This window comes from Cucumis melo, chromosome 1 (assembly GCF_025177605.1).
Source record: "Cucumis melo cultivar AY chromosome 1, USDA_Cmelo_AY_1.0, whole genome shotgun sequence".
NCBI lineage: Eukaryota > Viridiplantae > Streptophyta > Magnoliopsida > Cucurbitales > Cucurbitaceae > Cucumis > Cucumis melo.
The window spans coordinates 28,746,149-28,810,387 of record NC_066857.1 but is presented as its reverse complement, the minus strand read 5'-3'; the positions used below and the strand labels follow the sequence as shown (position 1 = coordinate 28,810,387).

General features: G+C 35.8%; 2 protein-coding genes across 2 annotated transcripts; one reads left to right on the top strand and one right to left on the bottom strand.

Annotated features, from left to right (window-relative positions):
* The first annotated feature begins 5,581 nt into the window (after positions 1-5,581).
* Positions 5,582-9,271, top strand: LOC103492551 (probable L-type lectin-domain containing receptor kinase S.5). Its single transcript, XM_008452953.3, has 2 exons — positions 5,582-7,605; positions 7,908-9,271. The coding sequence occupies exons 1-2, from the start codon at positions 6,306-6,308 to the stop codon at positions 8,675-8,677; spliced, it is 2,070 nt and encodes a 689-aa protein (XP_008451175.1). The 5' UTR covers positions 5,582-6,305; the 3' UTR covers positions 8,678-9,271.
* A 433-nt stretch (positions 9,272-9,704) lies between these two features.
* Positions 9,705-11,707, bottom strand: LOC103492550 (transcription termination factor MTERF6, chloroplastic/mitochondrial). The gene is made up of 2 exons (XM_008452952.3): positions 11,294-11,707; positions 9,705-11,095 (listed from the first exon to the last, which is right to left on the bottom strand). Exon 2 carries the CDS (start codon positions 11,088-11,090, stop codon positions 10,104-10,106), a length of 987 nt encoding a protein of 328 aa, XP_008451174.1. The 5' UTR covers positions 11,091-11,095; positions 11,294-11,707; the 3' UTR covers positions 9,705-10,103.
* Between the last annotated feature and the right edge of the window lie 52,532 nt (positions 11,708-64,239).

Genomic DNA, 64,239 nt, shown 5'->3' with positions numbered 1-64,239 from the left:
CTCGGTGTGAGTTATGAAGTCATAACCTGCTTTCGTCATCAATTTGTAAGCCTTGGGGTCGAACCCGTCTTTCGTCCGCCTTTGAGACAAGCTTGCTTCTGTCAAGTCTATCTTTAGTTCTTGCTTAGTTATTTTGGTAAGCGGTGTAGTGAGGCTTTCTTTTAGGACTTCAATGTCACCAACTTTCAAGCCTTGTGGGGACTTTACAAATGGTGATTCGACTTTCTTGCGCCTCGACAGGGGGATATAACGCAAAATCAGTGGATTTGAAGTCTTTTCATCCATCAAGATCATACTTTTTGTGGTGCTTGTGGATGCCTCACCCTTTCCAGAATGAAAGGTTCCTGTACTTTTATATGGTTCCCTGCTTGCAAGTGATTTCAGCTGTAAATTATCTTCTGCGTTTACAAGAGGAACTTCTATATACACGACTTTTGGACTATTGTCATTCTTCAAATAAAACTTTGCATCTGCAAAGTGAGACTCAGCCTCTGAGAATGGGTTGGGATCAGCTTCAACCTTCTTTACGCCATCTTGATAAAATTTAAAGCACTGATGCAGTGTCGATGTTACTACTCTATTTCCATGAATCCAAGGACGACCGAGTAACAACTTATAAGTGGTCCTCGAATCTATAACATGAAACAACATTAGCCTTCAGGTCACCAATTATGAGTTCTAAGCGTATCATACCTATTACTCTTTGGCTGCCCTGGTTGAAACCTTGAATTACTAGTTTACTATTTGAGAGTTCATCCATTAAGATGCCTAATTGCCTCATAGTCGACTTTGGCATTATGTTGATAGCCGATCCATTATCAATAAGAATTTGGTCGACTCTCTGTTCTCGAACATATCCAGAAACATACAAGGGTCTATTATGAAGTTTAGATCCCAACAGTAAATCCTCATCTGAGAAGTCTATAGACATGCAATAAGGAGTACTCTCGTTTGTTGCAGTTGGAGCACTTGAACTTAATGCTGCTGAATTCAACAATGCATTAATAAGGATGGTTTTGGTTTCTTGAGGAAGTGATAACAAATCATCCACATTGAACTTTGATAGGTCTTTTGACAGTTCTTCCTCCTCTAATGATCTTAGCGGGATGCTTTCTTCCTCCGTTTCATTAATAGCATGACATGCAACAACTCCTGGGTTTTCATCCTGATGATCACAAAGGAATCTTGTTGAAAAGAAGTCTGCCAAGGTTACTAAGCGCTGAGGTCGAGGGAAATCCTTATCTTTCGTGCACGAGCTTAAGCTTTCGAGTCTTCTTTTTTCTTATTCTTTTGAGCCTTATTCCATCTTCTATAATTTCTGTAGAAGCGGGACTCTTTTTGGATCGGAGTTGACTTTCTTTTCTTTCAGCGGGTCATAACGATCCACCCTTCATCGTCTTCTTCAATCGATCTTTCTTTTTCTCGAGAATCCTCGGGTGCAACTTCCTGATGGAATTGAACCACTACAGCTTGAAGGTTCCGAACTGGACCAATCTTTCTCTTTGCTTAAAAATCAATCTTGGCGAAAGAGCCTCTGACATTATCGTTACTACAGCATGGTTTGTTTGAGCTACCTCCTCCAGGTCTAGCTCGATCTTTTTTTTTTACGAGTTAACCTTAGAATTAGCTCTTTCAACACGAAACATTTCTCTACTGGGTGACTGATGACTCGATGATACTTGCAGTAGTTAGGATCGTTCACCTTTCCTGCTTGCTCAGGTCGCTTACATTTCGACAGTTGGATCAGCTGCTTCTCCAATAGTTGCTCTAACATGTCAGCAATATCTGAATCAGGAAATGGGTAAACTTTTTTCTGTCTTTCTTTTAAAGTCGAACATTGTCTCTCGCTTCCATCATCCTTCTTTTTAGCTCTCCCTTCTTTTCTTTTAGAGAACTTCAGTGCGGTCGTGTTTACGACCATAGATTCTTTCACAGTGCTTTTCACTACCTTTTCAGCACTCTTCGTCTCCTTCTTATCTTTTCTTACTTCAAGAACAGGAAAATTCTTAGTTCCTCTGTCGGCGATGCTCAATTCCATATCATGAGCGCGAGTTGCTAACTCTTCAAATGTGCGTGGCTTTATTCCTTGTAAAATGTGGAGGAGTACCCAATGCATACCTTGGGTGCACATTTCTACAGCTGACAGTTTGGTGAGTCGATCTTCGCAGTCAAGACTTAGAGCTCTCCATCGGTTTATGTAATCGATGACTGGCTCTCCCTTCCACTGTTTAGTGTTTGTAAGCTCCATCATGCTTACAGTACGTCTGGTGCTATAGAAACGATTGAGGAACTCCTTTTCTAACTATTCCTAATTGTCAATGACTTCTGGCTCTAGATCGGTGTACCACTCGAAGGCATTTCCTTTCAAGCTTCGAATGAATTGCCTGACAAGCTGGTCTCCTCTTAATCCTGCATTCTCACATGTTTCGACGAAGTGGGCGATATGCTGCTTTGGGTTGTCCTTTCCATCGAATTGTTGGAATTTTAGAGGTTGGTACCCAAGTGGCATTCTCAAGTTGTCGATTCTCTTAGTGTACAGCTTAGAGTACATGAAAGAAGTTTGCGGTGGTCCTCCATACTGAGCTCTAATGGAATTCGCGATCATATCCTGTAGCTGCTGAACTGAGAAAGAAGCAACAAAAACTGATTGTTGTTGTGGTTGGTTTTCTTGTACCACATTCTTCCCTTTATTAGTAGCTTTGACAACAGAAGTTTGACTTGAATCAGTTGTTTCATGAGTCCGCATCTGCTCTCTCAAAGCTATGATTTCATAATCTCGTTCCTCTACAACCTTCATCAGAAAGTTAACTTTTCTCTCCATCTCTGCCATGGCAGCTTCGACCGTTATATCAGCCATCATGACAGACATCACGTCAGGGTGTGCTTCTTTCTTTGACTTGCTAGAGGCAGAATCAAAATTATCATACAAAGGATTTTCTTTGAGGACAATACCAGCTTTAGGAGACTCCATCAATTGCTTGAGAATGCTCTGAGCGACGTTAGAACCTTGATCCTGCTCTTGAGTGATTCCCTTAGAACGACTACAGGTGATTGGTCCTGTGTAAGCGTCACTTGAACAGAAGATTTGGATGCAACCTTCTTTGATGCCATTGATTTTCTTGTAAATTTGAATGACGAGAGAGAGATGAGTGGTAGAGAGGTCCCACCGGGCGTGCCAATTTGTTCACATGAGATTTTCGAAGAAATTTGATCCGTGGAGTTGAACTTGTGATGATGTTGTATTTACGTTGATTTGATGCAATATGGTCCGATCTCTAGAATTTGATCCTCTGATTCTCTCTCGACTTGATGCTTATGCTTGATTTGAGGAAGCGAAGCACGTGATGTTCTTAGAGTTGGAGTTTTGGAAGAAAGCTTGTATCTTCAAAGAAGCTTCAATCTTTGAGGGTGTTCTTGAATTGGAGTCTTGGAAGAAAGCTTGTATTTTTAAAGAAGCTTCAATCTTCAAGAGTGTTCGACTTCAGGAGTTGAGGAGTCTTCTATCTCTTGGGGGAATTCTTTTTAGACCTTCTGAAGTAAAAAATTTTCCTTTAGAGCTTTGAAGTTCCAAAATTCTCCCCTTACAAATGAAGAGAACTCTTCTATTTATAGAGTTCTCTGGTGGACTTTTATGGACTTGAGCCTGGTCTGGTCCATGGACCATACCTATAGGCTCAATCACATGGATTTGAGTCATATTTTATTTTGGGCTAAATTAAGCTTATTTTTTGGCTCAATTGAATTTTAGCCCAAGTAAATAATATTTAATTAAACCAAAATAATTAATCTGATCCAATTGTCATAATAAAGACACGTGACATCATTAGAATTGCCCAATTTGTCTTTAAATCTAATTTATGATACATGTCAATTTTTAGTTAATCCAAAATACAATTATTTTAGTAATGATGTGCCAATTTGTGATTGGTTCCAAATTCTCTTATTCAACAACAATCTTTTATTTTTTTTACACGATCGTTTACATTTGGCTACTCCAATCTACATGATTTTTTTTTCAAGATTCTTTATACACGATTTTGTTTTAGATTTTGCTATTTTGTTGTACACAGTTTTATACACAGTCGTTTAGATTTGGTTACCCAAATGTAAACGCGTAAAAAAAAAAGAAGAAGAAAGACGATGGAAAGAAATCGCAACGAAAAAAGAAGAGAAAAAGTAGAAAGACGAAGCGAAAAAATGAAAAGAAAAAAGAAGAAAAACGATAAAAAGATTGAACGACATAAATAAAGAATTGAAAAAAAAGAAATATGATGGAAAGAAATCGTAGAAAAGAAAAAGAGAAAAGAAGAAAGACGAAATCGCAGGAGAAGACGGAGAAGACGGAGAAGACGGAGAAGACGAAATAACAGGAGCAAGACGAATCGCGAGGAAGAAAGGAAAGATGGAAGGGAAAATCTGGAATATTTATAAAATGGCTAATTTTATGGGTTTTGTTAGATGGGCCGTAAATAGTTTGGAGTTTGTTACATTTACGTAAGTTTCCCTAAAAATATCTTGATTGATTTATTGTTAACTGTAATCCATTATTATGATAAATCATTAATGAACTGATTCTTCTAAAATCAATTCTAGCTCATCCGAATACAATCATTTTAAGGACGAGGCAAATTTTAGACTTTAGACCTAAAAGGGGTAAAATATTGAAACCTAATAAAATTCAAATGTAAAAATGTAATATTTCAAAACTTTAGAATCAAATGAAAACCACTTAACTTAAAGTAAGGATGACCAAAATTTGGAATATGATAGAAATATTGATATCCTAAGTTTATGGAGCGATAGAAATTTTGGTATGGATGAAAATTTCAGAAAGATTTATAAAAAACCATGAAAACTGATATAATTGGTTAATAAAACTTTAACTGATTTAATTAAATTATAATTAATCATTTTTTCAATCATCATTTCTATGAAAATAAGGCATTTAAATGTATATTGCAAATGTGTGTAAATATCAATGCAAGAGTAAAAGTTTAAAAATGAAATAGAAAAATAATTACAAAACAAGTTTTTGAATATTTTGTGGTGAAATGACGTGAAAATAAAAGTTTTGGATGCTAAAAAATGGTTACATCAACGAGATGAAATAATGTAAAAGTTTAATGAAAATGTTTAAATTCTCTAAGTTAAAAATAATGCTAAAAGTTAGATATTTTAGAAATTAGAAATAGTAGCACATCAAAATAATTGGAAATGACATTAGAAAGTGAGAAACTTTACAATTGAGTATAATCAACTTAACTGCTAACATAATTAATTAAAAAAAAACTTAAAATTTTGAGATTTGCAAAATTTCACAAAAATAGGAAAAGATAAAATAAAATAATTTGTCGAAATCTCAAAATTTGTTCCAAGCGAGGAAAAACAAAATTTGTCCCCTATCAAAATTTTGAGGTCATTTCGATAAATTTTTTTTAACAAAAAACATATATCAATTGATATATAAATTGGCCAAGAAGTTTGTAGTCCAATTCTTCGAACCAAATTGGTATTTATTTATTAGAAAAAGAAAGCTAAAAAGCCAAAGGAATTGATGGAATTTCAAAATCATGAACAAGATATAGAGGATCACATCGTCTGAAAGCCCAAAAGAAAATAAACCATTATTCAAATTCCATTCCAGTGTGGGGCCAACCAAGTTGTCAAAAAAGAGGAAAAAGAAACATAAGAAACCAAAAATCCTAAGCTAGTGGATATATACAATAATCCCATTTTCAATTTGAAAAAGATTCCATACCCCATTTCCTTCAGATCTTTAAACTCATCATCATCAATCTAAAAAAAGAGTTTTTTATTATCGACAGTATTTACTCTGTTTTCTCTAGGAAACTGCTTGTTTTTTGTCTACTTACATATCTTATCAATGGCTTTTTCACCATTTTCAACATGAAAATTTTGACCCTTCTTCTTCTGCTATTCTAATTCTTCTTCCTCTTCCTCTTCCTCTCTAATCCCTTTTGAGTTTTGACCTTCGACCGACCTTCGACCAATTCCAGACCATACTTTTCCAAAACTCGGTTTCTAGCATATTAAACTAATGCATCCAAGAATTATAGAAGACCAATGTTTTTTTTTTCAGTTCATATCAAGGCGATAATCATGGAAAAGAAGGCTCTAAACTTCAAACCAAATGGGGTTTACCTTTAGCTTTTTTCTTTGATTAGTTGAGAAAGGAACAAGCTGAATCCGGATTCAGCAATCCCGTTGCCGATCTACAAAGCTTGGAATTCATCTGTATCTTTTTCTTGTTTGTTCTCCTGTTAAGGATTCTGAGTTAGTTGCTGATGAATTTGATGAGAAAAATGTTTATGTGTAAGAGAGAATCGAGTACCTTTGTGGTTGTTGTGACTTCTTTGGTGTTGCTCTTTGGAGCTGTGAGCAGTCAACCGATCCTTGAGCGTCGTTTTGCCTATGTTGGATTCAATGAAAGGATGAACAACCAAGATTTCACCTTCACACCAAGTTCTTCTATCGACGGCGGGGCGCTGCAGCTAACTCCCGACTCGCAGAACGAGGTTGTTAAGCTTCAAAATACATCAGGCCGCATTATGTACAATGAGCCGTTCAAGTTATGGTTAGATGATATTGATAAAGAGGAGGACATTGTTGCTTCATTCAGCACATACTTTTACATCAATATTTTCCGAAGGGAAGAATGGAATGCTGGTGAGGGACTTGCTTTTCTTATAGCTCCGACTGTTGATGTACCTGAACAGAGCTGGGGGCAGTGGATGGGCCTCACCAATGAAACGATCGACGGCGACGACAGAAACCAAATTGTAGCTATTGAATTTGATACCGAGAAGCAGGATTTTGACCCCGACAACAACCATATTGGTCTGAACATCAACTCCGTTAAATCAAGGAAGACTGTTCCTCTGAAAGAAGCTGGCATAGTTCTATCCCCAGAGATTGGAACTAATCACAGTATCTGGGTTGAATATGATGGCAAAGCCAAACTTTTGCAGGTTTACATGTCCATAAACAAAGATCCAAAGCCTAATAAACCTCTTCTTAATGAAACCGTAAACTTGAAACAATTTGTGAAGCAAGAATCATTCATTGGATTTTCTGCTTCTACAGGAAGCCCAGAAATTCAGTTGAACTGTGTCTTGGAGTGGACACTAGATTTGGAGCGTCTACCAGAGAAGAAAAATCTAACATGGTTGAAGATCCTTGCTGGGGTCGGAATTCCGGTACTGACGATCGCAATTCTGGTAGGGGTTTGGTTGTTTGTTGGTTATAGGAAGAAGAGGACAGAGCACATGGATGAGGAATCAAATGTTCAGGGCACGCTGAAGAGATTGCCTGGAATGCCCAGAGAGTTCAAGTACAAGGAACTAAAAAGAGCGACTCATAACTTCCATGAAAGCATGGTTCTGGGAAATGGAGGATTTGGGATTGTGTACAAAGGGGTTCTGCAGGAAAAGGATAGGGACATTACCGCATCTTCAAATTCTGCTTCCAGGCTTGAAATAGCTGTCAAGCAATTCTCCAGGGACAGCATTAAGAGCAAAAGTGATTTTCTTGATGAGCTCACCATTATTCACCGTCTTCGCCACAGGAACCTTGTCCGTTTAGAAGGTAAAACTTCCGTTCCACTGTTCTTTTAAACAAACAAGGGGAAAGAGAATAAGTTGAATATATAATTTAGGAATCAATAGATAATTCTACCTTGCCTGGTAAATATCATAAACATATTGTAGTAAATATCATAAACTAAGAAGTTTCACTAAAACTCTTAGCTCAGAGAGAATGACAGAGCACATATATTGTGTAGTTTTTCATTTGCATTCATCAAGCACCAATGGCATGTTAAATAGTAGCATATATAGTGCATGATTCAAGACCAATGTCCTAAAAATAAGTATTGCATATTTGTCCAGGGTGGTGCTACGAGAAAGGGAAGCTTTTATTAGTATATGACTTCATGCCTAATGGAAGCCTCGAGAATCACCTATATGATGTTGATGAGCAGAATGTTCTCAACTGGGGACATCGCTATAAAATTCTTTCCGGAGTTGCATCTGCGTTGCATTACCTACATAATGAGTATGACCAGAAAGTATTGCACCGGGATATCAAATCAAGTAATATTTTGCTTGATTCTGAATTCAATGCTCGTCTAGGGGATTTCGGCCTTGCTAGAGCCTTGGATCCTGAAAGAAACTCTTATGCAGACCTGCATTGTGGTGGAGTTGCAGGCACAATGGGTTATGTTGCTCCTGAATGCTTCCATGAAGGGAGGGCTACACCTGAATCTGATGTATATGGGTATGGGGCAGTGGTGCTTGAGGTCGTTTGTGGAAAGAGACCAGGAGCTATTGTTGAAGATGAACAAGATCAGTATAGCCTAATTGATTGGGTGTGGAAGCTACACCGTGAAGGACACATTGAAAAAGCCGTGGATAACCAGCTGGGTAATGATTTTGTGGTTGATGAAGCTCGAAGGCTTCTGCTACTTGGGTTGGCATGTTCACATCCCGTGGCAAGTGAAAGGCCACAAACTCAGGCTATACTCCAAATTTTAAATGGAGCTTTGCCTCCACCTCAAGTACCTCCATTCAAGCCAGTCTTCATGTGGCCTCCCATGAGCAGTTCTTCCACAAGTTCCATTCTCACTTCACTGTCAAACACGAATAACTCTCTCCCATGAAGTTTTCACATAGCTAGTCATTTGCTTCAGCCTCCGCAAGTTACTTGACAATCATGTAGCACATCATTAAATTGGTGTAGAAAATATCATTCGTTTATTATTGTTATAATTCTCACATTGACATATGGGAAGGTATAGAATATGTATACCTGGGATCAAACTCCCGTTGTCCTGAGAGGCCCCTCGGTTGCTTCTGCGCACTTGTATGTATGAAACTTCATTTTTTTTCTTCTTTGTCTACAGAGTATCATCATCAAATCATCCTATTCTTTGACAATGCGCAACACACTTGTATGTATGAAACTCATTTTTTTCTTCTTTTTCTTTGCCTACAGATTATCATCATCAAATCATCCTATTCTTTGTGCTGCCAGAAGCATGGAGAAGAGGATGATTTGATGCACAATGACCACAACGCACTACACTTGTGCATGAAACTTCAGTTCTTCTCCGTCCTGCCAGACAACCCTACTCAATGTACCATTAATTTTTCTTTACAGATACAATTGACATGTTTTCTTTATAAATCAAAGAGCATTAAAGAACTGCTTAGATTGCAAATTATAGAAAAGTTCAAGTCCAAGTTTTAAGTTACTATCATCTTCTATGTGATCCTGAGATTACAAAGTTGTTTTAATAATGTTCAATTGGTTGCTTTTTCTTATACGAGAAACAGAGAACAATGATTAATCTTGCAACGACAAAAGGCCTCAAAATAATGAAGAAAGAGTTAGAAAATAGGAATGACAATATATAATATGGTAAAAAAGAAAGTACCGTTTAATAATTGTTAGGATGAGATCAACAGGCCTTGAAAGCAATGAAGATCCTTATTCTTCGGGCATGGACCATGGAGTACAGTCTGGGCATAGCTTCCAGAAATTTCTTGTCTGAGAAGTGTAAATTATATAAAAAAAAATGTAAATACTGATATAAACTGCACACAACAACACGATTCGTAATTGTAAATTCAAGTCTCCAAGTAATAAACATCTTTTGATTTTTCATGAGATGGTACCCCAGAATCTAAAAAACCCAACAATCCATTGTAACTGTTAAGAACAATGAGTCAATTGTACACATTCTGGCACCAAAAAAATCTTAACATTAAAAGCTACAAGAGTGGACCAGAGGTTCAAATCTCTACCTATACAAAATAGAGAAAGGAGTTACAAGAGGGTACTTTGTATGTACTCCACTCCATTCAAATTGTTAAAACACAAGGGAAACCATTAAGAGCCTAAAGCATGAAGCATGAATGGAGTACGAGAATAATCCAGGCCTAAAGACAACTGCTTGGCAAGACGGATGCCCTTCATTTTTAACTAGAAATCCGGAAAATTAAAATTAGGCAACAAAACTTGTAAAAATCGTGAGAAAACAACATTCTTTCAGGATATAATGACCTAAAACTCCAGGCATAGCCTCATAACAAACCCATTTTCATCATAAACTTCTTTTGATTGCATTCCAACAATTCACTCAAGGTAAAGTCAACATTCTTCTCTTTCAACAATCTATGCCGCAACTCAAGTTTTTTCTTCAAACCATGCTTAAAAAAGTCAGGATATTCAGCAACTTCATCAAGTTTTCTTCCCATTATTTCGACCAAAAATCTGATCCGAGGTTCTAAAGAATGTTGAATGCTCTTGATCAAAACAGGAGGATAACCAGTCACCATAGACACTATTTCCCCATCTTTAAACCCACGGCTCCTTAGATAATCTAAATTAGATCTCAAAACTTTGTCCACGTCCCTACACAAAATGTCCGGAAATTTCAATGCAACTGCTTGAAGATCCATCTTGTTTAGACCGATTGATTTCAGAAACTCCACAGTCGGGCGGAGCCTTTTATCAACACTATAACCCATGAGAAATGGATTTTTTGCAAGAACTTTTCCAATCACCCCCTCTTTCGTTAGCCCAACCCCAGCAAGAAAATCTACAGTTTCAACGAGTTTCGATTCAATGCTGTAACTAATAAGCCTCGGGTTGAGTAGAATCATCTTTCCGAGGTGCTTTTCAGGAACACCCAATGCTTGAAAGAAGGCCAAAAGTGGGCATAGCTTCTCTTCAACACTATAGGAAAGAATACCAGGAAATTTAGCAATAGCTGCAGCAATTTCATGAGGCTTGGTGCTGAGTGTTGCAAGGCACTCAACCATGGGAACGAGTTTCTCTTGAAGACCAAGAGCTAAAATCTTAGGGCATTTGGAAACAACAGAAGGAAGTTTCCTCTTTTGAATCCCAATTCTTTCCAAATATTCCCAGTTTTCAGAAGCTCTTTCATTCTGCGTATCTTCTAAACGCCTACACTTTCTAAACATCTTATCAATACTTCTATCATCAAAACCTTTATCCCTGAAGAACCACAGCATACAATTACCATTTTGACTGGCGCTACTTTCCATAAACCCTGAAAGATTCAGCATACAAACAGAATTTTCATAAGCCCACCAAGTGTTTGCAGAAATGACAGTGCAATAACGAACAAATAATGCAAGTTTTATAAAAGGAAATTGGAATTGAACTATAAATTCAGAAACCCTTCAAATTAAAAAGAGAAATGCAGTGCAGAATGGCGATAATAAACACAAGAAAAAATTGGTTTCACCTGCTTCAAATCAGATGGATAAACAAGAAGTCTCTATTGTTTTCTGCGCTCGATCAAAATTATAATTGTGAGGGAAATTTGAGGTAATTGGAATTACAGAAACAGGATTTCTGGGTCTTGTAAGAAGAACATAGAGCAAAAAGTTTCAGTGTTGAGCTTGGCAAGACGAAGTAGTTTTGTTTACTTTTGAACGAAATGGATAAGTCGAGAGTTGAGCGACAGTGAAATCAAGAATTTTCTTGCAAGTTGCAATTTCGAGAGAAATTTGTATCTGTTAACTTTGCTTCGTTAATCAGGGGTCTAAACCTGTTGGGTACTTTGGAACCAATCTAAATATTCGGGTTAGTTGATAGTCCGAATGACTTTGGGAAGCATTCTCAATCCAATGAGTAGGGGTGTACATAAGCATCGGGTTGGAGAAAAATTATGGACCAACCCAAAGTATCCGGGTTGGCAAAAAATGAACCCTATCGGTTCAATTCGTAAGGGTCAATCCAACCCAAAAAATTTGGGTTGGGCCGAGTTGGGTTGGCGGTTTTTTTTTTTTTCATCTCTACATAATTTATTTAGACAAATTTTCATATTATTTTTCAATATGCAAGTGAACAAATTATTATTGAAGGTACAAGGTGACAAATATATATGTGTGTTATACATTCAAATTTCAAGTATAGAATGTTAATTCAAAATAAGGTTTACTTTTAGGTTTTAGGTATATATATATATATATATATATATGTATCTATATATGTATATATAATCGGGTTGGGCCGGGTCAACCCTACCCCTAACTTGCACAACCCCGACAACCCGGCTCGACCTTTTTTTCTCCAATTTTCTAACCCAACCCAACCCAACATAAAATTTAACCCAACCCAACCCTTATGGTTTGGGTTGGGTAATCCGGGCTGGTTGGGTTACCGGTTTTTTTGAACACCCCTACCAATGAGTTTGGTTATCATGTAGTATAATTTTTCTTTTTTCCATTTCAAATATTTGTTAAATTTCAAAAGCATTATAACATCTAATATTATTAATGAGAGAGTCAAATATAAGCCAAACTTCTAAAATAAAAAAACATTCCAAGCATCATGTTATAAAACTTAATATAAATATATATAATATCATTAATTTGAGTTGCGTTGGGTTGAACCAAAATTTTCCTCAACCCGATACTCAATCGAACCCGAAAAAAAAATCAACCCAACCCAACCCTTATAATTTAGGTTGGGTAGTCCGAGTTATTCGGGTTGTCGAGCTATTCTTACACCCTAGCGTCCTGCTCTAACTCTTTCTTTCTTTCTTGTTCTCACTCTCAATGAAAATTCAATGTCGAACAAAATATCTTCTATCCACTATCCTAGTCTCTTTCTCTTATACTCACTCTCGACAAACACCATCGACCACAATATCTTTTCCTCTCTCTCTCCCACTCGTGTCAATAATCGAGTGGAAGGGTGAAAATTTTTTAGAGGAGGAGGAAATCGGGCCAGAGTCGAAGTAGAAAATGAAATTGTGTCAAAGAAGAAAGAATTAGAAAATAAAAGTGCAAATTTGTAACTTCACGGGTAAGTGACATTAAGGGTTTAGTTTTAGTTTAGTTTTTAAATTTGTGCAACACAAAATGACCGAAAAGATGGCTAATGCTTCTAACGAGTGGCGAACGCTACTCTGGTATAAAAAACCACTGAAAATGCACTTCCAGCAAATAAAATGGATTTAGTTCAAGAAGTCCTGCAATTCGTTCAAGAAAATGCCAAGGAGAATGCCCTAGACTCAGTTTTCTTATCTTAGGGTACAAAGTGGTCCTTCAACGGTTTCTTTATTTTGTATTGGTTATAAGTCTTTCGAGCTTTGTGACTCATAATTCAAGGACTTCAGTCTACATTCCTTGCATGGCCCCTCACACATTTTCCCAAAGTATAGGTCGGGAAGCGAGCTCGCTTGAGGGAAAACTAAGTGTTGGAATTTATGTTCTAAAACTCGTAGTTTGTAACCATATTCTATTCAATAAAGTCGTTATTGAGAAATTGAATACTATAATCTTAATCCAATAAACTAAGATCCCAAGCTATTTTGAGTGAACTTGAACTTTATGTAGATACATAAATATGGATTAAGTTCGAGTAAATAGCCTAAATAGTCTATAGTATATAAATAAAGGTTGGGCACCTTAATCAAAGATACTATGGATGCAAGCTGCTTTGTAGTTAATATAGATGATGTAATCTTGAATCATTCATGTAGACATATGAAAGTGGGGGCATCCTATGTAAAAGGTTTACATAAGACAGAACCATGAAATAGTCACTTTTACGTTATAACGCCGTTTACTGTTTAAAATTGACTATCTCGATTATTGATTACCTAGGTAACTTAATCTTAATCCTAAGCTAACTACGAACTCTTGTTCACACGAGATTATCCTTAGATCTGCATATGGTAAGGGCAAGTGATTAGCGTTGGCCCGATAAGCCTCCCATTTCAAGGGTAAGATCGGGTGGATAGTTGAGAACACAGGGTGCAAGACAATTCACTCCTACCCGCTTTAGGGTTAGTAGATAGGTTGTTCCCTTAAAGACTGAATCCAAGTCTTGAACAATGGGGCCCCACCCTCTCATTGACCCGAGAGGGATTCGGTTTATAGGTTGTACACTAAAACCAATTGTTCAATAGTGGATCAGTGGGACTTAAGGAGAAAAATGTAGTTTTGGGGGTAAAATGGTACTTTTCGATCCAGCCAAGCTTACGAACAATCTGTGAAGCATAAACTTACTGTTCATGGTTATATCAAATGGACACAAATATATCTATAGTGAGAGGAGTGCAACTACGAGACATTAGTGGAATGACCCGTTAGTTAACAAATGTTGATTAGCTCGGTATAAAAGAGTTTAGTCTGTTAATCTCAGATTGTTAGAGCCCATGATCTATAGATCCATTAGGTTCGCTTGCTAGCTCATATGGAATAAACTTAGAACAGTATGATGGAATGAGTTAAATTGTTTGAAACATGAGAGGAGAGAGAAACCGACAAGTATATGTGATATAGCCATCGATGTTAAATTACTAATAGAGTTTTATGCTTAAATAGGATTTAAATATTAAAGATATGAATGTGGATTCATACTCGAAAGCTCGGAAAAGATGGAAATAGTCAAAGTTGTAAAAAGTCAAAATGATGACTTTTGACTTTTGAAAAGTCAAACTTTGATCGGGAATATATTCAAATGTGATTTGAATCTTGAGAAAATAAATGCGAATTCATGTTCGGGAGGTCAAAATTAATTAAGACAGATAAAATTGTAAAAAGTCAAAATGTTGACTTTTTTTGTTTGAAAAGTCAAAGTTTGACTTTGACCAAAAGATAATTTTACCCTTTGACCAAAGTTAGTGGAAAAATTCCAACATTTTGTTGGATAAACCCACTAACTATAGTGGACTAGGTGTTAGCAAACTATGAAGACATTAAGCCTACTAATGGTTAATGGGTTATGTGTTGTTGACCCATGTGTTTGCATGCACATACAACTTTGCATGTAAGTTCTCTATAAATTAGGCTCTTAGCGCTTCAAGAAAAGGGCTTGGCATTATTTTCTAAAACAACATTGGGCTGTGTTTTTCTATTTGGTTTTCCAAAAAAAATCAAATATTAAAATCAAAATCCTTAACCATATTTTTCCATTTTAGTTTTCTCTCTCCCAGTTTCCTTCATCCAACGGGTCCCACAACCCGATTCTGAGTCTGGATGATAGAAGGTCAACCCTAGTGGTGGTTTAAGCATTAATCAGAGCTTCGAATGTAAGTTTTTCTTAAAAACCCTATTTTTAATCTTATTTCGGTTTAAGGTTTTTTTGTTAATTAGTTGCAATTAGGGTAAATTTTCGGTCTTTCTTCCACCCTGCTCATTTAATCTCTACCACTAAGGTGCAATCCAAAACGACTGAAAAGATGGCCAATGTCTGCAATGAGTGGCGAACGCTTGTCCAGTGTCAAAAACCACTGAAAATGCACTTCCAGCAAAGAAAACAGGCTAAGTTCAAGAACTCCCGGTGTTCGTCCCAAGAAAATGCCTTAGACTCAGTTTTCTTATCTTGTGATAAAAAGTGGTTCTTTAACAGTTTTGTTTGTTTTGTATTAGTTATAAGTATTTCGAGCTTCAGGGCTCATACTCGGAGGACTTCAATCTACATTCCTTGTAATCTCGAGATTCTCTTTGCATTGTTTGCTATTGTCGTACAATATAAGAAGTTGAATTTGAGTTGTTGAATAAGATAATGGCAAAGCTTTTGGTTCATGTTGTGTTAATCAATTTAGAAATAAAAAAGTAAAAAGAAAGCAAAGGAAAAAGAAAAGAAAAGTGGAATTATATATATATATATATTTTTTTTCTTTTTTTTGTTCTTCAAAGAGACTAAATAAAAGAAAGAAGGAAAGTGGGAAAATATCATTTGGTATTCTTTTTCTCATTCATCTTCTCCACCACCAAAGCTTTCTTCCCCGTTTTCTCATTACTTTTTATTCTTCAACTTCAACTCTATGTTAAGAGAAGGTTTTTAAAGAATGGAAGCCAATATTATGCAATTTGAAGGTTGAAGAGAGTAGGAACCATCAAGCTCAATTTAATTTCTGGACAGATTGAATTTATAGAGACATCTTCTAGTTTTTGTGTCGATTTGAACTTCTCAGAAAGAATTAGAAGGTGAGTTTTTTTGTTTTGGAAAGTTAATTCAATTTTTAACATGTTTTGTGAAGGAAACATGAGCAAATTTTTGATTTTAGATTGATGTTTTTCGAAGAGGCATTCAGGTCATAAATTTTGGGTGCGAATTTGTGAATGCTCTAGTTTGTCAAGTTTTTCACATCGTACATAGGGTGTTAGAAGCTCTATTAGGTATGATTAAAAATCTTATGAAATTTCCTACAATGTTTATGAAGAATTTATGAGCTAAATATGACTGAAAGTAAGCTTAATTTCAGGAGCAAGTCAGGGGATAACAGAAGACTCAATTTTTGACTCTCTTTGTTTCGGGAAATTTCTGTAGCCATCTGTTTGGAATCTCATTTTCCTTCCTTCTAGTAAGTTGTAGAAGAGTTAAAAAAGAAGAATTTGATATAAGGTACACTAATATTGGTGAAGTATTGAGAAAGTTATGAATGTTTGAAGTTAAGCGTTAAATTTGGAAAATTCTGGTACTCTTTTATAACTAAGTTTAGCATTATTGTATGTCATCGTTTGTGTGTCATCAAAAATTAGTATAAAGATACCAGAATATATAAGGTTTTGATGCTCAGTTTTGATTTGTTTGACAAGCAAAGAGGAAATAAGTCGAGTCTACACACTAGGGAACTAGCCTATGGCTGTGAGTGACAAAATAGATTTCAAAACAGATTTCTAAACTGTTATCTATGATTATATTTCTATGAATAGTACATGATTTCTATGAACGACTTCAAGCATAAGTTAAAGCTTAAGTTTTATGATGAAATTTATATATGAGCACTTATTATTGACTTTCTGAAAAGCAGTTGAAACCATATCATTTTAAGCAATTATTGTTCTTAGATTTTCAGTTTTCCATAACAATATAAGTAAGCTTAAGTTTTACGAAAGATAAAGATAGCAGACATGTTTTAATGTTTTCGTATGATTTTTTGATGTTGTTGACGTTAAGTATACTCCATAATAATGATGCTATCGTGAATGTTGGAGGGGCCCCACTACGACAAAGACGATGGGACTGCTAGACGGGCCTACTACATCGTAGAGCTTGTAAACATTGGTTGTACTGGGCGTGCCCTACACAACGTAGATTTGTCATGTTAGTTAAAATGTTTTGATATACTTGATATGCCTTGCTAGATTTCATGCCGTACATGTTGAGTATTGGAGAAAGCTTTTTTTTATTATACGTTTATTTTTACAGCTTGATTAAAGAGATCTATATGTGTAAAGTTTTCACGTGCTCTTATCTTTAGATTTACAGTTTTAAACTAAGTCCCTCACTAAGCTTTATAGCTTACCCTTCCAAAATATTTTACCCACTTTCTAGGTAAAGATCGAGCTTCCGGTGCCTGATAGACTGTCTTAATTTGCTGAAGCTTCCATATAGATTGCCAATACGTGGTTGGAGTTGTACATAGAGTCTGTTTTGTTATGTTTTATACGTCTTTGTAATATATAGATTCTCTCTAGTTTGTGTAAGCTCTAGGGGTTACAGTTGTATAAACCTTTGTTGGTTATGTTTTTGGTTAAGGTGTCTTCATCAGGTTTACTTGCTAAATTAGTTATTTCAGGGTTGTACTACTTCATGTATGTCTATGATTGGTCTAAGTTCCACTATGTTGTGTTGCATGTAAAATAGTTCATAAACACGATTAACATGTTTATCAAGTTCAAGAGTTCAGTAGAGTCGATAGCTATCATTAGAGGAGAGCGATGTCAGTTGGTTTCACACTGTCTTTCAAACTAAGCTAGCAAGTAGTCAGGGAGGGGGTGTGACAACTTGGTATCAGAGTAGTTAGCTCCATGGGAAATGAGATAGAGTAGTTAGATCTAAGAAGAAACTAAGAAGGAAAAGTTAGATGTCAAGTTAGTTCCGAATGCAAAAAATATATTGATAGGGGGCTAAAAGAAAAATATGGAAAATAAATTGCATAGGTAAGACTCAAACTTAAGTTGGTAGGGGGGTCAACAGACAAAGTAACCACTAAGTTATCTACAAGTATTAAAAATTAAATAGTTTTCTTCATATATATTATATAAAGACGATAAAGTTGGCCCCCCGGGCCTATACTAGATCTGCTAGTGCGTCCAAGTAGGGATAAAAGTAAGCCGAGTTAGAAATAGAATATTGGTAGACGTTTAGTATCATGCATCTGTGATAAGTATTTACAACATGTCAATGTATCCATATGTTATAAGACTCATGCCACCATGTACTCGCAAACGACACAGGCAAGATCAGGACGGGATGTAGGGTCCTACCTAGGGTCAATCAGAAAGGGATCCAGTACCCCAAGAGTTCATACAAGGGTTGGAAATGACCAGTTTGCTAGATCTGCACAGGAGATAGGTAGGCTAGAGAGAGTAGGGACTTGTGATCCAGAAAAGATGTATAGAATAGAAGGATTGAAGAAATTAGGGCCACAGTGTTTGAGGGTTCCACAGATCCAGCTGACGCCGAGGTTTGGTTAAATATGCTTGAGAAATGTTTTGATGTGATGAGCTTTCCTAAGGAATGAAAAGTCAGATTTGCCACATTCCTGCTGCAGAAAGAGACAGAGGGATGATGGAAATCCAAATTATCTAGGCGCAATGATGCACGTACTTTAGACTGGCAGACATTTAGAGGCATATTCAAAGACAGGTATTATCCCAACACATCCTATGAGGCAAAGAAGGATGAGTTTCTAGGTTAAAGCAAGGATCACTTCTAGTGGCCGAGTACGAGATAAAGTATACTGAGCTTCCATGGTATACTGATGTTATTGTGGCATTTGAGGTGACAGGTGCCGAAGGTTTGAATGAGGGTTGTGTTTTAAGATACGTACCCCAGTTACAACCATTGCTAAGTGGACAAATTTTTCTGTGTTAATGGAGACTACCCTCCATGTGGAGCAGAGTATAACAATAGAGAAGTCAGTAGTGGAGCTTAGTTGTGGGACTTCAACAGCTAGTGGTTTTAGAGGTTGTGAGTAGCAAAGGATCACACATAGACAAATGTTTCATGTCGTTAACACTTTAAGAGCTGGTCTGGAGGCCAAGCATCGAGGCACATGAGTTCTGGTAGTGCTTGTCAGAGGCAGAGCTAGAGAATACCTAGTTAGCCTGCTAGATAAGCAGTAAGACCATAGGCATGTCAGGAGTCTATTGCTAGTATAGTCAGGCGAACCCGATGTACGAGTTGTGGTAGGAACCATTGGGGTCAGTGTCTTGTTGGTGCTGGTGTGTGTTACTAGTGCGAAGAGCTCGTACATTTTAAGAAAGACTACCCACAGTTGAGCACAACCATTCAGAGGGATCAGGGAGTTGGGTCCCAGACAGTTGAGCAACCTAGAGTTTCATTAGCTATAGGAGAGGGCACCAACGGTCAAGGCAAAAGGGAGTTGTAGGGAGACCTAGGCATTAGGGAAAGGTCTATGCCATGACTCAACAAGAAAAATAGGATGCACCAGAAATTTTTACTAGTATGGTTTTTATTTGTAATGTTACTGCACATGTTTTATTAGATCCAGGTGCTACACATTCCTTTGTTTCTAGTATATTTCTGACTAAGCTGAATAAATGCTAGAGCCTTTACCTAAGGGTTAGCTATATACAGTTCAATTGATGTGTCTTACTTGTCAATGAAGTGTTGCATAATTGTAGGCACATTCCTTTGTTTCTAGTATATTTCTGACTAAGCTGAATAAATGCTAGAGCCTTTACCTAAGGGTTAGCTATATACAGTTCAATTGATGTGTCTTACTTGTCAATGAAGTGTTGCATAATTGTAGGTTTTAGTAGAAGGTCTCAGTATGTTAGTGGATCTTCTTCCACTAGAATTGCAGATATTGGATGTAATTTTGGGAATGGATTTCTTATACACTTATTATGCTTCTATGGATTGCCACAAGAAGAAAGTAATTTTTAAAAAACCAGGTTTCGTTGAAGTAGTTTTTAAAAGTGAAAGAAATATTGTCCTTTCAAGTTTGATTTCAACTTTGAAAGCTGAGAAGTTGTTGAGAAAGGGTTGCACAGCATTTCAAGCACACGTAGTACAAGTGCAAAAAGAGAAGCTAAAACCAGAAGATGTTCTGATAGTGAACGGATTTCTTGATGTTTTTCCAATTGATCTGTCAATCTTGTCACCTGATAGAGACGTGAAGTTCACCATTGAATTGTTACTAGAAACCTCACCAATTTTACAAGCGTCATATAGAATGGCACCGAATGAGCTTAAGAAGGTAAAAGTACAGTTACAAGAACTAGTTGACAAGGGTTATGTCAGAACAAGTGTATCACCTTGGAGAGCTCCAATGTTTTTCATAAAGAAAAAAGATGGTATCCTTAGATTATGCATTGATTACAGACAGTTAAACAAGGTCACAGTACATAATCACTACTACAAAACTAGGTTTACTTGACACTTTTTACCTGTCAAGTATTTGTTTACTTGACGCTTTTCAATGTGTCAAGTAATCCAGTGTCAAGAATAAGACAGGTTTACTTGACAGTTTTTAAGCGTCAAGTATATTTATACTTGACAGGTAAAAAGTGTCAAGTATATAAGATTTCTTGACAGTTTTTATCGTCAACTAAACCAGTGTCAAAAATAAGGGAGGTTTTGTTTTTGACAGATTTTACATATTAAGTATTTGTGCACTCTTGACACACTTTGCATGTCAAGTTTTTTTTCAAATAAAAAATTAAATATTTAAAATATCCATATATTTATCTTGCACGTGTTTTGAAGTCCAACAACATTAAAACATACATTAATTGAATAATTAAAAACAACTCAAACTTTCCATCGAAGAAATTGCATATATATATATATATATATATATCAAATGAACCATACATATATAAGTTCGTCATTACATACTTAATTACAACATATATATGTGCAGCCCAAACTTCTAAGAATAACCTAAACTTTTCATCTATGCCGATATAAACAAAATATATGTATAGCCTAAAGGTGTACCATATCAAAACTTGTCTTTCTCACCAATATCTAGTATCAACAAAATATCAACAAAACTAATTCACCTATATCTACAATCAACAAACTTGTCTATCTAACCCAAAAGAACTTAGCTATCACCATAATCACATGTGTGGCCACCCAAAAAATCAGCAAGCTCCATTCACATACTTCATCCAACTCAAGTTGACTGTATGAGGTTCTTGTATCAATCTGATATGAAACTCAAAATATTGAAGTTAAAAGCTAAATTATATTTGCTTTAAGCATCAAAAGAATAGTTCATCCATCTCCTTATTACTTCAACTCCTATCTAACAAATCAAAACCTTAATCTTCAATATACATATAAGCATCAAAATACAATGCAATTCAAGTGCAGGGGCCATACTTAAAAGCCAAATCATATAACTTGTACAACTTACCAAGATGGACATCCTTATCCTTAGTGAGAAAGATGAGTTATGTTCTTCTCTAAATACAACTTATGAAAAATGTTTTGGTAAGCATAGCAATCAAACTAATAAGAAGCTGACAATTGCAACGTCCTATGATTTGCTTACTCAAGTCTGAAGTAGCACTAGTTCACCATTTTTTCAACATATAGTTCCTCACTACAAGTTTCCATTTGAGCATAAACCTGATCAAATCAATAGAAAGAATTTAGCCAATGACCAAATTAGAGCAGTGCTTTAAACATACAAGGAATGGTATCAAAGTTACTCAACTATGTGGGCACCAAGAGCTTTTGCAAGAGAAGGGAGAATTTCTTCAGGCTTCCCATGTTGAATAAGCAAGTTAAGGCCTCCTTTAGTTAAATTTCTTTTCAAGTCAGCCAAGCATTCAACATTCAGGTGGAGCTATTCGCGTATGAATGGAAGAAATGGATTGAAAAGGGCTTTGAACCTGTTGTAGATTGAACCTGTTACGAACGAACCTATTTTGAACGATGCTGGATTGAATTTGTTGCAGCGACGAACGAATCTGTTCTGAACGATGGCAGACGAACACAATGTCTTCAGCGGTGGCGACGACAAACCTGTTGCGGTGGTTTGCGATCAAGCGGACGGCAGGAGACGTGGAGGCTTGCGATATGGAAGAGAAATATAGGAGGGGAAAAAGTTAGGGTTTAAATTCTTTTTACAAAATTTTGGGGAATAGAGGAAATTTGGGAAAGTAGAATTAAAAGAGGGAAAAATTTAATTGAAATATTGAAAAATATATATTACTTGACATTTTTTAAATGTCAAGTAATTAAAAATAATCTTGACATTTTTAATATGTCAAGTATTTAAAATAAAAAACAAAAATTATGGCTTTTTTTCACTCTTTCTTATTCTTGACGCTTTTTTATGTTACTTGACAGTTTTTATATCAATTATAAAAGCGTCAAGTAAATCCAGTTTTGTAGTAGTGAATAAGTATCCTCTACCACGCATTGATGACTTATTTGACCAGTTAAGGGGAGCAGCAGTGTTCTTTAAGATTGATTTGAGGTCAGGATACCATCAGTTAAAAGTCAGGGAATCAGATATTCTTAAGACAACATTCAAAATGAGGTATGGGCACTATGAGTTTTTAGTGATGCCATTCGGTTTAACGAATGCACTAGTAGTTTTTATGGACCTCATGAATAGAATTTTTCATCAGTATCTAGATCAGTTTGTGATAGTGTTCATCAATGATATACTACTTTACTCAATTGACAGAAAAGCCCATGAGGAACATGTGAGGATTGTTTTATAGACACTGCGTGATAGACAGTTGTATGCTAAGTTCAGCAAATGTGAGTTTTGGTTGAAATAGGTAGTGTTCTTAGGGCATGTTGTTTTAACGGACGAAGTTAGTGTTGATCTGCAAAAAGTGGAAGCTATTGTCAACTGGGAGAGACTAGTTAGTGCAACAAAAGTATGTAGTTTCCTAGGCTTGGTAGGATACTACAGACATTCTGTTGAGGATTTCTTCTTATTTGCATTACCCTTGACAGCTTTGACAAGGAAGAATACTAAGTTTGAATGGTTGGATAAAAGTGAACAGTGTTTCTAGGAGCTGAAGAAGAGATTAGTCACAACACCTATCCTGACACTTCTTGTAACAGGGAAGGAGTATGTGATTTATTGTGATGCCTCGAGGCAATGATTAGGTTTTGTGCTTATGCATGAAGGTGAAGTCATAGCTTATGCTTCAAGGCAGTTAAAGAAGCATGAGTGTGATTAACCTACTCATGATCTTGAATTAGCAGCAGTAGTTTTAGCATTGAAAATCTGGAGACATTATTTGTTCGATGAGAAGTGCCACATTTTTACAGATCATAAGAGTTTGAAGTATATATTTGATCAGAAAGAGATAAATCTAAGACAAGGGCGATGGCTAGAACTGATTAAAGATTATGACTGTACAATAGAGTACAACTAAGGTAAGGCTAAAGTAGTAGCAGATGCATTAAGTAGTAAGTTAAGACTTCCGAAGAGTGCTTTGTGCGGTATTCGAGTATCCTTGCTGAGTGAGTTAAGAGGTTCCAAGGTAGTAGTGACTGCAGACGATTTAGGAAGTCTCTTAGCTCAATTTCAGGTCAAGTTTTCTCTGGTAGTTGAGATTGTGTGTAAACCTGAGATTCTCTTTGGATTCTTTGCTATTGTCATGGAACGAACACGAGCAGCTCTTGAAAATAACCCATTTTCTTTGCTGGAAGTGCATTTTAAGTGGTTTTTGACACTGATCGAGCGTTCTTACTCGTTGGAAGAGCATCGGCCATCTTTTTGATCATTTCAGGTTGTACCTCAGTTCTCCCTCCAACGAGCTCCCTTTCCAACCTATACTTTGAGAAAATGTGTGAGGGATCATGCCAGAAATGTAAACTGAAGTCCTCGGAGTATGAGTCCCGAAGCTCAAAAGATTTATAACCAATGCAAAACAAAGAAATCGTTGGAGGACAGATTTTAACTCCAAGATAGACAAACTGAGTCCGAACATTCTCGTTCGCATTTTCTTGGGACAAGCACCAGAAGTTCTTGAACTTAGTCCATTTTCTTTGTTGGAAGTGCATTTTCAGTGGTTTTGACACCGGATGAGCGTTCGCCACTTGTTGGAAGAGCATGACCATCTTTTCAATCATTTTGGATTGTACCTTAGTTCTCCCTCCAACGAGCTCGATTCCAGACCTATACTTTGAGAAAATGTGTGAGGAACCATGTCAGGTATGTGGACTGAAGTCCTCGAAGTATGAGTCTAGAAGCTCGAAAGACATGACCAATTCAAAACAAAAAAACCGTTGGAGGACCGAATTTTACCCCAAGATAGAAAAATGAGTCAGGGACATTCTCGTTCACATTTTCTTGGGATGAGTACCATAAGTTCTTGAACTTTGTCTGTTTTCTTAGTTGGAAGTGCATTTTTAGTGGTTTTTGACACCGAACGAGCATTCGCCACTTGTTGGAGAGCATTAGCCATCTTTTTTATCATTCCGAGTTACACCTCAATTCACCCTCCAACGAGCTTCCTTCCCGACCTATACTTTAGGAAAATGTGTGAGGGATCATGCCAGCAATGTAGATTGAAGTCCTCGGGGTATGAGTCCTAAAGCTCAAAAAACTTATGATCAATACAAAACAAAGAAACCGTTGGAGGACTAATTTTTACCCCATGATAGAAAAACTAAAGTATCAGACATTCTCGTTCACATTTTTTTGGGATGAGCACTAGAAGTTCTCGAACTTAGCTCGTTTCCTTTGTTGGAAGTGCATTTTCAGTGGTTTTTGACACCAGACAAGCGTTCGCCATTCGTTGGAAGAGCATTGGCCATCTTTTCAGGTTGCACCTTAGTTCTCCCTATAACGAGCTTTCTTCCTGACCTATACTTAAGAAAATGTGTGAGGAACCATGGCAAGAATGTAGACTGACGTCCTCAAAGTATGTGTCTCAAAGCTCGAAAGATTTATAACCAATACAAAATAAAGAAACTGTTGAAGGACCGATTTTTACCCTAAGATTGAAAAATTAAGTCTGGGGAATTCTCGTAAACATTTTCTAGGAACGAGCACCAGAAGTTCTTGAACTTTGCTCGTTTCCTTAGCTGGAAGTGCATTTTCAATGGATTTTAACACCGGATGAGTGTTCGCCACTCGTTGGAAGAGCATTAGCCATCTTTTTAATCGCTTCGAGTTGCACTTCAATTCTCCTTTCAACGAGCTTGACTCCCGACATATACTTTGGGAATATGTATGGGGGACCATGCATGAAATTTATATGAACTCCTCTAAGTATGAGTCTCGAAGCTCGATAGACTTATGACCAATACTAAAAAAAGAAACCGTTGAAGGATCGATTTTTAGCCTAAGGTAAAAAAATTGAGTCCCGGGGATTCTCATTTGCATTATTTTTGGGCGAGCACAAGAAGTTCTTGAACTTAGCCCATTTTCTTTGCTGAAGTGCATTTTGAGAGGTTTTCGACACTGGACGAGCACTCACCACTTCATGGAAGAGCATTAGCCATCTTTTCGATTCTTTTGGGTTGCACCTCAGTTCTCTCTCCAACGAGTTCGCTTCCAACCTATACCTTAAGAAATTGTGTGAGGGACCATGACAGGAATGTAGACTGAAGTCCTTAGAGTATGAGTCTCGAAGTTCGAAAGGCTTATGACCAATACAAAACAATGAAATTGTTAAAGGACTGATTTTTACCCCAAAATAGAAAAACTGAGTCTGGGGCATTCTCGTTTGCATTTTCTTGAGACGAGCTCCTTTGCTAGAAGTGCATTTTTAGTGGATTTTGACACCGAACAAGCACTTGTGACTTGTTTAAAGAGCATACGCCTTCTTTTCGATCGTTTCAGATTGGACCTCAGTTTTCCCTCCAACGAACTCGCTTACCTGATCTATACCTTGGAAAATGTGTGCCGGACCATGCCCGAAATGTAGACTGAAATCCTCAGAGTATGAGTCCCGAAGCTCGAAAGACTTATAACCAATACAATACAATGAAACCGTGGAAGGACCTACTTTTATCCCAAGGTAAGAAAATTGAGTCTGGGGCATTCTCGTTCGCATTTTCTTTGGATGTGCACCAGAAGTTCTTGAAGTTTGCTCGTTTCCTTCACTGGAAGTGCATTCTCAGTTCTTTCTAACACCAGACGAGCGCTAGCTACTTGTTGGAAGAGGATTGGCCATATTTTCGATCGTTTTGGGTTGCACCCCAGTTCTCCCTCCAACAAGATGATTCTCATCCTATAGATTGGAAAAATGTGTTAGGGACCATGCCAGCAATGTAGACTGAAGTCCTCGTAATATGAGTTCTATAGCTCGAAAGACTTATGCCCAATACAAAACAAAGAAATCGTTGAAGGACCGATTTGTACCCCAAGGTAGAAAAACTGAGTCATAGGCGTTCTTATTTGAGTTTTCTTGGGACGAGAGTCAGAAGTTGTTGAACTTATCCCATTTCCTTTGCTGGAAGTGCATTTTAGTGGTTTTTGACACCGGACTAGTGCTTGCTACTTATTGTAAGAGCATTGGCCATCTTTTTGATCGTTCTGGATTGTACCTTAGTTCTTCCTAAAATGAACTTGTTTCCCGACCTATACCTTGAAAAAATATGTGAGGGACCATGCCAGGAATGTAGACTAAAGTCTTCAGAGTACGAGTCCCAAAGCTCAAAAGACTTATGACCAATACAAAACAAAGAAACTATTGAAGGATCAATTTTTACCCTTGAAAAACTGAGTCCAGGGCGTTTTCATTCGCATTTTCTTGGGATGAGCACCAGAAGTTCTTGAACTTAGCTGGAATTGCATTTTTAGTGGGTTTTGACAATGGACAAGCACTCACCACATGTTAGAAGAGCATTGGCTGTCTTTTCGATTGTTACGATTTGTACCTCAGTTCTCCCTCCAACAAGCTTGCTTCATTACCTATACCTTGGAAAAATGTGTGAGGGAACATGCCAGGTATGTAGACTGAAGTCCTTAGAGTTTGGGGCATTCTCGTTCACATTTTCTTAGTTCGAACACCAGAAGTTCTTGAACTTAGCTTGTTTCCTTTGCTGGAAGTGCATTCTTAGTGGTTTTTGACATTAGACGAGCGCTCGCCACTTGTTCGAAGAGCATTGGCCATCTTTTTAATCGTTTCAGGTTGCACCTCAGTTCTCCTTCCAACGAGCTCACTTTCCAACCTATACCTCGGGAAAATGTGGGAAGGACCATGACAAGAATGTAGACTGAAGTCCTTAGAGTATGAGTCCCGATGCTCGAAAGACTTATGACCAATATAAAACAAAGAAATCGTTGAAGAACCAATTTTTATCTTGAGGTAGAAAAACTGAGTCCCGGACATTCTCATTCGCATTTTCTAGGACGACCACAAGAAGTTCTTGAACTTCACTCGTTTCCTTTGCTAGAAGTAGATTTTATGTGGTTTTTGACATCGGACAAGCGCTCGCCATTTTTGGAAGAACATTGCAATCTTTTCAATCGTTACGGGTTACACCTAAGTTCTCCCGTCAACGAGCTCCCTTCTCGACCTATACTTTGGGAAAACGAGTTAGACTGAAGTCCTCAGAGTATGAGTCCTGAAGCTCGAAAGACTTGTGACCAATATAAAACAAAGAAACCATTGAAGGACCACTTTTTACCACGAGATAGAAAAGTTGAGTCCGACGCATTCTCGTTCGCATTTTGTTGGAACAAACACCAGAAGCTCTTAAGCTTAGCATGTTTCCTTTACTTAAATGCATTTTCAGTGGTTTCTGACATAGGACAAATGCTCGCCACTTGTTGGAAGAGCATTGGCCATCTTTTCCATCTTTTCGTGTTGCACATCAGGTCTCTCTCCAACGAGCTCGCTTCTCGACCTATACCTTGGAAAAATGTGTGAGGGACCATGCCAAGAATGTAGACTGAACACAAGAAGTTCTTGAGCTTAGCCTGTTTCCTTCGTTGAAGTGCATTTTCATTGGTTTCTAACACCAGACGAGCGTTCGCCACTCGTTTGAAGAGCATTGGCCATCTTTTCGATCGTTTCGGGTAGTACCTTAGTTCTCCCTCCAACGAGCTAGCTTCCCGACCTATACATTGGGAAAATGTGTGAGGGACGACACCAGGAATATAGACTAAATTTCTCAGAGTATGAGTCCAGAAGCTCGAAACACTTATGACCAATACAAAATAAAGAAACCGTTAAAGGATTGCTTTTTACCACTAAATAGAAAAACTGAGTCCGCGACATTCTCGATCATATTTTCTTAGGACGAACACCAGAAGTTCTTGAGTTTAATAAGTTTCCTTCGTTGAAATGCATTTTCAGTGGTTTCTGACACCAGATGAGCGTTTTTCACTCGTTGGAAGAGCATTGGCCATCTTTTCGATCGTTTCGTGTTGCACCTTTGTTCTCCCTCCAACGAGTGCGCTTCTGACCTATACTTTAGGAAAATGTGTGTGTGACGATGCCAGAGTATGAGCTCCGAAGCTCGAAACATTTATGTGTTGGAATTTATGTCCTAAAACTCGTAGTTTGTAGTCATATTCTATTCAATAAATTCGTTAGTGTAAAATTGAATGCTATAATTTTAAATCCAATAAACTAAGATCCCAAGGCTATTTTTGAGTAAACTTGAACTTTATGTAGAGCAATAAACACGGATTAAGTTCGAGTAAAAAGCCTAAATAGTTTATAGTATATGAATAAAGGTTGGGTGCATTATTCAGAGATACTATGGATGCGGCCCGCTTTGTAGTTAATACAAATGATGTAATCCTGAACGTTCATGTAGAGACATGAAAGTGAGGGTATCTTGTGTAAAAGGTTTACACAAGAGAGAACCATGAAATAGTCACTTTTACGTTATAACACCGTTTACTGTTTAAAACTAACTATCTCGATTATTGACGACCTAGGTAACTTAATCCTGAGCTAACTATGAACTTCTGTTCACACGAGATTATCCTTAGATCTGCATAGGTGAGGGCAACTCATTAGCGTTGGCCTAATAAGCCTTCCATTTCAGGGGTAAGATGGGGTGGGTAGTTGGGAACATAAGGTGCAAGACGGAATTCACTTCTACCTGCTTTAAGGTTAGTAGATAGGTTGTTCCCTAAAGGACTGAATCCAAGTCTTGAACAAAGGGGTCCCACCCTCTTATTGGCCCGAGAAGGATTCGGTTTATAGGTTGAAGCTTAAAACCAATTGTTCAATATGGATCAGTGGGACTTAAGGAGAAAGATGTAGTCTTGGGGGTAAAACGATACTTTTCGACCCAGTCGAGCTTAGGAACAACCTGTGAAGGATTAACTTACTAATCTTGGTTATATATCAAATGGACACAAATATATCTATAGTGAGGGGAGTGCAACTACGAGACTTTAGTGGAATGATCTGTTAGTTAATGAATGATGATTAGCTCAGTATAAAAGAGTTTAGCCAGTTAATCTCGCATCGTTGGAGCCCATGATCTATAGGTCCATTAGGTACCCCTACTAGCTCATTTGGAATAAACTTAAAACAGTATGATGGAATGAGTCAAATTGTTCAAATTCTGTAAGGAGAGAGAAACTGACAAGTATATGTGATATAGCCCTCGTATTTCAGTTTAGAGGTAGAGCTTTATGTTTAAATGAGATTTGAATATTATAAATATGAATGTGGATTCATACTCTAAAGCTCAAAAAAATGATGGAAATAGTCAAAGTTGTAAAAAGTCAAAATGCTGATTTTTTTATTTTGAAAAGTCAAACTTTAACCGACAATATATTCAAATGTGATTTGAATCTTGAGAAAATAAATACGGATTCATGCTGGGAAGGTCAAAATTAGTCAAGATGGACAAAATTGTAAAAAGTCAAAATGTTGACTTTTTGGTTAGAAGAGTCAAAGTTTGACTTTGACCAAATGACAATTTTGCCCTTTGACCAAAGTTAGTGGGAAAATCTAGCGTTTTGTTGGATAAACCCACTAACTATAGTGGGCTTGGTGTTAGCATACTATGAAGACATTAAGCCCACTAATGGTTAGTGGGTTATGTGTTGTTGACCCATGTCTTGCATGCAAAATCAATTTTGCATGTGAATTCTCTATAAATTGGGCTCTTGGGGCCTTATGGAATTGACAATTTTTCTAAAACAAAACTTGGGCTGCTATATTTTCTAAAATAGAAAAAAGTAAAACCAAACCCTTTCCATATATTTTTCATCTTCTTTCTCTCTCCTGGTTTCTAGCATCCAACGGGTCCCACAACCCGATTCTGAGTCCGAGGATAGTAGGTCAACCATAGTTGTGGTTCAAGCAGCAATTGGAGCTTAGAACGTAAGTTTTTCTTAAAAAACCTATATTTAATCTTATTTTGGTTTAGGGTTTATTGTTAATTAATTGCAATTAAGGTAGAATTTTGGTCTTTCTTCTGCCCTACTCATTGAATCTCTATTATTATGACCAGTACAAAACAAAGAAACCGTTGAAGGACCACTTTTTATCCCGAGATAGAAAAACTGAGTCTAGTGCATTCTCGTTCGCATTTTCTTGGGACGAACACTATAAGTTCTTAAGCTTAGCCCGTTTCCATCGTTGAAATGCATTTCAGTGGTTTTAGACATCGGACGAGTGTTCGTAATTAATTAGAAGAGCATTGTCCATCTTTTCAATCATTTCGGGTTGCACGTTAATTCTCCCTCAATGAGCTTGTTCCCGACCTATACTTTGGGAAAATGTGTGAGGGACGATACCAAGAATGTAGACTAACGTCCTCGGAGTATGAGTCCTGAAGCTTGAAACGCTTATGACGAATACGAAACAAAGAAACCATCGTATGACCGCTTTTTACCTCGAGATAGAAAAACTTAGTTCTGGGCATTTTCGTTCACATTTTCTTTGGATGAACACCAGAAGTTCTTGAGCTTAGTCCGTTTCCTTGACTGAATGCATTTTCAGTGGTTTCAGACATCGGACGAGCGTTCGCACTTTGTTGAAACAACATTGACCATCTTTTCGATTGTTTCAGGTTGCACATTAGTTCTCCCTCCAACGAGCTTGCTTCTCAACTTATTCTTTGGGAAATAGTGTGAGGGACGATGCTAGGAATGTAGACTAACATCCTCGGAGTATGAGTCCCGAAGCTCGAAACACTTATGACCAATATAAAATAAAGAAATCATTGAAGGACTACTTTTTACCTCTAGATAGAAAAATTAAGTCTGGGTTATTCTCATTCCCGTTGTTTTGGGACAAACAGCAAAAACTCTTTAGCTTAGCCCGTTTCCTTCACTGAAATGCATTTTCAGTGCTTTCAAACACCGGACGAGCGTGCGCCACTTGTTGGAAGAGCATTGACTTTCTTTTCGATCGTTTCGGGTTTCACATTAGTTCTCCCTCCAACGAGCTCGCTTTTCGACCTATACTTTGAGAAAATGTGTAAGGGACGATGCTAGGAATGTACACTGACGTTCTCAGAGTACGAGTCTCGAAGCTCGAAACAGTTATGACCAATGCAAAACAAAGAAACCGTTGAAGGATCGCTTTTTATCCCGAGATAAAAAAACTGAGTCTGGGGCATTCTCGCTCCCATTTTCTTTGGACGAAGACCAGAAGTTCTTGAGGTTAGCCCGTTTCCTTCACTAAAATACATTTTCAGTGGTTTTGGACATCAGACAAGTGTTCACCACTCGTTGGAATAGTATTGGCCATCTTTTCGATCGTTTCAGATTACACCTTAGTTCTCCCTCCACTAAGCTCACTTTCCGACCTATACTTTGGGAAAATGTGTGAGGGACGATGCTAGGAATGTAAACTGATGTCCTCAGAGTAGGAGTCTCGAAGCTTAAAATGCTTATGACCAATACAAAACAAAGAAACTGTTGAAGGACTGCTTTTTCCCCGAGATAGAAAAATTGAGTTCGGGGCATTCTTGTTCGTATTTTCTTGGGACGAACTCTAGAAGTTCTTGAGCTTAGCCTGTTTCCTTCGCTAAAATGCATTTTCACTGGTTTCTGACACCGGACGAGCATTCGCCACTCATTGGAAGATCATTGGTCAACCTTTCGATCGTTTCGAGTTGCACTTTAGTTCTCCCTCCAACGAACCCACTTCCTAGCCTATACTTTGGGAAAATTTCTTAGGGACAATGCCAAGAATGTAGACTAAAATCTTCGGAGTATGAGTCCCGAAAGTCAAAATACTTATGACCAATACAAAATAAAGAAACTGTTGAAGGATCGTTATTTACCCTGAGATAGAAAAACTGAGTCTGAGGCATTCTCGTTCGCATTTTCTTGGGACAAACACCAGAAGTTCTTGAGCTTAGATTGTTTCCTTTGCTGAAATGCATTTTCAGTGGTTTCTGAGACCAGAGGAGCGTTCGCCACTTGTTGGAAGAGCATTGGCCATCTTTTTAGTCGTTTTGGGTTGCACCTTATTTCTCCCTCCAACGAACCCGCTTCCGACCTATACTTTGGGAAAATGTTTGAGGAACGATGCTAGGAATGTGGACTGAAGTTCTTGGAGAATGAGTCCATAAGCTCGAAACATTTATGAGCAATACAAAACAAAGAACCTGTTGAAGAACCACTATTTACCACGAGATAGAAAAACTCAGTGTTGAATAAGAAATTTTGGAACCAATTACAAATTGCCACGTCATTTACTAAAATAATTTTATTTGGGATTAACTAAAAGTTGGCATGTGTCCCAAATTAAATTTAAAGGAAAATTGGACAACTCTAATGATGTCACATGTCTTTTTTATGACAATTGGATCGAACTAATTGTTTTAGTTCAATTAAATATTATTTACTTCGGTTAAAATTCAATTGAGCCCAAAAATAAGCTTAATTTAGTCCAAAATTAAATGGGGGAATCCGTGGAAATGGCAAATATAAGAATGGAAATTAGAAAAATAGCAAACTGTTATTTTGTTTTTTATTTATGGCAAAACTAACTGCCTGAAATAGTTTCCCACTTTTTTGGTCTGAAATTACCCCTCAACGGATGAGAACTGTCTAGATTCAAATACAATATATTTAAGGAGATCGGAAAATCAAATAAAATATCACATATCCCGATTACAGTGTATTTGTGAACACACCCACTTATGATAATTATTAACTAAATCAAAAAATTATTATATTCTTTCAAAGATCCCTAAACATATTCAATTGGATTCAATATCCCCTAATTATTCCGAGTTTTTACCTTCAATAATTATATATTCAAACTTTAGCTATTAATGCAATTAATACGTCCTAAAATTTTAATGCAATGAATACTTTCTAAAATAATGATCAAGATGATGCAATAATTAACTATTAACAAAAACATTAAAAAAGTAACGAAAATCATTTAAAAGATTCAAATTTCAAATCTCAAATTCAAATTCCAACCATTCCCTAAAATTATAGCAAATATAATGGAAATACTTAAATTTAGAATCAAATCCCAACCCTCCCTAAAATCATGCCAAATAAAATGTGATCTATCTTTAATTTTGCCAACCAATCGGAATTAAGGGAAACGAAAATAGAAGATTCACCGGAAGACAATCAACCGGAATTAAGGGAAACGAAAATTTGTACTAAAAAAAGAAGGTGGAAAGCGACAGTGCGGGTGGAAAGCAATTTGAAAATTTGAAGAATGTTAGAACCAGAGAAAATTTGAAGAAAATTTTGAGAACTCGGTATTTTTTACTGATACATGCAGAAAACAGAGAAAAAATCCAAAGGTTGAATAAGGAACAGAAGCGTGAAATGAAACAACTCATTGATACTTTGGGTGGTGCAAACCGATTAAAAAAGGAAGGACGTGTAGACGGTGGAAAAGCAACGGAAGAGAAACCGACTGTGGAAAAGCGACGGAAGAGAAAGAGACGGTGGAAAAGCGACGATGGAAATGCACTAGAAAGCCTTTAAAAAAGGAAGAAGAAATGCGCCAGAAAGCCTTAACAGAAGATGGTTTATTTTCTTGGGAGGGAAAATTAGAAAATTGAAGGGAGTGCATAGTATATATTAATTACAAGGTATTTGTGGTTTTTCTTACTATTGTATTTAGAAGTCTATATTGTAAAGTAGGTAGGGGCATTTAAGGCATAGTTATCCCATTTATTATGTGGAAATTAACTGTTTTGCTATTTTGACAATTTAAAAATAAATTTACTTTTATCCAAAGTAAACCTTAGATTTTTCTATTTTTCTTGTCGCCCCAATTAAATATGACCCAAATCTATGTGATTGAGCCCATGAGTATGATCCATAGACCAGACCATGCTCAAGTCCATAAAACCCCACCAGAGAACTTTATAAATAGAGGAGTTTTCTTCATTTGTAGGGGTTGGAAATTTTCGACTCTAGAAGGTCTAGAGAGAATTCTCCAAAGAGATAGAATACTCCTCAACTTCTGAAGTCGACCACCCTCGAAGATTGAAGCTCCTTTGAAGATACAAGCTTTCTTCCAAGACTCCAACTTCAAGAATATCACGTGCTTCACTTCCTCAAATCAAGCGCAAGCATCCAGCTGAGAGAGAATTAGAGGATCAAATTCTAGAGATCAAACTACATCGCATCAAGTTAACGTAAATACTAAAGGGATGAAAACCCTTTACAGTGGAAGAATTACAGAGACCCAATTTTAATTGGAACCTTAAAAAATACCAATACATTGACAAAAATTACAAAACTAATTGTTTATGGTTAAACATGCTTTGAAGAAAATACAAAGAAGAAGAACTTACTCTCGTTGACGACTCTGAATCTACCAAACACCAACTTGGGGCACCACCACTTGGAAACCTTCCTAGTCTCTGATTGAGATGGTTTGTGGGAACCAACTTGGATTGAGGAAATTTTTGTTTATAGAGAATTGTTTTTAGAGAGAACGGGAGAGCAATTCAGTCTTCACATAACGCACCCCTAAAAAATTTTCGTTACACAAAAATTCCCTCTTCTTCAGACGGAAGAAGTAGGAAGTTGAGAGAATATATGGGAACGTAGGAAAACCACCCACGTTCTCTATTAATTTAATAAATAAATATTAAATTAATATATATTAAATTAATTAATTAATTAATTAATTAAATCATATTTAATTAATATTTCATTTAAATCATATTTAAATGAATATCTCTCGCATAACCTATAGTTTAATTTAATTAAATCAAATTAAACTCAACTATTAATTAACTCTCCAATTAATTAATTTCTAAATTAAATATCTTATATTTTATTTAATCCAAAATTTGAATCATATTCAAATATAAATTTCTCTCATAACCTATAGTTTTAATATGTATCACATGTACATTAAATTTTAACCTATAGTTTTAATATGAATGTAATTCACATTAAGCTAATATTGAACTCATCCAAATATTTTTTTCTCTCGTATTTTAATTTTGAATCATATCCAAAATTAAATCTATATCATAAAGTCGTTAAAATATAAACTTTATATTATAATGTATCAATATACATTATATTAATTCCCAAAATAAATTTGAACATTTCAAATTACAACCAATATAAATAAATCTCATTACTCTTTATGAGCTAGGAAGGGGACCTAATGGACCTACAGATCAGAAGCTACAACGATATGAGATTAATTAGCTAAACTCATTAACCACATTAATCAATATTCGTTAACTGTGTGTACACTCCACTAAAGACTCGCAGCTGAACTCTTCTCACTATAGATATATTTCTGTGTCCACGGATATAGACCAATACCAGTAAGTTAGTCCTTCACAAGTGTTCATAACACCAGCTGGGTCAAATTACCATTTTACCCCTGGGTTACTTCCAGTCCTTAAATACCAGTGGTCCTCTAATGAACAACCTGTTTATGGTCCAACCACTAAACAGAAACCCCTCTCGTGCCATAGAGAGGGTAGGGCCCTTTGTTCAAGTTCCGGAGACACCATTTAAGAGAACACTTATTTACTTACCCTAAAGGTGGGAAGGAGTGAATTCCATCTGTGTGATTATGTTTTCAGCTCCCTACTCGATCTTGTCCCCAAAATGATAAGCATATTAAGTCGGCAATTTGACCACTCTTACCCGTACAAATTAAAGGACAATCCCTTGCAAACAGGAGTTCATAATACACTCAGGATTAAGACTAAGTCACCTAGGTCATCCTAATAAAATAAAAATCCAACTAGTTAACGGAGTTACATCTAGTGATTACTATTTCGTGGTTCAGTCTTATGAAAACTTATGGCATAGGATACCCTCACTCGCATGTCGCATACATGAACGCATTGGATCAATGTATTTGTATCAAATACAAAGTGAGTCGTATCCATAGTGTTAACAGGATAAGGTACCCAACCTTAACCCTATACTATAGACCCTTTAAGTTGATCTCGAACATTGATCCCCGTATGTCTCTACATACTGTTCAAGACTCATCAAACAGCTTAAGATGTTAGTTTATTGGATTTAGGTTATTAAGACAAAACTAATATTATAATCAATAACACTTATTGAAATAATAATAATAAAACACTTTAATAATAACAGTCAATTGATTATATTTACTATCTACGAGTTTTAGGACATAAAACCCAACAAATACAACATCAACACAAGTTCAACTCCACGAACCAAATTTCTCTGAAAATCTTGTGTGAACAAATGGGCACGCCCAGTGGGACCTCTCTGCCTCTCATCTCTCACTCATCATCCAAATCTACAAGAAAATGAATGGCATCAAAGAAGGTTGCATCCAAATCTTCTGTTGCAAGCGACGCTTACACAGGACCCATCACCCTAATCATTCTAAGAGAATCACTTAGGAGCAGGATCAAAGTTCTACCATCGTGCAGAGCATTCTTAAGAAATTAATGGAGTCTTCTAAAGCTGGGATCGTCCTCAAAGAAAATCCTTTGTATGATAATTCTGATTCTGCCTCTAGCAAGTCAAAGAAGAAAGCACACCCTGGTGTGATGTCTGTCATGATGACTGATATAACGATCGAGGCTGCCATGGCAGAGATGCAGAGGAAAATTGACCTCTCGATGAAGGTTGTGGAGGAACGAGACCACGAAATCACAGCTTTGAGAGAGCAAATGCGGACTCGTAAAACAGTTGAGTCAAGTCAAACTCCTGTTATCAAAGCTACTGATAAAGGGAAGAATGTAGTGCAGGAAAATCAACCACAACAATAATCAATTTTTGTTGCTTCTCTCTCAGTTCAGCAGCTACAGGATATGATCGTGAATTCAATTAGAGCTCAGTATGGAGGACCGCCACAAACTTCTTTCATGTACTCTAAGTCGTACACCAAGAGAGTCGACAACTTGAGGATACCGCTTGAGTACCAACCTCTAAAATTCCAACAGTGTGATGGAAAGGGCAACCCAAAGCAGAATATCGCCCACTTCGTCAAAACATGTGAGAACACAAAATCAAGAGGAGACCAGCTTGTCAGGCAATTCGTTGGAAGCTTGAAAGGAAATGCTTTCAAGTGGTACACCGATCTGGAACCAGAAGTCATTGACAGTTGGGAACAGCTAGAAAAAGAGTTTCTTAATCATTTCTATAGTACCAGACGTACTATGAGCATGATGGAGCTTACAAACACGAAATAATGAAAAGGAGAGCCAATCATCAACTACATAAATCGATGGAGAGCTCTAAGTCTTGACTACAAAGATTGACTCACAGAACTGTCCGCTATAGAAATGTGCACCCAAGGCATGTGTTGCGGACTCCTCAACATTATACAAGGAATAAAGCCAAGCATCACCAGCAGAGGAACTAAGGATTTTCCTATTCCTGAAGAAAGAAAAGATAAGAAAGAGATGAAGGGTGCTGAAAAGATGGTGAAGAGCACCGTAAAGGAATCTATGGTCGTAAACACGACTCCACTAAAGTTCTCCAAAAGAAAAGAAAGATGATGGAAGCGAGAGACGACGCCTGACTTTAAAAGAAAGATAGGAAAAAGTTTACCCATTTTCTAATTCAGATATTGCTGACATGCTAGAGCAACTACAGGAAAAGCAGCTGATTCAGCTACCAGAATGTAAGCGACCTGAGCAAGCAGGAAAGGTGGATGATCCCAACTTCTGCAAGTATCATAGGGTCATTAGTCACCCAATAGAGAAATATTTTATGTTGAAGGAGTTAATTCTAAGGTTAGCTCGTGAGAAAAAGATCGAGCTAGACCTAGAGGAGGTAGCTCAAACAAACCATGCTGCAATAACGATAATGTTAGAGGCTCTTTTGCCAAGATTGATTTTTTAGCAAAGGGAAAGCTTGGTCCAATTCGAGACCTTCGAGCCTATAGTGGTCCAATTCCATCAGGAAGTTGCACCTAAGGATTCTAAAAAAAAAAGAAAGATCGATCGAAGAGGACGATAAAGGGTGGATCGTTGTGACCCGCAGAAAGAAAAGAAAGTCAACCTCGACCCAGACCCAAAAAGAGTCTCGCTTCTACAGAAATTATAGAAGAGGGAATAAGACTCAAAAGAATAAGAAAAAGAAGAAGACTCGAAAGCCTAAGCTCGGATCAGTTGTCGACATAATGCCGAAGTCAACTATGAGGCAATTAGACATCTTGATGGATGAACTCTCAAATAGTAAACTGGTAATTCAAGGTTTCAACCAAGGCAGCCAAAGAGTAATAGGTATGATACGTTTAGAACTCATAATTAATGACCTAAAGGCTAGTGCATTGTTTCATGTTATAGACTCGAGGACCACTTATAAATTGTTACTCAGTCGTTCTTGGATTCATGGAAGTGGAGTAGTAATGTCGACACTGCATCAAGGCTTTAAATTTTATCAAGACGACGTAAAGAAGGTTGAGCCGGACTCTAACCCATTCTCAAAGGCTGAGTCTCACTTTGCAGATGCAAAGTTTTATTTGAAGAATGACAATAGCCCAGAAGCCATGCCTGTAGAAATTCCTCTTGTAAACAAAGAAGATAATTTACAGCTAAAATCACTTGTAAGTATGGAACCACATGAAAATACAAGAACCTTCAACTCTGGAAAGGGTGAGGCATCCCCAAGCACCACAAAAAGTATGATCTTAATGGATGAAAAGACTTTAAACCCATCGATTTTGTGCTATGTCCCTCTGTCGAGATGCAAGAAAGGAGAGTCACCATTTGTAGAGACCCCACAAGGCTTAAATGTTGGCGACATTGAAGTTCTAAAAGAAAGCTTCACTTGACCACTTACCAAAATAACAAAGCAAGAAATAAAGATAGACCTGACGGAAGCAAGCTTGCCTGAAAGGTGGATGAAAGACGGGTTTAACCCCAAGGCTTACAAATTGATGGCGAAAGCAGGTTATGACTTCACAACTCATACCGAGTGTGAAAGCTTGAAAATTCTTGAACAACCTAAGCTCTCCTCAATCCAAAAGAAGCTGTTACGGGAAGGACACACTATACCTGTGTCAAGAAAAGGACTCGGATACAAGTCACCAGAGCCAATATGTATAACTAGAAATGGAAAGGAAAAAGTGGTTAACAACAATCATATAACTGTAGAAGAGGTTGATAGTATGGAAGAAAAAGAAGGTGATAGTCAGAGAACCTCAGCATTTGACTGAATTACATTGCATATTCACACGCCCCAGTATTTGAAAGACTAAGCATGATAGAGACAGAAAGAAAAGGTCACCAGCCAACATCTAGCCTTGACCAATGATAGGTCTTTCAAAGGCTAACTATGACATTTAAAAAAGAGAAAGGCACATGTCAGGCCTTGACGACTACAAAACCATCAACCTTTGAAAGGCTAAGCGTGGCTAAAAAGAAAAATGTACAAATACCTCGTGCTCTTATTTTTAATCGTCTTGGGGATAGAGGCCCACATGTCAAGACTGGTTATAGCATAGATACAAAGAAGAAGGAATCAACATCTCACGCGTCAGTGTGACGTCGAATTAAGCATATAGACATCGAGAATTACCATGGTAAGGAGTTTCATTGTGAGATAAAGGGAGAGAGAGAAATTCGTAGCAATGTTCCTTCCCGAATGAAAAGAATTTTTTTTTGTTACTCCCAATACAAGTCAAAGTTCCTTGAAGGTGAAAAGACATGGAGAAGGTGAAACCTCAAGTCATCACAACACCATCCTTGAGGAATTAGAGATTGAAACCCCTGAAGAAGACGTGGAAGATGTCCCACAGAATTTAGAGGATGGTGGCCAATCTACCATAGATGAACTGAAAGAGGTAAACCTTGGTACAATAGAGGAACCACATCCAACTTTCATTAGTACATCCCTCTCTAGTGAAGAGGAGGGTACATGAGTTTGCTCACAGAGTATAAAGACATTTTTGCTTGGTTGTACAAGGAGATGTCAGGACTTGATCCAAAAGTAGCAGTCCACCATCTCGCAATTAAACCAGGGTATCGATTGATTAAGTAAGCGCAACAACATTTTCGACCAAAGCTTATTCCTCAGATCAAGGTTGAAGTCAATAAGTTGATTGAAGCAAAATTCATTTGCAAGGTCAAATATCCAACATGGATAGCAAACATTGTCCCTATCAGAAAAAAGAATGGGCAGCTTCGTGTTTGTGTAGACTTTTGTGACCTGAATAATGCATGCCCTAAAGATGATTTTCCTTTGCCCATCGCAGAATCATGATTGATGCAACTACTAGACATGAGGCACTATCCTTTATGGATGTGTCGTCTGGATATAACCAAATACAAATGGCTCTTTCAGATGAAGAAATAACAGCTTTCAAGACTCCAAAGGGAATATACTGTTACAAGGTGATGCCCTTTGGATTGTAAAATGCTGGCGACACTTATTAACGTGGCAAAAAGTGTTTGACGTTATTCTACATAAGTATGTCGAGTGTTATATTGATGACCTTGTGGTCAAATCCAAGAGACGACAAGACCATTTGAAGGATGTAAAAGTTGTGTTGGACCGCTTGCGAAAATATCAGCTGAGGATGAACCCTCTCAAATGCACGTTCAGTGTGACTTCAGGAAAGTTCCTTGGCTTCATTGTAAGGCACCGAGCGATTGAGATAGACCAGCCCAAGATTGATGTCATTCAAAAGATGCCAAGGCCAAAGAGTTTGCATGACCTAAGAAGCCTTCAGGGACGATTGGCTTACTTTTGAAGGTTCATCTCCAACTTGGCCGATCGGTACCAACCTTTTCAAAAGTTGGTGAGAAAAGGAGAAAGTTTTGTGTGGTATGAGGCTTGTCAGAATGCTTTTGATAGCATAAAGAAATACTTGCTTAATCCCTTAATATTAGGAGCTCCAGTACCTGACAAGCCATTAATATTGTACATTGCTGCACAGGAAAGGTCTCTAGTGATGGAAAAAACACTAGAGGCATGCTGCAGCCACTAGAAGAAATCTGGTCTTTAATGTCGGTTGGAAGAAATGAAAACAGAGCTTTAATGTTTGTTTTCAAAAGGTGGATGTTTAATGTCGGTTTTAAATCGATATTAAAGATTAAGTTTTAATGTCGGTTTAAAACCGACATTAAACATCTCCCTTTTGAAAAGCGACATCAAAGCTATGATTATTTTTTATATTTTTATTTTGTAAAAAATTAAGTATTTTTTTAATTTCTCTTACTTTACCCTTTCTCATCACACACGATTCTTCCTCTCTTTTGTCAATTTCTTTCCTTCTCTTCTCTTCTCAATCTTATGTCACTTTCTTCCCTCTCTTCTTTGAACAGTATCCACGCCACAATCACCGTCGTCCCTCGTGCCAAGCTCATGCCCATTCGTCGTTGAATAGTCCTTCGGGCTAGTTTTTTTCTTCGATCGTCGCGGTGCTCGCCACCACCGTTGGGTAAGTTTTTTTTCTTTGGGCCGCTCTTCTTTCTTCAATTTTCCTTAACCTCTCTGATTTGCGTCAACCTCTCATAGTGCCTTAACCTTTGTTTGATTAGTTTCTTAAGACAAACACTCCCACGCTCGCAATCGCTACTAAACCCTACGCTTCTTTTCAACTCTTGAATTAATTAAACCCACCAACTACAAGTGGAGTTTTCATTTGCTACAATTTTTGTCTGTTACTTTACTAATTGCCCGTCAAACGAATGCTGGGAGCACATGGACAATGCCCTCACAGAAACTTCTATTTTCTCCTTGGTAGGTATTTCGGTCTCCCTACCCAACTCCACTCTTTTTTTTTTTTCATTTTAATTTCATTTCTCATCGTTATTCTCAATCTCAACCAGTCAACATTTGATATCGAGACCAAACTTTTCATTTAACCATTGTTTGTTTTGTTTAATTTATTTTTTAATGCCCACAACATGTTTGATGAAATGACTGAATGATGACATTGGTTTTTCTTTGGGTCATTGGTCATTGATAACAGTCCACTAATCAGATTATTTGAAATTTTAGCTTGTTTGGTTTTGGTTATTTAATATTTTCTATCAAATGGCACTACTAAAAAAGATGTTGAGACTGAGTTTAATTGAACACATGCCCTCCATGTTTTATTTGAGTCAATGTGTCGGAAATGGCAAGGCTAGGAAATGGCAAGGCCTCTTTTGGGGTTGTTGAAGTCGTTGACCTTATAAATTCTTTGAAATTTTTTAGTTTACTCTTGGCTGTTGGCTGTCCGGTATCACCAGGTGTTAGTCTTTATTGATCCTGTTAAAGTGTATATGTTTGATTCAGTCTTAGTTAATTTATAGATTGCGAATGAGCATTAGAATCCACAGGTATGAGTGTGTGTATAGCTTATGCAATTACAAAGACTCTGTTGTTGGAAATGAAACTAAAACACTGCTCACTATTCATATTCATCTCAAACTCTTTTATAAACTATGATAAAGACAAACAAAAAGTCCAACAATGCATCTCATTACATTGTCAAAACAAATTTAGATGATATTAAGCATTGATTGATGAAGCCCAACAATTAAATCAGATAACTATTTCCAAGGAGGACCAAAATGAAGCAAATTGGAAAAGTGAAAAAGAAAAAAGGATAAAAGCAACGGTGGCTGTTTCATAGTGAATCACCTGGGCACTCACAAACTTGTTTGTGAAGTGCATCTTCAAGACATGGCTTTAAATACTAGGTTATGGACTTATGGACTGTAATTTTAGATGGATGTGCTATAGATTGTAATGTCAAGATATGTTAAACTTGAATATTATGTGATGACTTTTGATAAGATATGTTCGATTTTTTAATCGGGTTTTTAGCATATTGAAATATGCAACTGTGCAAGCAAAGTTTTTGACTCATGTTGATTATACAACACTGCTGTTGTATATTTCCATGATGTTTTATTACCACAAAATTTGTATACATAAAAATTGTTTGTAATACATATCCAATCCCTTTGACTCAACTACATACGTAGTGGATAAAGGTCTTCAAGCACAAAATATGCATCTTAGGTTTTTTTCTATTGGTTGAATTGAACTTGACCGTCATTTGAATTACTCGGTAGAACCTGTAGGACTACATTAAAATGGGGTTCTACACTTTTTCTTCGACCATTTTAAATTTCATTAGAACTAAGATATCATCCTGGGACATGCGTTTTAAGTTCAAGGTTTTTGTTATTGATTGAACTTGACAGCCTTTTACTAGCTTTTGAATTGCTCAGTTGAACTTGTATGGTTTCAGAATTTACAACAGGATATTACAATTCAAAAATTATGGTAGCTGGTATAGTGAATGCTGGCGTAATTGTAAGTAATCAAATGGCCATTTGAGCTCGAAGATAATAGCCTTTTCATGTGAATGCACTTAAATGGGTTCTGTTTTGGTCAGAATGTCCACGGGACGATGATTTGAAGTATGCTAAAGTTGTTTGTGATCAGGTTTGTTACTATTTTAGCTTATAAATTCATCTAGACTTACAAAGGTTAATTTTTCCAATGAATATTCAAATGAAATAAAGGATTTGTTGGGAAAATTAAACATAATTCAAGATACCCACAGGTAATATCTTTCTTCTGTAGTTAGTAATGTTTTTCTTTTGTTGGGAAAATTAAACACTATTTTGCTATTTTCATGACTTTTGTCTATATTCTACACTACTCATGGCAGTTAGTGAGGCCTTTAGTAATTTAACTTGAAGTTTCATGTATAAGCTCAGTGGAAATAGATATGACTCAATATTGCATTATACGGCCAATATTTGTTGCGATCCTTTAGGAAACATCATTAATAAGCTTTATGATTTATGTATCACTTACCTATTCAAGGTTTATCATCAAACACATTTATCCCTTCCTTGTTCCTTCATGCTCCAAAATAAATATTTCTTATTTTACTTGAATATTATTGTTCTTAGGTCAAGGATCAAACATATTTTCTATCACATCTCTCACAGAATCAACTTAAAAGGCTTTTATTCCCTCTTGGTTGTATTCCAAAGGTTCGTTCAAGCTAAATTTATAGTCTTTATTATCATGTATTTTTTTGAGGTATCTCTTATGTTTCAGACTTCAGGGTGTATTCCGAGAAGTTCAAGTTCAACTGTTGTAAAATTGTAAGATTTGGTATTGGCCTTCTAAGCTTGTACAGACATAAACACCTAGTGGCTAACATTGATTTCATTCAGTTTAGAAATTTATGTATTTAATAAAAGTTAAAAATTGTATTATAGACTTTGGAAAACTAGTTGATGTAGATAACATTTTAGAGATTTGTGGATGTTATATTGCAGTTTGAACCTATTAAGTTTTTACTATTCTCGTGTGCAAAACTTATATAAGTGCCTCAATTTATTAGTTCATATCATGCTGACTCCTATCTCAAGTAGCCACATTCTTTCAACTTATGCTCTATCTTTTCGGAAGGAAAAAGGAATACTTGTGTGATTGTTATCTTGTTAATATGTTTTTCTAGGATTGTGACTTTAGCAATATTTTTCTTCTCTCAACTTTATATTCCTTCAACAATCATCTGCAGGATGAATTTTGCAAGCTTGCTGTAAAATTCAACCTACCAAACAAAGACAGAAAGGAACCACAAGGAATATGTTTCCTCGAAAAGGTACTTTGGGATGTGGTGATTCATACATATTTTTTGTTTGTTTGTCTTTTTCTTTACAGGAGGCTAATGGCTTTCTCAAAATTCATTGATCAATGCTTATCTATTTCTAATATGTTGGCGTTGCTGTTTATATTTTAGAATATTCTTTACTACTTTTTAGAACTATTTATAGTAATACAGGATTTAGTACAAGACTTGCCAACTCGTGTTGAAATTTTCTGATGGCTATACGTTCCCTGAGCAAGTGTTTTATTTCCTTATTCTTCCTGACAGCCAACACCAGGGTCTAAGACTTCCTGGAGGACCTTGGTATGCCTTCTCAGTTTCGTTTCTTTAAGAATAAATTTGATGATCTCTAGTTGAGTTATATTACGTTATTTACTTACATCTCTTGCTGAGCTATAGTACAATGACGATTTCAGCTTTTTTGCCTTCATCTAATGCAGGTATGTCGTGGAAAAAGATATAAAGAACAATGTAGTATTTGTGTCGAGAAACTATTTCTCATTTGACAAAAGGAGGCGGATGTTTCGTATTGGATCTCTAAAATGGTTTGTGGTTTGCCTCCAGACCAATTTACTAGGCTTTAATGTAAGGTACAGTTGCAGCTTCCATCTCCCATATTTTTTGTTAGTTTCACTACTTCAAGTTGGCCTGGTCGTCACGATTTAACATAAAAGGAATTTTTCTTAACTTTTTTACAAACCTTTAACATAATGGAAATGAAACTATGTGTCGGACGTAGTTGGGACAATCTTCATAAAAATTTGATGTTTTTGGATTTGTCATATTGGTTCTTGAACTCTTGATAGGGCAAAAAGCACTTGATGTTGGCAATGGTCAAGTTCAAAAGGAAAGGATCCTCGAAATGGTAAGTCTCTTTCTTATGATGTGTTGTTTGCTTATCATTTGGTACTCTTGTTAAACTTACTATTTGTATTACTCTCTTCTTGTAATAACTTTTCATAATGTTCCTTTGTCTAACATTCTAATGTTATATTTCTTCCTTAATTCGAAACGAGAAGTTATTCATGAAATATATTTATCAACTAAGACCTAAAATTATCATGATGTTTTTTACAGGAAGCTATTACTAAACGAATGATTACAATAGAAGAAATGACTACAAGTGAATACAATTAGTCAGGCCCTCATCTTTGTGACACAAGATCTTGAAGTTAGTCATTTGTGGAGCATTCTGTGCTATTACTGGTTGCAACTTTTGTTATTGCTTTCTCAATTTTTTTTTTTTTTTTTGTGCAAAGGATGATAATGTAATAGTTAAACTTTTCACTTTCTTTGTGTTTGGAGCCAAGTTTTATATATAAACATACAAAATATTAAGATTTGATTTTGTATAAATACAAGTAAAAGAGAAATATTATAGTTTCTAAAATAAAATTGTTAGACATAATTCGAGAAAAATAATATCGATTTTTAACTATTTGGCGACATAAAAAATGGACAATAATGCAGTAATTTAATAAAAATAAATTTGTAAAAATGGACCCAGAAGACAAGATTTTAATGTTGGTTTTAAATGACATTAAAGGACCTTTAATGTCGGTTTTAAACTGACGTTAAAGGCCTCTTTAATGTCGGTTTTAAACTGACATTGAAGACCAACCGACATTAAAGGTCTTAAATAATGCTATCAAAGATGTCGGTTTAAAACCGACATTAGAGGCCTTTAATGTCGGTTTTAAACAGACATAAAAAGAAGGCTTTATGTCGGTGTTAAACCGACAATAAAGCCCAACTGACATTAAAGGCCTTTAATAACACAAGCAAAGATGTCGGTTCGCAATCAACATCAAAGGTTTTAAACCGACATTAAAGGTTAGATTTCTTCTAGTGAGCGGAAGATATAGATCATGTTTTACTCTATATGCATCTAAACGATTTAGAAGCTAACATGCACATGCTATGCGATGGTCCTAAGCGAGAAGCAAAAAAAAAAAAAAATGAAGAACTTACCTTTTATAGTTCTGGGCTTCTTCTTTGAATTATTTTCCTTCTCTGCCTGAAAAGCACGAACAAGAACAACCACCAAGTTGACTTACTATGCTCAGGATCAAGAACGGAGTTGTGGGACTCGGTTTTGTAAAGTGAAATATAGAGAGAGATGGGGAGCGTATCGTTTAGGTGTTCTTTTCTAGAGAAAACATCATCCTATTTCTCATTCGGTAATGAGAAGTTTTATATGAAATTTACATGCAAATTACATGCAATTTATTTCATATATGTTCGACACCTAATCTTTTCATTAACTCTTTAATGAAATTAGTGGCCTTTAATTAACAATAGGCTGCCACATCGCCCACTAACATTTAGTAAAAGAATAATTAGTCAAAGGACATTTTGGTCAATTGACCAATTAAGTCAAAGCCAAACTTTGACTTTTCTTAGTCAAATGTCAACTTTTTTTGACTTTTTACTAATTTTTCCGTCTTGACTAATTCTAACATCCCGAGTATGAATCCACATTCATTTTTCTAAAATTCAAATCATATTTGAATATAAATCCGGTCAAACTTTTGTTTCTCAAAGTTAAAAGTCAAAAAGTTGACTTTCACAACTTTGACCGTTTCAAAACTTTTCAAGCTTTTAAAAATATGAATCTATATTCATATTTATTTAAATCATATTTAAATAAAAAGCTTAAAGTTTATTTCTACTGACTTATATCTTACATATTTGTCGGTTTCTCTCTTTTATCTTAATTCGAACAATTCGAGTTACTTCAACATTCTTGTTCTTAGTTGAATCCATATGAGCTAGTAGGGGAACCTAATGGACCTATAGATCATGGGCTCCAATGATCCGATATTAACTGGCTAAACTCTTTTAGACCAAGCTTAATCAACATTCGTTAACTAAATAGTCATTCCACTAAAGACTCTTAGTTGCACTCCCCTCACTATAGATATATTTCTGTCCACCTAATATAACCATAATGGGTAAGTCGATCCTTCACAGGTTGTTCATAATCTTGGCTGGGTCAAAATATCGTTTTACTCCCGAGATTACATCTTGCTCCTTAAGACCCACTAATCCACTATTGAACAATTGGTTTAAGGTACAACCTACAAACCAGAATCCTTCTCGGGCCAATGAGAAGGTGGAGCCCCTCATTCAAGACTTGGATTCAGTCTTTAAGGGAACAACCTATCTACTATCCCAGAAGTGGGTAGGAGTGAATTCCATCTTGCACCCTATGTCCCTAGCTATCCACTCAATCTTACCCCTGACATGGGAGGCTTATAGGCCAGCGATGTTGAGCTGCACTTACCTATGCAGATCTAAGGATACTACCGAATGAACCGAAGTTCATAGTTAGCTCAGGATTAAGATCAAGTTACCTAGGTTATCATAAATGAAATAGTCAGTTTATAGTTTATGGTGTTATAACTAAAAGTGACTATTTCGTGGTTCCAGTCTTATGCAAACCATTTACATAGGATGCCTCTACTCCAATGTCTCTACATGAACGATTCAGGATTACATCGTTTGTACTAACTACAGAGCAGGCCGCATCCATAGTGTTTTTCCAAAATAAGGCGCCCAACCTTATTCATATACTATAGACTATTTAGGTTATTAACTTGAACTTAATCCATGTTTATGTCTCTACATAAAGTTCAAGTGTATTTGACAAACTCATTAAAATAGCATCGGGACCTTAATTTATTGGTTTTAAGATTATAACATTCAATAATAAATTTTATTGAATCAAATAAGAAAGTACTAGTTTTAGGACACAAATTCCAACATTTAGGAGCATTGTTGGCACAAGAAGAGGAGAAGGGAAAGGAACGTACTCTATAAAGTATGTTCTATCTAGACCGATTATCTCTGGACGCTTAGCCAAATGGGTGGTTCTACTCCAACAATATGACATTTTCTATATTCCCCAAAAGGCAACAAAAGGACAAGCGTTGGCAGACTTTCTAACAGACTACCCAATTCCTTTAGATTGGAAGTTATGTGAAAGCTTGCCAGACGATGAAGTTTTCTTCACGGAAGTTATGGAACCTTGGACTATGTATTTTGATGGTGCAGCACGAAGAAGTGGTGCAAGGGCGGGCATCATCCTCATGTCTCCTGAGAAACATATGTTGCCTTATAGCTTTGTGCTTGCTAAACTGTGCTCAAACAATGTGGCTGAATATCAGGCCTTGATAATTGGCCTTCAAATGGCATTAGAGATCGGAGTATCACTAATAGAAATTTATGGTGATTTAAAGTTGATAATCAATCAGCTCTCGCTTCAGTATGATGTGAAACAAGAAGACTTGAAGCCATACTTCGCTTATGCTTAACAATTGATGGAAAGGTTTGACATCAATGCTGGAGCATGTACTTAGAACAAAAAATAAGAGAGCATATGCATTGGCAAATTTGGCCACTACCTTGATGATGTCGGATGACGTAGCTCTGAATATACAACTTTGTCAATGATGGATTATGCCACCAATTTTGTCTTAATGTCAAGAAGCGAACGTAACGACATCCTATTTGATTGACAAAGAAGATTAGCGTCAACCTGTCATAGAGTATCTTGAACATGGAATGCATCCAAAGGATTCTCATCATAAAACTGAGGTACGAAGAAGAGCTGCACACTTCATTTATTATAAGGGAACCTTATATCGTCGTTCTCTTGAAGGGCTCTTCCTTCGATGTCTTGGAAAGGAAGAATTGATAAAAGCTCTAAAGAAACACATGCAGACGTCTGTGGAGCACATCAATCGGGATCAAAGCTTCAATTTCAGTTGAGAAGAATGAGCTATTATTGGCCTAAGATGGTTCAAGATTCAATGGACTATGCAAAGAAGTGTGAAGCTTGTCAATACCATGCGAACTTCATATATCAACCTATAGAGCCTCTAAACCCAACTGTGGCTTATTGGCCGTTTGAGGCTTGGGGACTTGATCTGGTTGGTCTTATTACACCAAAATAATCAGCGGGACATTCTTATATCCTTGCAGCAACAGATTATTTCTCAAAGTGGGCTGAGGCCATTCCCTTAAGAGAGGCCAAGAAAGAAAACGTCGCGAACTTTATTCGTACCCACATCATCTCTGGATACGGTATTTCTCATCGGATCGTGACAGATAATGGAAGGAAATTCTCAAATAGCATGATAGACAAATTATGTGAAAAATTCAAGTTCAAGTTATACAAATCATCTATGTACAACGTGAAGGGAAAACATCAAGAGACATCCAGCAGCGGAAGGAAAAGGATCATGCTTTACTCTATATACATCTAAACAATTTAGAAGTTAACAAGCATATGCTATGCGATGGACCTAAACGAAGAGCATAAAAGGTAAACAATGAACTTACCTTTTATAGTTCTGAAATTCTTCTTCGATCTAAAGCTTCTTCTTTGCCTGAAAATCATGAGCAAGGACAACCACCAAGTTGACCTACTAATCTCAGGATCAAGAACGGAGTTGTGGGACTTGGTTTTGTGAAGTAAAACTTATAGAGCAAGGGAGGAGGTGTATTGTTTAGGTGATTTTTTCAGCAAAAACATCATCCTCATCTCATTCTGTAATAAGAAGTTTATATATGAAATTTACATGCAAATTGCATGCAAATTATTTCATATACTCTCAACACCTAATTAATCCATTAACACTTTAATGGAATTAATGGAATTAGTGGCTTATAATTCACAATAGGCTGCCACATTGCCCACTAACTTTTAGTTAATTAAGTAATTAGTCAAAGGGGCATTTTGGTCATTTGACTAATTAAGTCAAAGTCAAATTTTGACTTTTCTTAGTCAAAAGTCAATTTTTTTGACTTTTTGCTATTTTACCCGTCTTGACTAATTCTAACCTCCCGAGTATGAATCCACATTCATTTTTCTAAAATTCAAATCATATTGAATATAAATACGGTCAAAGTTCAAAGTTAAAAATCAACATGTTTACTTTTACAACTTTGACTGTTTCAAAACTTTCCAAGCTTCTAAATATGAATCCATATTCATATTATTTAAATCATATTTAAACACAAAGTTTAAAGTTTATATCTATCGGCTTATATCTTATATATTTGTCGGTTTCTCTCTTTTTTCTTAATTCGAACAATTCGAGTTACTTCAACATATTTTTCTTAGTTCAATCAATATGAGCTAGTAGGGGAACCTAATGGACTTATAGATCATGGGCTCCAATGATTTGAGATTAACTGGCTAAACTCTTTTAGACCAAGCTGAATCAACATTCGTTAACTAAAGAGTCATTCCACTAAAGACTCTTACTTGCACTCCCCTCACTATAGATATATTTATGTCCACCTGATATAACCATGATGAGTAAGTTGATCCTTCACAGGTTGTTCGTAATCTTAGCTGGGTCAAAATACCGTTTTACCCCCGAGATTACATCTTGCTCCTTAAGACCCACTGATCCACTATTGAACAATTGGTTTAAGGTTCAACCTACAAACCTGAATCCTTCTCGAGGCGATGAGAAAGTGGGGTCCCTTGTGCAAGACTTGGATTCAGTCCTTAAGGGAACAACCTATCTACTATCCGAGAAATAGGTAGGAGAGAATTCCGTCTTGCACCCTATGTCCCTAGCTATCCACTCGGTCTTATCTCTGAAATGGGAGGCCTATTGAGCCAACGATGATGAGCTGCCCTCACCTATGCAGATCTAAGGATACCACCGAATGAACAAAAGTTCATAGTTAGCTCAGGATTAATATCAAGTTACCTAGGTCATCATAATTGAAATAGTTAGTTTGTAGCTTACGGTGTTATAATTAAAAATGACTTATTTCGTGGTTCCAGTCTTATGTAAACTATTTACATACGACGCCCTCACTACCATGTCTCTACATGAACGATTCAGGATTACATCGTTTGTACTAACTACGGAGCGGGCCGCATACATAGTGTTTTTCCAGAATAAGGCGTCCAACCTTATTCATAAACTATAGACTATTTGGCTATTAACTCGAACTTAATCCATGTTTATGTCTCTACATAAAGTTCAAGTATATTTGACAAACTCAGTAAAATAGCCTCGGTACCTTAATTTATTGGTTTTAAGATTATAGCATTCAATAATAAATTTTATTGAATCAAATAACAAAGTACGAGTTTTAGGACACAAATTCCAACAAACTCCCACTTAGACTAAAACTCCAAGTAAGTTAGAATTTTTTATAATGAGAGAAGAACTGAGTTGTGGGACTCGGCTATGCGAAGAGAATAAAGAGAGAGATGGAAGTCAATCGTTTAGGTGTTTTTCAGAGCAAAACCTCATACTTTCCTCATTCGGTAATGAGAAAATTTTATATGAAATCTACATGCAAATTACATGCAATATTATTTCATATAAGTTCAACACCTCATACTTTTCCATTAATTGTCAATGGGATTAGTAGCTTCAAATTCACAATTAATTGCCACATTTCCCATTAACCGTAATTAATAGAATAATTAACCAAAGGGGCATTTTGGTCATTTAATTAAACTTTAATCAAAGTCAAACTTTGACTTTTCTTAGTCAAAAGTCAACTTTTTGACTATTAACTAATTTTCCCGTCTTGACTAATTTTGACCTCCCGAGTATGAATCCGTATTCATTTCTCTAAAATTCAAATCTTATTTTAATATAAATCCGGTCAAAGTACAAAATCAACTAATTGATTTCTACAACATTAAATATGAATCTATATTCATATTTATTTAAACCATATTTAAACATAAAGCTTAAAGTTTATATCTACCGACTTATATCTAATATATTTGTCGGTTTCTCTCTCTACTTAATTGGAACAATTCGAATTGCTTCAACATACTTGTTCTTAGTTGAATCCATATGAGCTAGTAGGGGAACCCAATGGACCTATAGATCATGGGCTCCAACGATCCGAGATTAACTGGCTAAACTCTTTTAGACCAAAGTTAATCAACATTCGTTAACTAAACAGTCATTCCACTAAAGACTCTTAGTTGCACTCCCCTCACTATAGATATACTTCTGTCTATCTAATATAACCATAAAGGGTAAATCGATCCTTCACAGGTTGTTCGTAATCTCGGCTGGGTCAATATACCGTTTTACCCCCGAGACTACATGTTCCTTAAAACCCACTGATCCACTATTGAACAATTGGTTTAAGGTCCAACCTATAAACCTGAATCCTTCTCGGGCCAAAGAGAAGGTGGCGCCCCTTGTTCAAGATTTGGATTCAGTCCTTAAGGGAACAACCTATCTACTATCCCAGAAGTGGGTAGGAGTGAATTCCATCTTGCACCTTATGTCCCCAGCTATCCACTCGGTCTTACCTCTGAAATGGGAGACTTATTAGGCCAGCGATGTTGAGCTGCCCTCACCTATGCAGATCTAAGGATACTACCGAATGAACAAAAGTTCATAATTAGCTCAGAATTCAGATCAAGTTACCTAGGTCATCATAAATGAAATAGTCAGTTTATAGTTTACGGTGTTATAACCAAAAGTGACTACTTCGTGGTTCCAGTCTTATGCAAAACATTTACATAGGACTCCCCCACTCCCATGTCTCTACATGAACGATTCAGGATTACATCGTTTGTACTAATTACAGAGCAGGCCGCATCTAGAGTGTTTATCCAGAATAAAGCATCCAACCTTATTCATACACTATAGACCATTTGGGCTATTAACTTGAACTTAATCCACGTTTATGTCTCCACATAAAGTTCAAGTATATATGACAAACTAGTAAATAGCCTCGGGACCTTAAAGATTATTGGTTTTAAGATTATAGTATTCAATAATAAATTTTATTGAATCAAATAACAAAGTATGAGTTTTAGGACACAAATTCCAACAAATCATTATGCTCCCAAATGTGGAAAGACAATATGTAAACTTATCTAAGAGACCCTATCCAAAATATGGAGTTCGCGGTGTTCCAAATCCTATAATATAGCCCTCCGAAGGGAACGTCGCTCCAGGACAGACAAGCAGGTGCATTATAGGAATCTCACGGTGCGACCCAATGGAAGAGACCGTGGGATGTATTGTCATATATTCCTCACCCACTTACTATGAACTACTTCCCCCATTTACCTTGTTCAGAGCTCATGCAAACACTCTCCGAATGGAGTCCGCTCCTATGCATGGCCCAAAGCCCTGCATGAACCTCACGGTGTGAACTCTTGAGGATGCTAGAGCTAAAAGTACGATACTTTTCTCCAACTGAAGTGTTCTAAAATTTTTGGGTAAATTATTCAGGATTTAATTTAGGCTAACTTAAACAAATCCTAAATCTAGGTAAAACATCCAAGCATGACATTTGTACTGGATTTAACCTACGATGTCTAGGTGATAAACCAATTTTATTACTTTACGATCTCCAGGTAGGAGGTGTTTCGTAAACCGTCAACTTAAAAAGCTCCACTCCTTAGTCATCTTATCTGACTTGTTGACAAGATTGAATCAGGTGAGCCTCTTATAACCTAGTTTTACAAGATATCGACCTACGTGATCGTCGAGCAGGTATAAGCGATATGCGTACCATACGCGATCGCCGAGCGGATGAGTGATCGTTTATAAGGTAAACGATCGTTTATAGATACCAGTGATACGCGTACCATACGTGATCGCCCAACGGGTATCCGATCGTTTAAACGCTAGCAATACACGTACCTTACGCGATCGCCTAGCGGGTAAACGATCAATTCTTATGTAAACGATACGCGTACCATATGCGATTGTTGAACTAATAAATGATGGAGTCTTCTTCAAACGATACGCATACCATACGCGATCATTTAGCTAGTTGGAGCGACGTTCACTTGCACAAGTGAGGCGCGTACCATACCCGATCGTTGAGCGGGTGAACGATAGGCTTGATACATCTCATTCCCAGGTCTGAGCTTCAAAACAGCACCTTCTTCTTCCCGAATGAAATAATTACAGCCTAATTTCAACTCTAATGACTCCAATAAAATACAGACTCTTTGCAAAAAAAATTAAGCCACCAACAGGGCTAATTACAATAATTAATGCAAATTAACAACTTAATTTAGAGCCAAATCCAAAACTAATCCATTTTTTGTTCGACCATAGCAATTTATCATATAAATTGTAAGAACCCACCATATGCATATGAGTAAAATTAAGCATGCTCTGATACCACATGAAGGGAAAACATTAAGAGACATGCAACAACGAAAGGAAAAGGATCATGCTTTACTCTATATGCATCTAAACGATTTAGAAGTTAACATGCATATGCTATGCGATGGACATAAACGAAGAGTATAAAAGGTAAACGATGAACTTACCTTTTATAGTTCTGAACTTCTTCTTCGATCCAAAATTTCTTCTTTGCCTGAAAATCACTAGCAAGGACAACCACCAAGTTGACCTACTAATCTCAGAACCAAGAATGGAGTTGTAGGACTCGATTTTGTGAAGTAAAACTTAAAGAGAAAGGAAGGAGGTGTATTGTTTAGGTGATTTTTTCAGCAAAAACATCATTCTCATCTCATTCTGTAATGAAAAGTTTATATATGAAATTTACATGTAAATTGCATGCAAATTATTTCATATAATCTCAACACCTAATTAATCTATTATCTTTTTAACGGAATTAGTGGCTTCTAATTAACAATAGGCTGCTACATTGCCCACTAACTTTTAGTTAATTAAGTAATTAGTCAAAGGGCCATTTTGGTCATTTGACCAATTAAGTCAAAGTCAAACTTTGACTTTTCTTAATCAAAAGTCAACTTTTTGACTTTTCTTAATCAAAAGTCAACTTTTTGACTTTTCTTAGTCAAAAGTCAACTTTTTGACTTTTTGCTATTTTACCCGTCTAGACTAATTCTAACCTCCCAAGTATGAATCCGCATTCATTTTTCTAAAATTCAAATCATATTTGAATATAAATCCGGTCAAAGTTCAAAGTTAAAAATCAACATGTTGACTTTTACAACTTTGACCGTTTCAAAACTTTCCAAGCTTCTAAATATGAATCTATATTCATATTTATTTAAATTATATTTAAACACAAAGCTTAAAGTTTATATCTACCAACTTATATCTTATATATTTGTCGGTTTCTCTCTTTTTTCTTAATTCGAACAATTCGAGTTACTTCAACATATTGTTCTTAGTTGAATCCATATGAGCTAGTAGGGGAACCTAATTGACCTATAGATCATGGGCTCCAATGATTCGAGATTAACAGGCTAAACTCTTTTAGACCAAGCTTAATCAACATTCATTAACTAAAGAGTCATTCCACTAAAGACTCTTAGTTGCACTTCCCTCACTATAGATATATTTATGTCCACCTGATATAACCATGATGAGTAAGTTGATCCTTCACAGGTTGTTCGTAATCTTGGCTAGGTCAACATACCGTTTTACCCCCGAGATTACATCTTGCTCCTTAAGACCCACTGATCCACTATTGAACAATTGGTTTAAGGTCCAACATATAAACCTGAATCCTTCTCGGGCTAATGAGAAGGTGGGGCCTCTTGTTCAAGACTTGGATTCAGTTCTTAAGAGAACAACCTATCTATTATCTTAAAAATGGGTAGAAGTGAATTTCGTCTTGTACCCTATGTCCTTAGCTATCCACTCGGTCTTATCCCTAAAGTGGAAGGCTTATTGGACCAACGATGATGAGCTGCCCTCACCTATGCAGATCTAAGAATACCACCGAATGAACAGAAGTTCATAGTTAGCGCATAATTCAGATCAAGTTACCTAGGCCATCATAATTGAAATAGTCAGTTTATAGTTTACGGTGTTATAACTATTAGTGACTTATTTCGTGGTTCCAGTCTTATGCAAACTATTTACATTGGACACCCCCACTCCCATGTCTCTACATGAACGATTTAGGATTAGATCGTTTGTACTAACTACGGAGCGGGCCGCATCCATAGTGTTTTTTCAGAATAAAGCGCCCAACCTTATTCATACACTATAGACTATTTGGGCTATTAACTCGAACTTAATCCATGTTTATGTCTCCATATAAAGTTCAAGTGTATTTGACAAACTCAGTAAAATAGCCTCGGGACCTTAATTTATTGGTTTTAAGATTATAGCATTCAATAATAAATTTTATTGAATCAAATAACAAAGTACGAGTTTTAGGACACAAATTCCAACACAACGCAACTGCGATGACCTAGCAGAATCATTCAATAAAATGTTATGCAATCTTCTGAAGAAAATTGTCTCCAAGTCGAAGAGGGATTGACAAAAAAGAATTGGTGAAGCATTGTGGGCTTATAGAACCACTCATCGCACTCCTATAGGGGTTACACCATATTCGCTTGTTTATGGTATAGAGGTTGTCCTTCCCCTCGAAAGAGAAATCCTGTCATTAAGAATGACAGTGTAAGAGGGGTTGACTACTGAAGGTAATGTCAAGTTACGTCTTCAAGAGTTAGAAGCACTTGATGAAAAGCGATTAGAAGCTCAGCAAGCATTGGAATGTTACCAAGCAAGAATGTCTAAACTTTTGATAAGCACATTAAACCTCACTCATTTCAGGTTAGTGATCTAGTACTTGTTGTAAGAAGACCAATCATCACAACAAGGCACATAGGAAATAAGTTCACATCTAAATGAGATGGACTTTACATTGTCAAAGAAGTTTACACAAATGGCACATACAAGATTGTTGATTGAGTTGGATTAAAATTTGGCCCAATCAATGGCAAATTTCTCAAGAAATTTTATGTTTCATGTCATTGTCTAGTAAAAAAAACCAATTGAACTACATTATGACTTGATCCCTATATTATAAAGGATACGTCGGCAGCTTAAGGAAAGCTTTAAGTTCAGTCCAATAAAAAAAATCAATTGAACTACGTTATGACTTGATCCCTATATTATAAAGGGTACGTAGGCAGCTTGAGGGAACTTTAAGTTCAGTCCAGCAAAAAAATATCAATTGAACTACGTTATGACTGGATCCCTATATTATAAAGAGTATGTAGGCAGCTTAAGGGAAACTTTAAGTTCAGTCCAGTAAAAAAAAAAATAATTGAACTACGTTATGACTTGATCGCTCCTACCAAGGTGGTGAATCTGACGGCAAAAGTCTGATCGTCCTCCAATAGAAGTTGGATCACTGCGGTGGAGTCATCTCTCCAAACAACGAAGGTGTCTGATTGCTCCTATCAGAATGATGGATCTGATGGCAAAAGCCCGATGGTCCCCAGTAGAAGTTGGATCGCTGACGGCAGAGTCACCACTACGAACGATTGCAAAAAAAAGAATAATAAGAAAAAGGAAAGAAGAAAATTGAATACGGATTTGTTGAGTATAAAATAAAGAAATTTTTTAAATTTAAATTTAATGATTTAAAGCTTTACAAAGATTATAAATAATCTCTAAAATATTGAGAAATTTGTAGGTCGAAGGATGGGGCAGTATCAATGTATTCTTGAGTTGACATTTTTCTTTCGTTTCTCTTGCAGCTTTCTCCTTGTGTGTGTTGAGACTTTTCTCTTTTTTTTTTTTTTTTTTTTTTTTTTTTGCTGACTAACATTATTTTCCTTTTGAATTTCTTTAATTTCTCTCTTGTTTTCTTTTGTTTCAACTTGATCTTCTGGTTCTTCAGTGCTATCAATGTCAATTTCTTCCTGTGGTTCTTGACTGCTATCAGTGTCAATTTCTTCTTCAGTTTCAGTTTTGTTATTCTCAAATTCATCTTCATTAATCAATTTTTTTCCTTTTGTTGTATCTTTTGTATTTTCTTCCCCTTGTTTCTATATTTTTTCCTTCAACGATTACAATATTACCCAATTGAATCTGGCTTCGTTTTGTTTTGTCTTCCTGGCTCCTCCTATTTTCAACTTCTTCTTCTTTTTCTCCATCTTTAAGTTCAATTATCTAAATGTAAAAAGAGAATGTGTTGTATAACTAAATAAGAATGTGCTGTAAATTCAATTGGGTAAAAAGAGAATATAACTAAATGATTGTGCAACAAAATGTAGACAGACATGCAATATAAAGATCGTTTAGTTATATTAAACGATCATTTAGTTATGTCTCGTTTAATTATGTCAAACGATCGTTTAGTTATATTAAAAGATCATTTAATTATATTTAAACGATCGTGAAACCAGTTCAGTTGTATAGTATAGTAAACAAATTAAAACCTGTGTCAATACGTTTGTTTTTGGTGTTCCTAAATGAATAAGTCAGTTGTTGTTTTCGTCTTCTTCATCTATCTGCAAGCACTAAAGTAAGAATGTTCAGATACATCATGAAGAAAACACATCTAGACAGAAAAGAGTTAAATCTTCGGCAATATTTGTGTTTTGGGTATTTCTAAATCTGTAGTTGTTATTGTTTCCAAGCTACTTTGTGTTTCCAAAACCGCAGTTTCCTGTAAAGTAAAAGAAACAACATAATCGTGTTTCATTTTATTTGGAAAGTGAGGAACATTAAACAAAACAAAGGAGTGGAAAATGAATAAGGCACTAACCATAGGGCAATTTGTTGTTGCATATTTCACCATTGTATTAACTTGTTCATTATCATCAAGAAGATCAAGGCTACAAGTAGGTGGTCTATTTTTCTCCACAACTTTTGTATATGCAACTTCTTTCTGATTCTATTATTGTTGAAGTTTGGCTAATGGTGATACTACATTCAAGCTTGTCATAACCATTGTCAACATGCATTTTATTTCTTTTATTTCTTGTTTTAATAATATTTGTTATGTTTCTATTTTTTCTTAATTTTTTCTGATTTCACTTATTTAATTTAAGATTTTATTTGTTCCATTGTTTTTTTCCATTTTTTTTTTTTTTTTTTTGCTGTTGCTCTGCTTTTTCTCTTCTTTCCTACTTCTCAATATTTTTGAAATATCTCAAAATTGTTTGAGACTCTTCTTCTGATGAGTCTAGAGGTGTCATGGAGAACTACAAATAAAATGATATTACATTATTAGTGAAAAAGTAGTAGCAAAGATATTGATAAACAGTGATAGATTTATATCATCATCTATTCAAGATAGAGATGGATAGAAAATCTTTCATTGTCTATCTGGATAGACATATATTTGCATGTTGTAAGTTTACTTACATTTTCAGATTAAAAAATGTCGATGTTTAGAGTCCTCCAGTTACTTGTTTCCAAACATTCCCATGTTACAATTGGTGGCCCTTCCTTTGCAAGCTTTCTTCCAAACCCAACATCTAAATTGGAAAGTCTTCGTATTTTCTCAAAAGCCCAATAGACTAAAGTTAGGGGAAATCCTTGAAGGTATACTTCCTTGTCGCTGTAGGATGCTTTTTTCAAGAACTGATATGTTAGGATGTATGATAACCTCCCCCATGGATAGTCTTTGAAGATTTCTTCATTATCCAATATGCCTAGATGTAAGAGATTTATGTGGTTGTGTTGCTGTTTGGGAATTAAAAATGCTTCTAAGATATAGAGGTTAACTAGTTTTTCTTTCAATGAGTCTTCCTCATTGCACAACGCTTTGAAATTTCTCTCTATATCTCTTCTTGTTATAAAGACATCATGACGGAAAAGCGCATTTTCAGACCATTTTCTTTTTTTTCTCCTAGATTTAACTCAGGGAATTTATGGCCTTTTAGTCCAGTCACAAAACAAAAGTCTTTCAGCCCAAATTCTGTTATATGTCCATTGAAGTTTAAAGTAAGGACATTAGTTTATTTTTTGTATGGCATTATTTTCTTAATAGAAAATTCAGGAATTGTGTTGGTATTTTGACCATTTTTAATGTTAAGGAACTGGCCAAAAGGGCTGTTTGTCAAAACTCGAGACAGAATCCTTTTGTCTATTTTTGACTTGATCTGATTTAATGTTTCTAAGCTGTAGTATACAGTAATTCTAAGGTTTTTTTTTGTTCATCTTCCATAATAATGTCATTTGGATAGTGTTTCACTTGTTGAATGACATAATAAATAGTATGTTTCAAACAAGGATAAGTTTAAACAAATTTACAAATGCAGAGCGCTATAAAGAAAAAGATACAAAAATATTCAACGCTATACCGACAGATATTCACATTCTAGTTTGTTACCTTTTTTTCTTTTTCTTTCTTTATTTTTATTTCTTCTGTCTTTGCTTTACACCTTATTGCTTTACTACACGATGCTTGTTGATTCTTGCTCACCATCTATTTGTAAAAAAGAAGACTAATATAAATTATACAAACAGTATAGAAACAGACATGTTTGTATGTGGCACAGATCGCAATAGATATAGATTGAACGAAATGAATATAGATTAAAGCCTGTTTGTATGCGATATAAATCGTGGTACATATATGTGGATGGTGGAGATAGATCAAAATGAATATAGACTCAATAGATCAAAATGAATATAGACTCAAACCTTTTTGTATGCGATATAGATGGTGCTAGATATACGTTGATAGTGGAGATAGATTGAAATGAATATAGACTCAATAGATCGAAATGAATATAGACTCAAACCTTTTTGTATGCGATATAGATGGTGATATACGTGGATGATGGAGATAGATTGAAATAAATATAGATTCAAACCTTTTTGTATGCAAGGTAGAGCGTCGATCAGGACAGTTCTGTTGAAGTAATTACCAGGATGTAAACGATTGGCGACGAAGACGGTGAAAGAAAAAGTCTGAGCAAGTTTCTTCACCTTTTTATAGCCTCTTTATTTGGATGACATTTTTGTAATTACAATTTATTGGAGTTTCTATAAATTTTCGTTTATAAACGATCGTTGAAATTTCTCTAACGATCATGTATACTTAAACTTTTTAGTCATCTTTTATTGTTTATTACCTTATCGTTTATATATATGATTATCGTTTAGATAATGTACAGAATCGTGTATGCTTATCATTTATATTTACAAACGTGATCAGATGTACAATCGTTAAAGTATATTGTTTCGTTTAGTGTTTATTGTTGATCGTTTATGTATTTGGTAATTTACACGATGGTGTCTAATAATTGTTTATTAACATTAGTCGCGTACGCGTGCGCGGATGATTAATCGCGCGTTTGTTGGGGTATTTTTGGTATTTCGCATTATGGACCTATGGGTTTTTTTTCGTTTCTGAAATTGTTCTATAGAGTGTAAATAACTTATCGGTTTGTTATGTTATCAAAAAGACCCATAATTTATTGTTCAATATATATGTTAATAGTTGAAATTTAAATGGTTAAATGTTTTATTCTAATGACCAAGATAACAACATTAAATTGTAACTTACATATAACTACGTAAATTAAATAAAAATTTATGTAGTAGGAAACAAAAGAAAAAAATTAGTTATACTAAAGAAGAGAATAAATATTTGGAATAAAAATGAAAAATATATTTGTAATTTAGGTAGAAATTTTTAGGATTTGTAGTTCAATAATTAGATTCAAAATTTTAAAACACCCAACTTTTTTCTCAAATATATTGAATTATAAAAACACATGTGCAAGCACGAGGTAAAGAACTAGTTATAAATAATTGTGACTATAGTAACCAACTCGGTAGCACTTAAATTTTCAATTCAATATCAATGGATTAAGGAATAATCAAACACAAAGTTATTAATTGAGGTTTGTTGGGTAACCATTTTGTTCTTTGTTTTTTATTTTAAAAATTAAGCCTATAAAAACTCATTTGTTATACATCCTACCAATAATTTAAAAAAGACCAAATATTGAAGAAAAAATATATTTTAAAAAAATTGTTTTTGAATTTAGAATTTGGTTAAAAAATTAATTATTATATCGTTGAAAGATATAAAAAACAAAAATATGCTTTGTTTTAAAAAACAAGAATAATAAACAAAATGGTTACTCAAGTAGGCTTGAATAAATAAAGACTCGTTTGGCAACTATTTGTTTTTTGTTTACAATTTTTTAAATAAAGACTAAAGTTTAGAAGTCTTCCAAAAGATCATTATACTCTTCAAACTCTTGTGAACAAGTAGGAAAGCCCTCAAGATTGATCAACAACGACAATAAGTTGCAAGACCCTTAAGATAAAATCAACATTCAAGAGTAGGTTGCAAGATTAATCAATATTAAGAATAGGTTAACAAGGCCCTGATTCAATATTTGAGAGTAAACTGCAATCCTTCAAGACAAACTTTACTTTTTGAAAGAAAGAATCAAAGAATCAAATATTGGATATTATACCCATTATTCTTAAACTAAAACAAATACAAAGTTCAAGTTCAGCTAATTAAGTTTATCTACAAATCTCATCCAACAATTATTATTAAAAGAAATTGTATAAATTTCATTAAAAACATGTTTTTATAGTGATCCATTTTGTTTGCAATTAATATGCAACACAAGTAGGTTTAAATCTTGATCATGATTAAATCATGCATCCTTATATTATGTTTGTCGAAACTTTGAGAATATACTAATACTCTCGTTGTTTATTTTGAATAAACAAGTCACAAAAGCAATTATACTTAAAACTAAAAAGATTTGTTGAGAAATATGGTTATCCTAATATTGGAATTGCAAATTTATTCATAGTAACCTCTATTTCTTTTTCGAAAATTAAAAATCTATATATTGAGTGAAGGTAATACCAAACGACACATCACACAACAATGAGTATAACTTGATTACCTTTAATTCTAAGGGCATGTTTAGGGGAAGGGTTATAAAGGGGAGGGTTGGGTTATGGTAACCCTTCCCCCAAACGAAGGTTAAGTTCCTTTACTCTTGGATTAGAAAATTGCACCCAACCCTCATTTAGGGGAAGGGTTACCATAGCCCTAGTTTTACCTCCTAACCTCCTCCCTCAATCCTTTTTCAACCCTTAACTCTTCTTTAATTAATTTTTTTTCTCATTTATAATTTCTATACTAATGAGTTTTGTTAATTTTATTATTTTTATTTTAAAAACACAATTAAGTTATAAATTTAGTACGATTACATTATTAAAATTTTAATTTTTTCCTCTACTCTTAAATTAGGTAATTTATTGTAATTACACAATTAAATTTTTAATTTAATTACCTTCATCAACTCTATGTTCGAATTCATATCAATATCTTTGTGAAATTAAAATTTTTGATATCAATCCCAACTTCAATGTACTTATAAGATTGATATCAAAATTTTAATTTTATAAATATATTGATATGAATTCGAACATAGAGTTGATTGAAGGTAATCAAATTTTAATATCAATCTCAACCTCATTGATTTTTGTACTTCGTATTTTCAATTGTTATTTGTACTTGTTTACATGTTTATGGGTTGCGTGTTATATTCATAAAAATCAATTTATTGAAACGTAACGTATACTTAAAAAATGTTGAAAAT

Bases quoted from the DNA above. Each gene is read 5' to 3' on its own strand.
- LOC103492550 (XM_008452952.3), bottom strand. From the start codon at position 11,090: ATGGAAAGTAGCGCCAGTCAAAATGGTAATTGTATGCTGTGGTTCTTC.
- LOC103492551 (XM_008452953.3), top strand. From the start codon at position 6,306: ATGAATTTGATGAGAAAAATGTTTATGTGTAAGAGAGAATCGAGTACC. The intron at 7,606-7,907 runs GTAAAACTTCCG...ATATTTGTCCAG, and splicing joins GAACCTTGTCCGTTTAGAAG to GGTGGTGCTACGAGAAAGGG.